General features: G+C 47.8%; 2 protein-coding genes across 3 annotated transcripts; one reads left to right on the forward strand and one right to left on the reverse strand.

The window, feature by feature from the left end:
- The first annotated feature begins 6,095 nt into the window (after positions 1-6,095).
- On the forward strand, positions 6,096-14,099 carry LOC119348489 (UTP--glucose-1-phosphate uridylyltransferase 3, chloroplastic-like). 2 transcript variants are annotated; one of them, XM_037616569.1, is made up of 17 exons: positions 6,096-6,805; positions 7,089-7,248; positions 7,374-7,523; positions 7,652-7,813; positions 7,970-8,142; positions 8,230-8,296; positions 8,444-8,610; positions 9,337-9,495; positions 9,958-10,049; positions 10,132-10,244; positions 10,800-10,877; positions 11,726-11,821; positions 12,786-12,860; positions 12,937-13,028; positions 13,115-13,277; positions 13,352-13,412; positions 13,687-14,099. In XM_037616569.1, the coding sequence occupies exons 1-17, from the start codon at positions 6,126-6,128 to the stop codon at positions 13,797-13,799; spliced, it is 2,601 nt and encodes an 866-aa protein (XP_037472466.1). In that variant the 5' UTR covers positions 6,096-6,125; the 3' UTR covers positions 13,800-14,099. The 2 variants fall into 2 exon arrangements, with proteins under 2 accessions (XP_037472466.1, XP_037472472.1); XM_037616575.1 differs by having other exon boundaries at positions 6,097-6,805; positions 10,150-10,244.
- A 3,537-nt stretch (positions 14,100-17,636) lies between these two features.
- Positions 17,637-18,465, reverse strand: LOC119308105. The gene has a single exon (XM_037584217.1). It carries the CDS (start codon positions 18,371-18,373, stop codon positions 17,864-17,866), a length of 510 nt encoding a protein of 169 aa, XP_037440114.1. The 5' UTR covers positions 18,374-18,465; the 3' UTR covers positions 17,637-17,863.
- Positions 18,466-72,089: the final 53,624 nt, after the last annotated feature.

Consider the following 72,089-nt stretch of genomic DNA (forward strand, 5'->3'; position numbering starts at 1 on the left):
GGACTGTTTGAAAACCCAGCAATCTTGGTGGGTGTGATTTGCAGGCCTTCCGGGGGTACTGTGGATTTGACATATCCGATCCAAAATTTTGTTTAAGTTGGATAGCTCATCACTGTTATCCTTAAGAGGCAGTGTTTTGTTGTTTGGCCGCGAGCTTTTGAATCCAGCGTTGACCGCCGTATTCTTTGGGCTTTTTTCTTTATTCCAGCACTGATCCTTTCTGCGCCGTGATTTTCCGTTTCCATCTCTAGTCTCGGATGTACTCGGGTCGCTGGTGCTGCATCTTGCTAGCCAGCTATCTTCCCCCGCGCAAAAGCGGGTCATGAGGCTTGTTAGCGCGGACATTGTTCTCGGCTTCTCTTGGCCGAGGTGTCTGGCGAGCCATTCGTCTCGGACGTTGTGTTTAAAAGCTGCTAAGGCTTCGGCGTCCGGACAGTCGACTATTTGGTTCTTTTTAGTGAGGAACCTGTTCCAGAATTTGCGCGCTGACTCTCCGGGCTGTTGAGTTATATGACTTAGATCGTCTGCATCCGGAGGGCGGACATAAGTCCCTTGAAAATTTGTTCTGAACGCGTCCTCGAGCTCTTCCCAACTTCCAACAGTGTTTTCTGGGAGGCCGCCAGTGCCGAGCTGGCCCTTTGAGCTTGAGGGGTAAATATTTTATGGCGTGGAGATCATCTCCTCTAGCCATATGTATATGTAGTATGTAATCCTCTATCCAGACTCCAGGGTCTGTTGTTCCGTGGTAAGCCTCTATGTTTATGGGTTTAAACCCTGCTGGGAATTCATGATCCAGCACCTCATTGGTGAAACATACTGGGTGTGCGGCGCCCCTGTATTTGGGTGTGCCGCTGTCTTCGAACACTTGACGTGTTGTGATCCTTCCTGGGGCCCTCTCTTTTGGCCCGTAAATGGACCTGGCTGGGCCATCGTTTTTCCCAGGAGCATGGGTCAGGTTGTGTGCGGCGCTGCTTGTAAATTTTGGCCTATCATCTGGCCGTCTATCCGGCCAGGCGGCCTCTTTGTTTTTTGACTGTGGGGGCTCTATGGCTTCCTCGTCAAATTCTGGCAGCAGCTTGCGCTTCGGGTAGCTCTTTGATTGATGGTTATTGCCATATTTGTCTGCGGTCTTGAGTACTTTGCTCCATCTCGTTCTGAGTATGTCTTCCGCTATTTTGAGCTTCCGTTTTTCCTTCTTTAGGCTTCTTGCGGTGGCGACGAGTCTTCCGTGAAGGTTATTATGCTCCGGTGGTATGTTCGGCGTGAGGTCGTCCGGACTGTTGGTTTCGCCGGGATTGGATTGATTATCCGATTCGTCCTGTTCGGGTGGTTGCTTGGTTGCATGTTCGTCGTCCACCGATTTGCCCTGCTCTAACGCTGGGTTATTGGGAATGCTGTCTTTGCCGAGGCGGTGCTTGAGGTGGCGCTTGCGTCGCTGTTTTGGTTGTTTATCGACGGGATTATCCTTTGCCGCGCCCCGATGTTCCTCGTCGTCGCTTCCTTTTGGGGTATCCACCATATATACTTCATGTGCTGGGGTGGTCTTCCAGTGCCCTGTAGGCGCTGGTTCCTGTTCGTCTCCGGCATCGTCGTCCATACCGTCAATGTCTTCGGAGTCGTAGTCTAGCATGTCGGTTAGATCGTCGATAGTGGCTACAAAGTGGGTGGTGGGTGGGCTCTGAATTTCTTCGTCGTCCGCATCCCAACCATCCTGGCCATAGTCCGGCCAGGTCTCTTCGGATAGCGAGAGATGCTTTAGCGAATTTAGGATGTCGCCAAAGGGCGAGTGCTGAAAGATGTCCGCCGCGGTGAACTCCGTGATCGGTGCCCAATCGGATTCGATCAGCAGGGGCGCAAGAGGTTCGGAGTCCGGCACCTCGAAGTCACGAGCTTTATGGGGGACAAGGTCAGAGTTCGGCTCCATCGCCGTGGAAGTTGCAGCCCCCGAGGCGGTGTCCAGCCACCGGTCCTCGATCTGGGCGATCGGCTCCGGACTGAGGGCCGGAGCGGATTCGTATGCGGCCACCAAGGCACTGTCCGGCGGCAGAGCTAAATCATGCCCATCGTGACAGCGCGGCACGCTCGACTGTGGCTCGGGTCCGTCGAAGATCAAGTCCCCGCGGATGTCGGCCGTGAAGTTTAGGCTTCCGAACCTGACCTGATGGCCAGGGGCGTAGCTTTCGATCTGCTCCAGATGGCCAAGTGAGTTGGCCCGCAGTGCGAAGCCGCCGAATACGAAGATCTGTCCGGGGAGAAAAGTCTCACCCTGAACGACGTTGTTGATTGGAGAAGCCATCGAGCCTATCGGTGACGACACAGAGGAACTCTCAATGAAAGCACCAATGTCGGTGTCAAAACCGGCGGATCTCGGGTAGGGGGTCCCGAACTGTGCGTCTAGGCGGATGGTAACAGGAGACAAGGGACACGATGTTTTACCCAGGTTCGGGCCCTCTTGATGGAGGTAAAACCCTACGCCCTGCTTGATTAATATTGATGATGTGTATTACAAGAGTGGATCTACCACGAGATCAAGGAGGCTAAACCCTAGAAGCTAGCCTATGGTATGATTGTTGTAATGGAGGTTATGTCCTACGGACTAAAGCCCTCCGGTTTATAGACACCGGAGAGGGCTAGGGTTACACAGAGTCGGTTACAATGGTAGGAGATCTACATATCCGTATTGCCAAGCTTGCCTTCCACGCCAAGGAAAGTCCAATCCGGACACGGGACGGAGTCTTCAATCTTGTATCTTCGTAGTCTTGGAGTCCGGCGGACGATGATAGTCCGGCTGTCCGGACACCCCCTAGTCCAGGACTCCCTCAAGAGGTTTGAGGCAGCGTCTCTCGTTCTTTGCGGATGACGTGGTGGTGTTTATCAAGCCTGCTCTGGTGGAGCATGAGGTTAGCAAGAGTATTCTCTCCATGTGTGGGGAGGCGTCAGGATTGCGGATTAACATGAGGAAATCAGCTGCCCTCCCGATAAGATGCAACGATCAGGAAATCACCATGGCAAGTCAGGAGTTGGGCTGCCCACGAGGGTCGTTTCCAATCAAATACCTGGGTCTACCTCTGACCTTGAGAAAGCAAACACCGGCTCAGTTGCAGTTCTTGGTCGATCAAATGGCTAACTGCCTGCCTAAGTGGAAGGCAGCCCTTATGCCGAAAAGTGGACGGCTTACTTTGGTCCAGTCTGTGCTACGCGCCATGCCCATTCACGCAATGATGGCGCTGGATCTCCCATTGAAGACCATCGCTGCGATGAACAAGGTGTGTCAAGGTTTCCTTTGGTGTAGGAGGGCCACTGCCAACGGTGGAAACTGTGTTGTCGCATGGGACTCGGTTTGTACACCGAAATGGACTGGTGGATTGGGACTCCCTAACCTAAGATGGCTCAACGTGGCCATGCAAGCTAGATGGCTTTGGCTGCAAAGGGTGGACACAAGCAGACCGTGGAGCAGTTCAAGATTAGGGCTCCACCGGAAGCGAGACATTTGTTCCAGGCTGTGGTAACGAGCGACGTGCACTGCAGTCTTACCACGCTCTTTTGGGAGGACCGTTGGTTGGATGGCATGATGGTGCAAGACCTTGCGCCTACGATCTATGCCATGGTTCCACCACGCGCAAAAACGTCGAGGCTTGTTGCCCCGGCAGTTGAGGAAGGTTCATGGGCGCTGGACGTTGGACCGGAAATGGGCGAAGAGGCGTTGATGGAGTTTCTCTCTCTATGGCTTAGAGTGAGCATGTGGGTGCCGGACAGGGGCGTGCCGGATAAGATATCTTGGGCTTGGGAGAAGAATGGCAACTATTCGGTGCGGTCGGCTTACGCGGAAAAGTTTTGGGGCCGTACGGTGGAGCCAATGGCGGAGATGACTTGGACCTCCAGGGCGCCCGCCACTTGCAAATTCTTCACCTGGCTGGCCCTTCGAGACTGGTGTTGGACCTCAGATAGACTTGCGAGGAGAGGGCTGCCGCATCAGGATGCCCGCCCCCTGTGCGACCAGGAGGACGAAACAATCAACCACGTGCTTCTTACGTGCGTGTTTACTAGATCAACATGGGCAGTGGTTTGTGAGGCGTTGGGAAAGCCGGAGTGGACGCCGACGGTTCAGGACTCCCTGCACACTTGGCTTCGGGATAGGCAGGGGCCATCTAACCTACGACGCAAGGATCTTCATACCATCTTCATACTTACGCTCTGGGAACTGTGGAAGCATGGTAATGCTATTGTTTTTGACAGAGCATCACCGTCGAGGGAGGTGCTTCTAGGTAGAGTTCGTACTGAAGGTTTGTCCTGGTCGGTAGCCGGGAAGTTTAAGGGGAATGTCGACCCTTTCTTCCATAGGTTGCATAGGTGGATGAGTAGTGAGGAGTAAATGTAAGAATCTTGTATGATCTTGGTGGAGGCATTCTTTTGCCTTTCTTCTTTAATAAGTACTAGTATATAATATGCACACTCGTACATATTCGAGAAAAAAAAAGAAAAAAAATCTGTTCTAAATTCAAGGCTCAGCCCACGGGTTCATCCGAACATCGCATTCCAGTTTCCAAATGTGTAAACACGGCCGACGCGCGGAGCGAATATACCCACCACCCCGTCCGCCTCGTGTCTCGTCTCCGCGAGCAGGTCGGCCGCGCGAGGGATATGCAGATGGTAAACGTTTGGGGCCGGGGCACCGGCCGAAGCTTCGGCCGGTCCAGTCCACGCACGCGCGACGCGACCCACTCACGAGCAACCACGTGGCGCGATGGACCCGAGACGACTAGTCCTCCTCCCTTTTCTCTTCTTCCTCTCGCGCATCTCTCTCTTTCTCTCTCCCCGCTGCCATGGTCAACGCATCGCCCCGTGCCGCAGGCCTCCCAGGTGCGCCGCCATTCAGCAGATCTGGCCGCCCTCGACCAGATCCGCGGGGATCCGCGTGCATCGGAGCTCTCCCTGCCTCACCGGACCCGGCCACGCCGGAGCTGCAACCAGCCATGGCAGGACTACACCCCGCGGCCCAAATTTGCTGGAACAGGCCGGCGAGTGCTGCAACCGTTGACAGGAAAGCTTCAACCCAAGATTAAAAATGCTTCAACCGTATATACAGAAAGCTGTAAGTGTTCAGTGCTATCGAGGGAAGCTACAACCATCTATATAAAATGCTACAAACTTTGATGAAAACAGCTTCAACCGAACGATAGAGAAAAGTTTTCACCCAGACATTGCTCAAAAAAAAAGTTTCAATCATTTACAGAAAAGCTTCCACCATAGAGGGGAAAAGCTTCAACCATTGAGATAAAAGCTACAACCGTATCAATTTTTTGCTACTACCGTCTGTGTTTTTGCTACATCCATTCATGCGGCCATGGTGCTTTTTTACGACTGAGCTGTGACCGGCGACGACGAGGACGGCATTTTTGTTGCAACATCCTCGTTTTTGCTACCATTGGTGCTGTGTTTTGCTACATCCGTTTAACATTTTTGCTACAATGGCGACACCGATGGATTTTTTTGCTGCAACCGTTGTCTTCATTTGCTACGACTGACACGGGAAAATGCTACCACGGGGCATCTCTCTTTTTTGCTGGAACAAATCATCGGTGAGGCGGAGCTGCATCCATGGCACTCCGACGAGCAGCGGGGGCAGCGAGCGGTCGGGGCGGCCCCGACGGGCGGCCGGGGCGGCCCCGACGGGCGGCCGGGGCGGCGAGCGGACTTGGATGAGTTGAATCGCGGAGCTGCATCCATGGCGCTCCAACGGACGGCCGAGGCGGCGAGCGGTCAGCTCCAACCGGCGGGCGGGGCGGCGAGCGGGCGGGGCGAGCTAAGTGTCGGAGCGTGGGCCGGCCGGCGAAGACGGGCGGCGAGACGGGGTTCCTTTCCCCATCCGCGCTCGCGAGAGGAAGACGACGCCCTGATTGGATAAGGATCCAACGGATCGGAACAGGCCGATCTGACGGCTAGGATTGGACCGGCCGAAGCGTTCGGCCGGTGCGCCGGCGCCTAGCATCGGTCTATGCGGATGGCACCGTAACCGTATCGCCCGGGAGCATATCCCCCTCCCGTTTCGCTCTCACCGACCTCCTCTTATCCCCCCTCTCGCTCTCTCCCGCCTCTCCGCGCCACCACCACATTCCACTGCATCCATGGCCTCCCCCTCCCGCCCGGCGCTCCCTCCCCACCTCCGCCTCCTCTCCCCGCGCCAGCTCCCTCCCCTCCGCTCGCCTAGACGTCGCGGCGCGGGCAGCCGCGTCCTCTCCTCGCTCCCCTCCCCGTCCCCGTCCCCGCCCTCGCAGCAGCGCGTCTCCACCGCCTCGCTCGAGCACGGCCCCGGCCCCGGCCCCTCCGCCGAGCAGCAGCCGCGGCCGCACGACCAGGCGCTCGCCGCGGAGGTCGCGCGGCTCTCCGCAGCCCGCGCGCGCCTCCGCGCGGCGCGCTCCCTCGGCGACAAGCTCCGCGCGCTCGACGCCGAGCCCCGCGTCGCGGCCTTCTTCGGCGACGCGTCCAGCCGCGGGGTCCTGGGCGGCCTCCGGCCCCGGGAGGCGTACCTGCTCAAATGCCTCGTCGCGGCCGGCCAGGACCACGTGCTCGGCGCGGAGCTCGGCTGGGCCGGCGGCGGCCACGAGCGCCACCGCAATGGGGGCGGGGGCGGGAGCGCGCTGAGGGAGGCGCTGTACAGCCTGGCCGATCTGGTCGGGAGGTGGAGCGAGGAGGGGGCGGCGAAGGACGAGGCCGGGAGCGGGGAGACGGAGCTGCTGCTCGGACGGCTGCTCAAGTTTCTCGGAGACATCGAGGAGTTCTACGACTGCGTTGGAGGCATCATCGGGTGAGTGAGCATCGCCTCTTTGTCTGCACCGCTAGAGCCTAGAGAGTTGGAGACTCGGTACACGGCCGGCCAAGCTCCATGCAAGTGCTGCCAAATATGGCCCTCGCTTAAACTTGAAGCTACTATTAACTGCCGACTGGCAAGTGAGCTGATCGCCTATTTGCCATAACTTGTCTGTCCTACTCTGGTCTTCGTAGTTAAAACTTCCATTATTTGAACCATTTCATCTACTAGCTTTGATCTTCAAATTTCAAATAGTATTTCTGATATTGCTCTGCTCCAGCTACCAAATTATGGCGTTGGAGCTGCTTTCGGTCTCCAAGTCCAAGGACAGCAAGCACCGGCATAGCAAAGACAAGTTTGTCGACTTCCATGTTCCCACTGGACTTAATCTATTGGAGGATACAGAATATGCATCTCAAGCTGCCATGTGGGGAATCGAGGTTATTACGGATGCCACATTAACTAAGATTTGTGACAGAGGACATTGACATTGTTTTTTAATAATGTCATTCCCCCTTACATTGACATTGCTCAAGGGTACGTACTGAAATATGATCATTTCTAGGGTTTGCCAGAACTTGGTGAAATTTATCCAATTGGTGGTGCCGGTGACCGTCTTGGTTTAATGGACTCAGATACCGGTGAATCCCTTCCTGCCGCATTGCTTCCTTACTGTGGAAGATCTCTACTGGAAGGACTGATGCGAGATCTGCAGGTACTTGTGTTTTGTATAGAAAACTCTAATTTGGGTACATTTTTTTTACCAAAGAATTGCTTAAAATAATGTACTTAGGTGCCATGGACACTTGGATAATATCTTGTATGTACTGAATTTTATGACAGGCTAGAGAGTTTCTCCATTTCAAGATCTTTGGGAAACAATGTATAACCCCTGTGGCGGTCATGACAAGCTCTGTGAAGAATAACCATGAACATATAGTTGCCATCTGTGAAAGACTTGAATGGTTTGGTAGAGGCCGTGAGAACTTCCGCTTGTTTGAACAGGTATATAATTGGAGACTTCTGGCATTATCTTTTCATTTGTGTGCATTTCTATTTAGTACAATCGTCAGTTACACATTCTGCCCAGAACTTCTGTGGAGTTCTAACTAAATCTTTAGATCATCGAGTTCTAACTAAATTGCATCATGGCTTTTCTAGCCCTTGGTGCCTGTAGTAAATGCTGAAGATGGCAAATGGTTAATCAGCGAGTCACTTCTCCCTGTGGGTAAACCCGGTGGTCATGGCGCTATTTGGAAGCTTGCTTGCGATCGAGGTGTATTTGAATGGCTTTATTGTCATGGCAGAAAAGGTGCAACTGTTCGTCAAGTCAGGTTATCTGAACAGCATCTGTTTTTCTCTGTTGTGTAAAGAATTGTTTGGAAGGGGGAATAACTGTCAACCTCTTTTGCTATTTTCAGCAATGTTGTTGCTGCAACTGATTTGACGCTGATGGCATTGGCTGGAATAGGCCTGCGTCACAATAAGGTAAGAAAAATGCGGATTTCTCTTCTGAGTAGCTCACATTAGTTACTAATATTAACCTCGACTATGCTATCTATTTTGCACCTCCGGATTGTATTATGGATTTTTTTAATCTCTACATATGCTGACATATAGCATATCGTACCTCAGAAATTAGGTTTTGCATCTTGTGAGCGAAGACCAGGTGCTACGGAAGGGGTGAATGTTCTTATTGAAAAACAAAACCTTGATGGGCTCTGGGAATATGGTATCACTTGCATCGAGTACACTGAATTTGAAAAATACGGCATATCAGAACCTACAGCAACGAATGGCAGGTAACGCACATATTATCCCAAAGTGCGCACCCCGTTTAAATACGACGAGGGCCCCAATTGCATACCTTTATTCTGCTCCTGATGCTTTACCCATTCCCTCCAGTTTTTGTGTGTCATATGCTCTTCATGGTGAATTTAATATTGTAGAAGCGTAAGCTATACTCTTTTGTTCTTAGCTACAAAAGTCAGTTTTTATATGTATCCTATGAAGCTGTCACCGAGATTGACACTAATTAAAAAAGATCCAGAAAAATGTGAGTAGCCAGGTTATGTTACCTTGAATTCTGAGAAGTATAAATGCACGTCTTTGCATTCTTGTATATAGATTTACGTCAAGTTACTGTTGCAAGATGGCAATCATTTGTTAGTACCATAGTGATGTTGATCCGGCTGCATATGATGTAGCTTCAAACACCCTCTTTCTCAGCTTCATTTTTTTTGCAAAGGATGTGTTTCAAACACCATGAGGTCACGGGTTCAAGTCCTGGAAACAGCCTCTTACAGAAATGTAGGGAAAGGCTGCGTACAATAGACCCAAAGTGGTCGGACCCTTCCCCAGACCCTGCGCAAGCGGGAGCTACATGCACTGGGGCTGCCCCCCTTTATGTGTTTCTCAGTTTTTCCGGTTTGGTTGGATGCAGTGATGTTTCCTACCACTAAGATTCAGTCCTTTTGTGTGCATCAGTATCTATCTTCCTCAAATCATCTCGGCTTTTGTTAATTTAGTTTGCAGGCTAGCTATCCAGCAAATACAAACATTCTATATGTTGACCTGCAAGCAGCGCAGGAAGTTGGATCACGGAAAAATGCTAGCTGCTTACCAGGAATCGTGCTAAATTTGAAGAAGGCAGTATCATATGTGGATCATCTGGGCTTTGAGTGTAGGTACTTGCTTTCCAGTAAATTCCCTACGCACTTCTGGCCTTTCTGTATTCCTAGTGTTGAGTTCTCTACACTTGTAATCTTATCACTTGGGCTTATAATGTGAAACATATTATTAATCGCACAAAGATTTCAGTGGGTGGGCGGCTACTTAATATGCTTGCTATATCATTTATGTACTGAAGGCTTGCTTGGTTATGTCGGCATAAATGCGTTGCATATTGCTTGGTAGCTGGTGTGGGAAGGGCGACAATATGACTGCAGCTAAGGCAGCGACAGTTAATTCATGGAAAATTGCAAAAGGCCCCTACACACGCAAAAAAAATAATTTTGGCCCTTTGAGTTCATGCTAATACAAAACTGCAATGGGACTGGGGGGAAATCGAACTATATACCTGTTACAATTAACTGATTTATTATGATTCACCAACTTATTTCTGCTACATCATTTTTCCTATGTGACAGCGCTGCGGGTGGCAGGCTAGAGTGCACAATGCAAAACATAGCAGATAATTTTATGAACACATATAGCTACAGGTGCAGTGAAGGAATAGAAAGTATGTAAGTAGTTTCATATTTGCTTCCCATGTAATCATGTCTGTATCCAACTACCTGTCTTTTTGTGTCTCGGGTTTTTAGTAACCTCGTATTTAACAGGCGAGCTCGACACGTTCATTGTGTACAATGAAAGGAAAAAAGTCACTTCATCAGCTAAAAGGAAGCTGAAACCAGAAGACAGATCATTGCACCAGGTCAATATCACACTATGCAATCCAAATGGATACTCATGTTGCTGCACGCAAATTATGGGATTCTAAACTTCTACCTAACTTGGTGTACCTTCTAAAACCTAAAGGGTTTCATTAAAGCTTATACTTTCTACCTCATGAATTCATATATATGATATATTATCATTTTTACATTTCTGAGTTAGTATATATATTCTATATCTGTCTGGTGTCTGAAACTATCTCTCTGACAGACTGAAGACCCACACTTAATTTTATACTGATTGCGGAAGTAAAAATTTGACTGTTGTCACGTTAGTGTTACTGTATTTTATGTTTAGTAGGCCAGCGCTTAGCAAGGTTTTCAGCATCAGGATACTAGGCAGTATCATTTTTTAGTTTATAGGATTAGGTCGTAGTATCACTATGCTATGAGATTTTTATTCTCAAGTATAATTAATAGCATGTGAGAGGCTTCTGGTACTGCTACGTTTTTATGACATACTAGGTTGTAAAGCTTGACCATAACAGCTGGAAAAAAATAATCTTGACTTGTGTTTACGATTTGTTTGTGTACAGACTCCAGAGGGTTCACTCCTCGACATTATGCGCAATGCTCATGATCTTCTTTCTAGCTGCAGCATAGAGGTTCCAAAGGTAATTGTACTTCTGTGCTCTGTTTTGTGATCTTATTTTCACATGTAACGTGGAAGGCATCCCATGTGGTATTTTCTCACTTTAGTAAGCAGAACCGATTGGTATTAGCTTCGGTTGGAGTTTTAAAAAAAGAGAGCTGCAGCTTGTCAGTGCTGGACTTGTCATTATGGTTCCGTCCGGCAGTAGTATTTTTGCTAGTATTTTGAAACTTCAGTGCCCTCTTCATCTTTGAAAAATTATATTACCCAGTAAACCAGTAATATTTTGAATATTATGTACTGACTTAAACTGCGTTCAGTCATATCCGTAGCATATGCTAAGCTATTACCTTCAGAAGAATAGTCCTAAATGCATTTACATATGTTCATCTGATTTACTACTGCGAGATAGACCAATGAAATCGGAAAAAATTAGCCATGCAGTAAAAAAAAGTGAATTCCTGGAGCATTCCCTCATCTGAAAAATGTTATTTATATGATTAGTTAATATGAAACAATGCAAGTCAGTGACTTATACCACTACTCTTTGGAAATGAAAAGGACACAGTGATTTTCCAGTGCATACATTTTCCTATACTATATTCAAACTTCATACATGTTATTCTTAGTTTATCTGTTTCCAAGGAAAATAATAGAATATTCTAGATCTCATGAGGTGTCTTTCTGAAACTTAAATGAATGAACGTATTACATACTATTTGCTATCTAATTTACTGTATACTATCTAATGTCATAATCTTTTGAATTGTTCTTCAGTTTTCTGGTTAAAGATAATAGTGAGTGCATGAGTGCACCATTCGGTACCAGCTTTTATCATGCCTTGACATATCTTTTTACTTATCAATTCAGGTCAAAGACAATAATGAGTACTTGCATTCTGGGCTACCATTTCTCATATTTCTTCATCCTGCTTTAGGTCCATTTTGGGATATCATAAAGCAAAAGGTATGTTACTTCAAAATTAAATGGGTAAAACATGATAGCCCTAGCCTTTTCATCTCTTCACTAATGCATTAGTTTCTCGACATGATATATATTGAGCTTCCACTGGTGGAGCATAGTTGAGAGTGGCAAATTATTTTCCCAGGTCTCCTTAGTGCCCCGCATTCAAGGTTTATGAGTGGACGAGTTGTTTTTTTGGTTGAGACTCATATACTAATCATGACTAATCAACACTAGTCGACACTGAAGTTGCAACTCATAGACTAGTTGACGCTGAAGCGTAGTCGGCCCTGGAGTTGAGACTCATAGACTAGTCCTTGGACTTATAATCCACCACATTACATGTGTGCAAAGATATAGGCCAGCAGCGTATACATTTGATTCCCAGAAAACAAAAACAGCTTATAATCTTTTGAATGAAAACAAAAACAGCTTATAATCATGATATAGTGATATGCCTCGTTTATCTGCATTTAGCTCTAGATTTGTACTTTAGAAAGTCAGTTGTTTCAGCCTGAAAACACATACTCCCTCCGTTCCTAAATAATTGTCTTTCTAGATATTTCAACAAGTGACTACATACGGAGCAAAATGAGTGAATCTACACTCTAAAACATGTCTACATACATCCGTATGTTGTAGTCCATTTGAGATGGCTAGAAAGACAATTATTTCGGAACGGAGGGAGTAGATAACACAATATCGAAGTGTAATGCACATGAAGTGTAAAACACTATGCTGCTGTCTGGTGCCATGACATGTTCCTTCTATATGAACGGTGTGTGCAATGGACAAGCCGTCCCTTGTGAAATATCTTTTTACATGACTTTCATGTTTAGTTGCCAGTGCTTACAATCTTACAGTCTAAAACTCTGTTCTATATGCGTCATTTTATTTTTTCTAGCTATGTGCTTAGTTGCTTTTGATGGCCATGATTACTTCAATATCTAGTTTTCCACACATGCAGTTCATAGGTGGCTCCATCTCTAAAGGTTCAGAGTTGCAAATAGAGGTGGCAGAATTTCTATGGGAAGATGTTGAGGTAACCATTAAAACAGATGATTAGCATGTATTTGCCCCATCATATGTCTGACTGAATTTATTGATTTTAATTTTAGCTGGATGGGAGCCTTATTATTCTAGCTGATAACATTATGGGCTCAACAAAGAGGAACACTCATGGTGAGCAAATACTACACTATGGAGCCAGGTATCGTCTACTCTAAAGCACATATTCTCTGAAGCACGCATCTATCATGTATGGATGAAAACTCTGAATTCCATGTCTGGTGAAAGGTGTGGGAGATGCAAGCTGCAGAATGTTAAAATTGTGAACGAAGGGATCAGCTGGGATTCTCCCAGTAATGTCTATTGGCAGCATCATGTTAAAAGATCAGAATCTTTAAAGATTATTCTTCATGGAAATGCAGAATTCGAGGCGAAAGATGTTCTCTTGAAGGTGCAATTATTAAGAAGTGTGAATTTCCTTTCCCTCCTTTTCCTTCTTATAATCTGATTTCCTTGTTCTACCAGGGTAACCATATGTTTGAAGTACCCGATGGTCATAGAATGTGCATCCTTCAGAACGAAGCAGGTTTGTTGGTTCATGTACCCTACTTTCTGGTTCAGAAAAGATTGTGTGCAAGCACATCCTCCCGTTTCCCCCTTAGGTTCATAACACAACAAAATAATATACTTAAAACCTAAATTTATCGCTTATATCATTATCTTTTATTACCACTGCGTTGTACTCCCTCCGTCCCATAATGTGAGACGTTTTTTGACACTAACCTCTTATATTTAGTCACAGAGGTAGTAGCTTATATCATGCATCTGATATTTCTCAATGAATTATCTTTGTCCATCAGGGTTTGTTGTCAAGTTAGACCCTATAAAGAAGGAGATGATGGACAGCGGAACGTGGTACTGGGAGTACACGGTAGATGGCGCCCATGTGAAGTTGAATATGGTAGATCCGTGAGGAGATAGTACCAAGTGTAGATTCTTGACTCATTGATTCCGGCTAGGTAAATTATGCCAAGAGCACGTTTGACGAATAGTTTGGGTAGATGAAATCCAGCTTCTAGTTGCTGTTGTATAAGGTAAAAGAAGGGCCGTATAGACTGTTGTACAGTGGACTCTGGACTGCATATCAAAGCCTGCTCTTCAGCCCATTGTTCTCACATTTTAGGATTGATGATGTACATACAAATATACTCAGTATTTCTGAATGTCAAGGAGAATACTCGTTCTCCCCAAGTCAAATGACCCTGTTTATATCTACTTGCACTCTGTAATCTCCTCGCTTTAAGTGAGTGATGCACATACAAAAGACGTTTCTCAATGTTGAGAAGAGTACTCATTCTCCCCAAGTTCTCAAAGGCTTATTCCTACAATGGAGAAGAAATCTTCTTTTTTTCGTGTCAAAACTGACACCATTATTGCATAGCCAAAGAGCCCAAGCCCAACGTATGGTCGCCGTCTGTATGGTCGCCGTCTGCACCCGGATATGTGAAGTACTCCCTCTGTAAACTCATATAAGAGTGTTTAGACCACTATTTTAATGATCTAAACGCTCTTATATTAGTTTACGGAGGGAGTAGGTTTTTTTACTGATATCATACAACCAGTTGACAGAAAATCAACACAGACGTTATGGGGTGGATATATATTTGAAGCCATGAAAATGGACCAGATAGCTCAAGGATTCGACACAAAACAAGTGATGTTTGATTGGCTCATCTAGACCAACAGAAGAGGAGCCCTGCGCATTTTATTTAAGAGGCACAGCATTGCTCCAACCACTGGGCTAGAAGCTAGATGCCCATCCACATACACAAGTCTTACTATCTTGCCGGTTGCGACGTGCAAGGTTGTTCCTTGTAAAGATGACCCCTCGGTATAAAAACCAGAGAAAGTCACAATATTTAAAGTGATCTTGAGCTTCCATAATTTTATTCCTACTTATAGGAACATCACAGTGACAAGAGGTAAAGAGCCGAACATAACAGAGTTAACGGAGAACTTGTACTTCTGGTGTAAGTTCCACCTAAATTCATCCGGTTCTTGTGAAAGTTGTATGCAATCCAGCCGACGAAACAAAGCGTGCCAGCAGCTCGACAAGGAGCCCATTAAATCTACGGGAAGCGATGGTTAGAGGGAGAAGAGAAGGACATTTTAACCAAGGTGTTGAGTAATGTGATTGTATTAGGAAAGACGAGATAGATTAGGATTTATTCTGGCTTGTCTTGTACTCCAAGTTGGTCATTGTACTCCTATATATATGCCCACGAGGCTCAAACAATACATAAAAACTATTCCACAAAATCCCTCTCTCCCTTCTAACATGGTATCTATCGCAAGTCGATCCTAAACCCTAGCCGCCGCCGCTTCCGCACCTACGCGCCGCCCTCGGGACGGTCGGCCTTCATGACCGCTGGCTGCCCTAGAGAGTCTTTTTTCCCGATCCTTTGATCCGGGTTTTCTCTCTCGCCAGTCGCTTTGATCGGCGTCTACTTTTTGGTTTTCCGGTCTACGTGATCCGGTTTGCGTCGCCCACCGCCGCCGTCGACCCCGAGCGCCTCTACTCCGACCCCGGCACGACCCGCCGGCCTCTCCTCCGACCCGGCAGCCACGCGCGCCGAGGCGGCCCGTCAGGGCCAGCCGTCGTCCGCGCGTCGGTCCGCCCATCGCCCTGCGCCGGCCGTCACCGCCCTGCTCCGACCGGGACTCCTGCATCACCCGACCCGGCGGCCTCGCGCCATGCGGCGGCCAATCATAGCCGCCCTGCCGCCCGCCGCGGCCGGCTTCATCTCGGACTCCGCCGCCACCACGCCTGCATCGAGCGGCGTCCCCGACCTCGCGCGCGATCGGCTTGATCACCCGCTCGCCGCCACGATCCGCCTCATCTACGCCGCGCGACCGACCTGGCCCGCCGGTTACGCGTGGCTCCGCAGGTCCCGTGAAGATCGTCCCCGAGTTCAGTGCGCCTCTTCATCGATTGAGCATCGGGCTGCTGCTGCGCCGCCCCGTCGGGCCGCAGCGCCGCCGCCCCGTGGTTCTTCTCCCGGCTGCACCGACCCGCGTCACCGCTGCGTCGCCCCTTCGGGCCGTAGTGCCGCGGCCCGCGGTCCCCCGCTGCCCCGAGGGCGTCCGCTCTAGGCCGTCCCGTGGCTGCATCGACCCTCGCGCCGCCGCTGCGTGGCCCCGTCGGGCCGTAGCAAGTGTGGCACGCGGTCCACGCCGCCATCCCGAGGCCGTCCCCGCGGTTGCACCGACTCGCGAATCGCCGTTGTGTCGCCCCTTTGGGCCGCAGTGTCGCAGTCCGCGGTCCCCGCCGCCGCCCCGAGGTCTTCCCGCCGTCGCCCCGACCCGCCTACCGCCGCTGCGTCGCCCCTTCGGGCCGTAGCGCTGTGGCCCGCGGTCCACTCCGCCGTCACCGCGCGTTGACCTCCCGTGGTATGCGCCGCGCCGTCTCCCTTGGCGCGGGAACGCCACCGTCCGCGCCGGTCTTCGTCACGCTGTCAGGGTTCTTCGCCTACTTCGAGCATCGCCGCCACACTCATAACCTAGCCACCGCCGCCGCCATCAGGCCGCCGCCGCCGCTCTTCTTCGGCCGCTGCCGTTGCTACCCCCGTAGCCGCCGCCGCCTGTCCACCCCGTTCGTCTTCATCCAGCACCAGCCCGTCGCCAGCGTCGCCGTCATCTACCCCGACCGCTTCATCTACTCCGACAACCGCATGCGACATTGGCCCCGCGTCGATTGGCGCCGCAACCATCGTCGAGTCCTTCTTTGCTGGCCTCTCCGACTTCTTCGACATGGCGTACAGCTTGTGCAGGTCCCAGTCTACGCATGCTCGGTGCTGGCAACACCGCCGCGTGCCTTCGTCCACGACGTGTCCCCGGGCCTGGCAAGCCTGGCGCGGCGCTTCGTCAACTTCGTCTCCGTTCGTCTACGCATGCCCGGTGCTGGCAACACCGACGCGTGCCTTCGTCTATGATGTGTCCCCAGGGTTGGCAACCCCGGCGGGACGCGTCGTCAACATCATCTTCGTCCTGGCGCACCACTACTTCGACACCACTGCGCCCACGACTAACTCGGCGCCCCCTTGCGCCCGCGGCTCCACGGCGACTTCCTCGACACCGGCCACCCCGACTCGACATCGACCACGGCATTCTTCGCAGGGCTACCTCGACCACGGCTCCACCGCACACGCTCTCGGCTACATCGACAAACGGCACAAAGGGCTACCGCCTGCTTGAGCAACCTCGTTGGTTTCCACTCCAACCACGACTCCGCGATGCGTCGACCGTTACGACTGTGGGGGGGGGGGTGGTCCGTCGGCTTGCCTTCGGATTCTTCTCCAGTCTCACCGTCTGCGTTGCTACCGTTGTGACTGCGGGGGGATGTTGAGTAACGTGATTGTATTAGGAAAGACGAGATAGACTAGGATTTATTCCTGCTTGTCTTGTACTTCAAGTTGGTCATTGTACTCCTATATATATGCCCACGAGGCTCAAGCAATACATAAAAACTATTCCACAAAATCCCTCTCTCCCTTCTAACACAAGGGATGAAAAAGTGCACATGTGAAGTTTGCACTGTGAGTATAGAGTAGTCCCATATGAAATTGAATATGCCGGACATATAAGGAAATACTTGATTCATTGGTTCCGGCTGCCCATGTGACATCGAATATTGTAGACCTACAAGGAGATAGTACCAACCGTGGATTCTTGATTAATTGATTCTGGCTAGGCTAGCCTGCTATTCAGCCTATTCTCCTCACTTTCAATGGGTGATGCACATACAAAGATATTTCTCAATGTTGAGGAGAATACTCAGTCTCCCCCAAGTTCTCAAAGAACTCTGTTTATTTGTACTACTCGCACTCTGTAATCTCGATCTTACAGAGCAAATTAATCCTAGAGGACGACGCGCAGAAATGATGGAACGAAAAAACACCCATCTAAATCCACATACACACACCTGTTCTCACACGAAATTAAACAAGAATCGCAACGCATATCCGGGGACCAAATCGGTCAAGAAACCCTGCGGGGAGGCGACCTCTCCTGCAGGCTGTCGACCCTGCAGTAGCGCAGCTGCAGCGACACCTGCCGCTCCATCTGGATGTGCTTGTAGAAGTTGGCGATGAACAGCTCCGCGCGCCGGTCGATGTCGTCGTCCCCCGCCGGCGACGACCCCCCGCTCGACGAGGACGTCGCGCCCGACGAAGCGGACCTCGAGTACTCCGACGCCGCCACCGCGCTGCTCGTCCGCGACACGCCGCCCGACCCGAGGCTCGCCGTCCTGGCCGGCCCGGCGGTGGACGCGGGGGAGCCGTCGTCGTCCTCCGCGTCGAGCAGGCCCGGCCGCCTCGAGCCGAAGCTGAGGCGGAGCGGCGCCGTCGCGCCGGGCGCGCTCCGGCGGCCGGCGATGGAGTTGATGATCCAGCGCGTGGCGCTGAAGGAGAGCAGGAACCGCACCTTCTTCACCGCCGTCCGCAGCGTCCCGAGGAGCGACGCCGGCCGCGATGCCTTCTCGGACTCCATCGGATCGGTCGAGGACGGCGACGGCGACTTCTCTTTTCCTTGGTGCCGAGGTTTTGGAGTCGTCGCAAGTGGCTAGCAAACAGCGCGAGACAGATAATGAGACGGGATTAAAAGTGAGAGGGCGAGAGGTTTCTGTGGGCCGTATATATAGCAGGCAGACGTGGAAATGTCGCCCACGTACGGTTAGTCAGTGCGGCAAGCTACTCGGCTTTAAGAAATTTCGAGGAATGTACGCACACACAGAGCATTTTTTTTCTTTTGCGAAATACGTAGCACATACAGAGCATACCATCTCTACATGCATACACGTAGGAGTAGATCGGTAGATGCATGCACTCCGGCCGTTAATTGACGCGTATTCAAGGTCGTATGACCGAGCAACATGTACATAGTAGTATATTTTTTGCATGGAGAGCAACATGTACTCCTACATGGCAATCATTGCTGACAGCAAGAAGGAACGGCGGCAGTATTTTACGTGCACTACTGGTATTCTGAGTCTCTGGCGACGGGGTCCTGGTCCGAACGAGCTAGTGGGGCCCGTGAGCCAGTTGGCGCCTTGCTGTCGTGTCGGCCTCCCGGCCATGCCGCCATGTCATGTACTCATGTTACTCTCGCGTGAGCGCAAGGTTGTTGGAATGGACCTCGCCTGCGACAGACGAGGCGTGCGCTGGAGGAGGCGGGGATCGGGTCAGGTCAAATTCAAAGATTGCCGCTCCGCTTCCGCGCCACCTTGTCTTGTCCGGCCCGTTGTCTCGACAGAAGATGCTTCGGCGGCAAGGCTGCGGACGACGCGGTGGCTCGTGCGAGCCCGGAGTGACGATGACGGGTCACTAGTCCACGCCTGTACAAAGTACAAACGCGTTTGATTGATCGATTTGTGGCATATCTCGTCTCGTGTAAACCGGCTCCGACCTGTTTGCACAAAGAAGACGCCGTTAGTTTTTTTTTTTCGGGAGAAAGACGCCGTTAGCTGCAGCCACTTTTTCTTTCATGTAACAAGAACTTCCAATCTATTCATCTTCAATCATGGTAGTACAACGAACACTAGAAATAATATAAATTACATCCAGATCCATAAACCACGGAGCGACGACTACAAGCACTCAAGCAAGCCGAAGACACGCCGCTGTCATCGCCCCTCCATCGCCGGAGTCGGACAAACCTTATTGTAGGAGATAGTCGGGAAGTCGCCGTGCTAAGACTCCATAGAACCAACGCCCCAGAACAGTAACCGCCGCCGACGAAGAGTGTAGATCAGAAGGATCCAACCCGAAGACACAGGAACACAGACAAACGACGAATAGATCCGAGCAAATCCATCAAAGACAGATCCGCCGGAGACGCACCTCCACAAGCCCACCGACGATGCTAGACGCATCACCGGAACGGGGGCTAGACGGGAAGACCTTTATTCCATCTTCAGGGAGTCGCCGTCGTCTCTCCTTTCTGAGTAGTACACAAACCCTAACAAAACTCAAAAAAATATCTAAAAATGGAGCCCTCCCACCAGCAATGCCCGAGATCTACTCCGCCTCCATGGCCCTAAGAGCATCTCCAGCTGTTTGGCCCCCAGCGCACCCGGCGAATGCCTTTTGGCGTTTGCGCTGGAATTTTTTTCGCCCTAGGGGGCTATCGAGTTTCCAGCCGCGCCCCCAGGTTTCGGCCCCAAACGCCAAAAAAAAGTTGAACTTGTCTTTCCCGCTGCCAAAACATGCCATAGATTCGGCGATCATCATGCCACAAGTCGGCAATCATCATGCCACATGTAGCGATCAAACATACCAAAAAGTCCGGTGATCAAAAGGAAGGAATTGTAGACATGGAACGCATCAAACGGTAGGCTCCTCTGCCGTGGGATTGGCTGTGGTCGGCGTCGGAGTCGACGTGGGCATGCTCGGGCTCGGCGTTGGCGTGGCTTCAGTGCTTGGGCTGGTCGCTGGCATCGGCACAACTTCATTGCTCGGGTCGGGCATCGGCGTTGGAGTCGGCGTGGGCGTAGGGGCGGTGGTCGCCGCCGGTCCGTGCATCTGGTTCAAGATGAGGCCGCAGTCCGCCAGATACTATGCCTTCACCTGCTCGTCCATTATCGACATGCCTGCCGCCGTCAAGAATGCCAGGTCGATGTTCCTCTTCTTCGCGACGACGTTGGTCCTGAGAAGGTCGAGCTTGACGTCCTGCTTCGTCATCAACGCCGACCACCTCGCGTCGGATTTCTCCTCCCTCTTGGCGGAGTTGTTCTTGGCGTCGACGATGCACTGCTCGATCGATGATTGCAGTCGTTCGGCAGCAGGTGTCGCATCCCTCGCTGCCTTGGCTCTTTTGTTGCCATCAGGGTGCCCTTCTGCCGCCGACAGGGTAGGCGCGTCCGGCTTGTAGGTCTCCTTGGCCTTGACGAGAGAGAGCCGGCACTCCCTCCACTTCTCGCACGACACGATCCTGGTGAACACGTGAAGGAACTTGAACTCTTGGTCGATGTTGTCCTAGCGAAACATGTTGAACATCCGAACCATCTGCACAGGTGAAGACAAAAGTGTCGGTAAAGTACATGAGGAATAACTGGGCCGGCGACTGATGGCCATACATGATGATACGTCTCCAACGTATCTATTATTTTTATTATTCCATGCTATTATATTATCAGTTTTGGATGTTTAATAGGCATTTATATGCTATTTTATGTTATTTTTGGGACTAACCTATTAACCAAGGGCCCAGTGCCACTTTCTGTTTTTTTTGCCTATTTTAGAGTTTCGCAAAAAAGGAATACCAAACGGAGTCCAAACAGAATGAAACCTTCGCGATGATCTTTCTTGGACCGAAAGCAAACCAGAAGACTTGGAGATGAAGTTAGAGACGCAACGAGGAAGCCACGAGGCAGGAGGGCGCACCCAGGGGGTAGGGCACACCCCCCATGAAGGAAATATGCCCTAGAGGCAATAATAAAGTTATTATTTATTTCCTTATTTCATGATAAATGTTTATTATTCACGCTAGAATTATATTAACCGGAAAACTTAGTACATGTGTGAATACATATACAAACATAATGTCACTAGTATGCCTCTACTTGACTAGCTCATTGAATCAAAGATGGTTGTGTTTTCTAACCATAGACATGAGTTGTCATTTGATTAAAGGGATCACATCATTAGAGAGTAATGTGATTGACTTGACCCATCCCGTTAGCTTAGCACTTGATCGTTTAGTATGTTGCTATTGCTTTGTTCATGACTTATACATGTTCCTATGATTATGAGATTATGAAACTCCCGTTTATTGGAAGAACACTTTGTGTGCTACCAAACGTCACAACGTAACTGGGTGATTATAAAGGTTCTCTACAGGTGTCTCCGAAGGTACTTGTTGAGTTGGCGTATTTCGAGATTAGGATTTGTCACTCCGATTGTCAGAGAGGTATCTCTGGGCCCTCTCGGTAATGCACATCACTATAAGCCTTGCAAGCGATGTGATTAATGAGTTAGTTGTGGGATGATGCATTACGAAACGAGTAAAGAGACTTGCCGGTAACGAGATTGAACTAGGTATTGAGATACCGACGATTGAATCTCGGGCAAGTGACATACCGATGACAAAGGGAATAACGTATGTTGTTATGCGGTTTGACCGACAAAGATCTTCGTAGAATATGTGGGAGCCAATATGAGCATCCAGGTTCCACTATTGGTTATTGACCGGAGATGTGTCTCGGTCATGTCTACATAGTTCTCGAACCCGTAGGGTCCGCACGCTTAACATTCGGTGACGATTTATATTATGAGTTATGTGTTTTGATGTACCGAAGGTAGTTTGGAGTCCCGGATGAGATCGGGGACATAACGAGGAGTCTCGAAATGGTCTAGACGTAAAGATCGATATATTGGACGACTATATTCGGACATCGGAAAGGTTCCGAGTGATTCGAGTATTTACCGGAGTACCGGAGAGTTACGGGAATTCTCCGGGGAGTATATGGGCCTTATTGGGCTTTAGGGGAAAGAGAGAGGGGAGGCTGCGCGCCCCCCAAGGCCTAGTCCGAATTGGACTAGGGGGAGGGGCTGCGCCCCCTCCTTCCTTCTCTTCTCTTTTCTCTTTCCTTGACTCCTACTCCTACTACTTAGAAGGGGGGGGGGATCCTACTCCCGGTGGGAGTAGGACTCCTCCAGGGCGCGCCATAGGAGGGCCGGCCCTCCCCCCTCCTCCACTCCTTTATATACGGGGGAAGGGGGCACCCCATAGACACACAAGTTGATCTGTTGATCTCTCCCAGCCGCGTGCGGTGCCCCCCTCCACCATATTCCACCTTGGTAATATCATAGCGGTGCTTAGGCAAAGCCCTGCATCGATAGCATCATCAACACCATCATCACGCCGTCGTGCTGACGGAACTCTCCCGCAAAGCTCTGCTGGATCGGAGTTCGTGGGATGTCATCGAGCTGAACATGTGCTGAACTCGGAGGTGGCATACGTTCGGTACTTGGATCGGTCGGATCGTGAAGACGTACGACTACATCAACCGCGTTGTGCTAACGCTTCCGCTTTCGGTCTACGAGGGTATGTGGACACCACTCTCCCCTCTCGTTGCTATGCATCACCATGATCTTGCGTGTGCGTAGGATTTTTTTTTGAAATTACTACGTTCCCCAACAGTGGCATCCGAGCCAGGTTTATGCGTAGATGTTATATGCATGAGTAGAACACAAGTGAGTTGTGGGCGATACAAGTCATACGGCTTACCAGCATGTCATACTTTGGTTCGGTGGTATTGTTGGATGAAGCGGCCCGTACCGACATTACGCGTACGCTTACGCAAGACTGGTTCTACGGACGTGCTTTGCACACAGGTGGCTGGCGGGTGTCAGTTTCTCCAACTTTAGTTGAACCAAGTGTGGCTACGCCCGGTCCTTGAGAAGGTTAAAACAACACTAACTTGACGAAATATCGTTGTGGTTTTTATGCGTAGGTAAGAACGGTTCTTGCTAAGCCCGTGGCAGCCACGTAAAACTTGCAACAACAAAGTAGAGGACGTCTAACTTGTTTTTGCAGGGCATGTTGTGATGTGATATGGTCAAGACGTGATGAGATATAAGTTGTTGTATGAGATGATCATGTTTTGTTGAAGTTATCGGCAACTGGAAGAAGCCTTATGGTTGTCTCTTTATTGCATAAGATGCAAGCGCCAAATAATTGCTTTACTTTATCGCTATGCGATAGCAATAGTTGGAAGAGCAATAGTTGGTGAGACGACCATGTGATGACACATTGATATAGATCAAGATGATGGAGATCATGGTGTCATGCCGATGACGATGGAGATCATGACAATGCTTTGGAGATGGAGATCAAAGGCACAAGATGATGATGGCCATATCATGTCACATATTTTGATTGCATGTGATGTTTATCTTTTATACATCTTATTCTGCTTTGATTGACGGTAGCATTATAAGATGATCTCTCACTAATTTTCAAGATATAAGTGTTCTCCATGAGTATGCACCGTTGCGAAAGTTCTTCGTGCTGAGACACCACGTGATGATGGGGTGTGATAAGCTCTACGTTCAAATACAACATGTTTAAGACAGTTTTGCACACGCAGAATACTCAGGTTAAACTTGACAAGCCTAGCATATGCAGATATGGCCTCGGAACACTGAGACCGAAAGGTCGAGCGTGAATCATATAGTAGATATGATCAACATAGTGATGTTCACCATTGAAAACTACTCCATCTCACGTGATGATCGGACATGGTATAGTTGATTTGGATCACGTGATCACTTAGATGATTAGAGGGATGTCTATCTAAGTGGGAGTTCTTAAGTAATATGATTAATTGAACTTTAATTTATCATGAACTTAGTCCTGATAGTATTTTGCAAATTATGTTGTAGATCAATAGCTCGCGTTATAGCTTCCCTATGTTTTTTTATATGTTCCTAGAGAAAACTAAGTTGAAAGATTTTAGTAGCAAAGATGTGGACTAGGTCCGTGAGGTGTATCCTCATTGCTGCACAGAAGAATTATTGCCTTGATGCACCGCTAGGTGACAGACCTATTGCAGGAGCAGATGCAGACGTCATGAACGTTTGGCTAGCTCAATATGATGACTACTTGATAGTTTAGTGCACCATGCTTAACGACTTAGAATCGGGACTTCAAAGACGTTTTAAACATCATGGAGCATATGAGATGTTCTAGGAGTTGAAGTTAATATTTCAAGAAAATACCTGAGTTGAGAGATATGAAGTCTCCAACAAGTTCTATAGCTAAAAGATGGAGGAGAATAGCTCAAGCAGTGAGCATGTGCTCAGATTGTCTGGGTACTACAATCGCTTGAATCAAGTGGGAGTTAATCTTCCAGATAAGATAGTGATTGACAGAGTTTCTCTAGTCACCATCACCAAGTTACTGGAATTTGTGATGAACTATAGTATGCAAGGGATGACGAAAACGATTCCCGAGCTCTTCGTGATGCTAAAATCAACGAAGGTAGAAATCAAGAAAGACATCAAAGTGTTGATGATTGACAAGACCACTAGTTTCAAGAAATGGGCAAAGGGAAAGAAAGGGAACTTCATGTAGAATGGCAAGCAAGTTGTCACTCCCGCGAAGAAGCCCAAAGCTGGACCAAAGCCTGAAACTGAGTGCTTCTACTGCAAAGGAAATGGTCACTGGAAGCGGAAATACCCTGAATATTTGGTGGATAAGAAGGATGGCAAAGTAAACATGGGTATATTTGATATATAGGTTATTGATGTGTACCTTACTAGTGTTTATAGTACCCCCTGGGTATTTGATACTTGTTCGGTTGCTAAATATTAGTAACTCGAAACAGGAGTTACAGAATAAACAGAAACTAGTTGAGGGTGAAGTGATGATGTGTGTTGGAAGTGGTTCCAAGATTGATATGATCATCATCGCACACTCCCTATACTTTCAGGATTAGTGTTAAACCTAAATAAATGTTATTTGGTGTTTGCGTTGAGCATGAATATGATTTGATCATGTTTATTGCAATACTGTTATTCATTTTGAGTCAGAGAATAATTGTTATTCTGTTTACATGAATAAAACCTCCGATGGTCATACAACCAATGAAAATAGTTTGTTGGATCTCGATCGTAGTGATACACATATTCATAATATTGATGCTAAAAGATGCAAAGTTGATAATGATAGTGTAACTTAGTTGTGGCACTGCCATTTGGGTCACATCGGTGTAAAGCGCATGAAGAAGCTCCATAAAGATGGATTTTGGAATCACTTGGTTATGAATCATTTGATGCTTGCGAACCGTGCCTTTTGGGCAAGATGACTAAAACTCCATTCTCCGGAACAGTGGAACAAGCTACTAACTCGTTGGAAATAATACATACCGATGTATGTGGTCCAATGAGTGTTGATGCTCGTGGCGGGTATCGTTATTTTCTGACCTTCACAGATGATTTGAGCAGATATGAGTATATCTACTTAATGAAGCACAAGTCTAAAACATTTGAAAAGTTCAAAGAATTTCGGAGTGAAGTGGGGAATCATCGTAACAAGAAAATAAAGTTTCTACAATCTGATCGTAGAGGAGAATACTTGAGTTACGAATTTGGCCTTCATTTAAAAACAATGTGGAATAGTTTCACAGCTCATGCCACATGGAACACCACATCGTAATGGTGTGTTCGAATGTCGTAACCGCACTTTATTGGATATGGTGCGATCTATGATGTATCTTACCAATTTACCAGTATCATTTTGGGATTATGCATTAGAGACAGCTGCATTCACTTTAAATAGGGCACCATCAAAATCCGTTGAGACGACGCCTTATGAACTGTGGTTTGGCAAGAAACCAAAAGTTGTCGTTTCTTAAAGTTTGGGGCTGCGGCTTATGTGAAAAAGTTTCAACCTGATAAGCTCGAACCCAAATCGGAGAAGTGTGTCTTCATAGAATACCCAAAGGAAACTGTTGAGTACACCTTCTATCATAGATCCGAAAGCAAGATATTCTTTGCTAAGATGGATCCTCTCCAGAGAAGGAGTTTCTCTCGAAAGAAGTGAGTGGGAGGAAAGTAGAGCTTGATAAGGTAATTGTACCTTCTCTCGAAAGATGGATCCTTTCTAGAGAAAAAGTTTCTCTAAAAGGAAGTGAGTGGGAGGAAAATAGAACTTGATGAGGTAATTGTACCTTCTCCCTTATTGGAAAGTAGTTCATCACAGATATTAGTTCCAGTGATACCTACACCGATTAGTGAGGAAGTTAATGATGATGATCATGACACTTCAGATCAAGTTACTACCAAACCTCGTAGGTCAACCAGAGTAAGATTCACACCAGAGTGGTAAGATAATCCTGTTCTGGAGGTCATGTTACTTGACCATGACAAACCTACGAGCTATGAGGAAGCGATGATGAGCCCAGATTCCCTGAAATGGCTTGAGGCCATGAAATCTGAGATGGGATCCATATATGAGAACAAAGTGTGGACTTTGATTGACTTGCCCGATGATCGGCGAGCCATTGAGATTAAATGGATTTTCAAGAGGAAGACGGACACTGATAGTAGTGTTACTATCTACAAAGTTAGACTTGTCGAAAAATGTTTTTTGACAAAGTTCAAGGTGTTGACTAAGATGAGATTTTCTCACTCATAGCGATGCTTAAGTCTGTCTGAATCATGTTAGCAATTGCCACATTTTATGAAATCTGGCAAATGGATGTCAAAACTGCATTCCTTAATGGATCTATTAAAGAAGAGTTGTATATGATGCAACCAGAAGGTTTTGTCAATCCTAAAGGTGGTAACAAAGTGTGCAAGCTCCAGTGATCCATCTATGGACTGGTGCAAGCATCTCGTAGTTGGAATATATGCTTTGATGAGTTGATCAAAGCATATAGTATTATACAGACTTGCGTTGAAGCCTGTATTTGCAGGAAAGTGAGTGGGAGCACTACAGCCTTTCTGATAAGTATATGTGAATGACGTATTGCTGATCAAAAATAATGTAGAATTTTCTGGAAAGCATAAAAGGATACTTGAATGAGAGTTTTTCAAAGAAAGACCTCGGTGAAGCTGCTTACACATTGAGCATCAAGATCTATAGAGATAGATCAAGACGCTTGATAAGATTTTTCAATGAGTACATACCTTGATAAGATTTTGAAGTAGTTCAAAATGGAACAGTCAAAGAAGGAGTTCTTGCCTGTGTTGCAATGTGTGAAGTTGAGTAAGACTCAAAACCCGACCATGGAAGAAAATAGAAAGAGAATGAAAAGTCATTCCCTATGCCTCAGTCATAGGTTCTATAAAGTATGCTATGCTGTGTATCAGACCTATTGTATACCTTGCTCTGAGTATGGCAAGGGAGTACAATTTTTGATCTATAAGTAGATCACTGGACAGTGGTCAAGAATATCCTTAGTAAGGACTAAGGAAATATTTCTCGGTTATAGAGGTGGTAAAGAGTTTGTCGTAAAGAGTTACGTCGATGCAAGCTTTTACACCGATCCAGATGACTCTAAGTTTCAATCTGGATACATATTGAAAGATGGAGCAATTAGCTAGAGTAGCTCCGTGCAGAGCATTGTAGACACAGAATATTTGCAAAATACATACGGCTCTGAATGTGACAGACCTGTTGACTAAACTTCTCTCACGAGCAAAACATGATCATACCTTAGTACTCTTTGGGTGTTAATCACATAGCGATGTGAACTAGATTATTGACTCTAGTAAACCCTTTGGGTGTTGGTCACATGACGATGTGAACTATGGGTGTTAATCATATACAGATATGAATATTGGTGTTAAACCACATGATGATGTGAACTAGATTATTGACTCTAGTGCAAGTGGGAGACTGAAGGAAATATGCCCTAGAGGTAATAATAAAGTTATTATTTATTTCTTTATTTCATGGTAAATGTTTATTATTCATGATAGAATTGTATTAACCGGAAACTTAGTACATGTGTGAATACATAGACAAACATAATGTCAATAGTATGCCTCTACTTGACTAGCTCATTGAATCAAAGATGGTTGTGTTTCCTAACCATAGATATGAGTTGTCATTTGATTAAAGGGATCACATCATTAGAGAATAATGTGATTGACTTGGTCCATTCCATTAGCTTAGCACTTGATCGTTTAGTATGTTGCTATTGCTTTGTTCATGACTTATACATGTTCCTATGACTATGAGATTATGCAACTCCCCTTTACCGGAAGAACACTTTGTGTGCTACCAAACGTCACAACGTAACTGAGTGATTATAAAGGTGCTCTACAGGTGTCTCTGAAGGTACTTATTGAGTTGGCGTATTTCGAGATTATGATTTGTCACTCCGATTGTCGGAGAGGTATCTCTGGGCCCTCTCGGTAATGCACATCACTATAAGCCTTGCAAGCAATGTGACTAATGAGTTAGTTGCGGGATGATGCATTATGGAACGAGTAAAGATACTTGCCGGTAATGAGATTGAACTAGGTATTGAGATAGCGACGATCGAATCTCGGGCAAGTAACATACCGATGACAAAGGGAATAACGTATGTTATTATGCGGTTTGACCGATAAAGATCTTCGTAGAATATGTGGGAGCCAATATGAGTATCCAGGTTCCACTATTGGTTATTGACCGGAGATGTGTCTCGGTCATGTCTACATAGTTCTCGAACCCGTAGGGTCCGCACGCTTAATGTTCGGTGACGATTTATATTATGAGTTATGTGTTTTGATGTACCGAAGGTAGTTCGGAGTCCCTGATGAGATCGGGGACATGATGAGGAGTCTCGGAAATGGTCGAGACGTGAAGATCGATATATTGGATGACTATATTCGGACATCAGAAAGGTTCCGAGTGATTCAGGTATTTATCGGAGTACCGGAGAGTTATGGGAATTCGCCGGGGAGTATATGGGCCTTATTGGGCTTTAGGGGAAAGAGAGAGGGGAGGCTGCACCTCCCAAGGACTAGCCCTAATTGGACTAGGGGGAGGGTGAGGGAGTCCTGGATTAGGGGGTGTCCGGATAGCCGAACTATCACCGTTGGCCGAACTCCTGGACTATGAAGATACAAGATTGAAGACTTCGTCCCGTGTCCGGATGGGACTTTCCTTGGCGTGGAGGGCAAGCTTGGTGATACAGATATGTAGATCTCCTACCATTGTAACCGACTCTGTGTAACCCTAACCCTCTCCGGTGTCTATATAAAACGGAGGGTTTTAGTCCGTAGGACGAACAACAATCATACCATAGGCTAGCTTCTAGGGTTTAGCCTCTTTGATCTCGTGGTAGATCTACTATTGTACTACCCATATCATCAATATTAATCAAGCAGGAGTAGGGTTTTACCTCCATCGAGAGGGCCCGAACCTGGGTAAAAACATCATGTCCCTTGTCTCCTGTTACCATCCGCCTAGACGCACAGTTCGGGAACCCCTACCCGAGATCCGCCGGTTTTGACACCAACATTGGTGCTTTCATTGAGAGTTCCTCTGTGTCGTCACCATTAGGCCCGATGGCTCCTTCGATCATCAACAACGACGCGGTCTAGGGTGAGACTTTTCTCCCCGGACAGATCTTCGTATTCGGCGGCTTTGCACCGCGGGGCCAGTTCGCTTGGCCATCTGGAGCAGATCGAAAGCTACGCCCCTGGCCATCAGTTCAGATTTGGGAGTTTGAACTACACGGGTGACATCCGCGGAGACTTGATCTTCGATGGATTCGAGCCACAGCCAAGCGCGCCGCACTGTCTCGATGGGTATGATCTAGCTCTGCCGCCGAACAGTGCCCTGGAGGCCGCACCAGCGTCCGCTCCAACCCTTAGCTCGGAGCCGACTTTGCTGATCGAGGACGAGTGGCTGGACACCGCCTCAGGGGCTACAATCTCTACGGCGATTGAGCCGAACACCATCCCTGTCCTTTGCAAAGTCCGTGACTCCGAGGTGCCAGACTCCTCTCCGGACTCCGAACCTCCTGCGCCCTTGCCAATCAAATCCGATTGGGCGCCGGTTATGGAGTTCACCGCCGCAGACATCTTTTAGTACTCGCCCTTTAGCGACATCCTGAATTCACTAAAGTCTCTCTCTTTATCAGGAGAGCCCTGGCCGGACTATGGTCAGGAAGGTTGGGATGCGGACGACGAAGAAATTCAACGCCCACCCACCACCCACTTTGTCGCCACTGTCGATGATTTAACCGACATGCTCGACTTCGACTCCGAAGACATCGACGGTATGGACGATGATGCAGGAGACAACCAAGAACCAGCGCCCACAGGGCACTAGAAGGCCACCTCGTCATACGACATATACATGGTGGACACCCCAAAAGATGGGAATGGCAATGGAACAGCGGAGGATGACCCCTCCAAGAAACAGCCCAAGCGCCGGCGTCAGCGGCACCGCTCTAAATCCCGCCACAACAAAAACGGTGATTCCGGCACGGGAGATAATAACACCCCGGACAGTGCCGAAGACAACCCCCTCCAGTAGGATTCAACACAGGAGGAGGAAGAAGCCAGCCCTCATGATAGAGCGGCAGACAGAGAGGTAGAGAACGATAATTATATGCCTCCCTCCGAAGATGAAGCAAGCCTCGAAGACGACGAATTTGTCGTGCCCGAGGATCCCGTCGAACAAGAGCGTTTCAAGCGCAGGCTCATGGCCACGGCAAGCAGCCTCAAGAAAAAGCAGCAGCAGCTTAGAGCTGACCAAGACTTGCTAGCGGACAGATGGACCAAAGTCCTTGCAGCCGAAGAGCACACACTCGATCGCCCCTCCAAGAGCTACCCAAAACGCAAGCTACTACCCCAATTAGAGGAGGAAGCACCCAAACCTACATCACCAGCGCATGACGCGACCAACTGGCCACCTCATGGCCGCGACAGAGAGGCCTCTAGGCCCTCCACTAAAGCCGCACCCCGGCGTCACTCAAAAAGTACAAAGCCACAGGGAAATGCACCAGACTTGCGAGACATATTGGAGGACAAGGCAAGGCAAATAAGATCGATCTACGGATCGCGTGGGCGCCCCACGACACGTGATGACAACCGTCATGCCGGATACAGCAATTCCGGCCGGGCCGAACATAGTAGACAAAGCTCATTTGAGATGCGTCGTGATATAGCCCAATACAGAGGCGCCGCACACCCACTATGCCTCACAGACAAAGTAATGGATCATCAAATCCCCGAGGATTTCAAACCCATAAACATTGAATCATACGATGGCACAACAGATTCTGCGGTTTGGATCGAGGACTATCTCCTTAACATCCACATGGCCCGCGGTGATGATCTACACGCCATCAAATACCTCCCACTCAAGCTTAAAGGACCAGCTCGGCATTGGCTCAACAGCTTGCCAGTAGAATCAGTTGGTTGTTGGGAAGACCTGGAAGCCGCATTCCTTGATAATTTCCAGGGCACATATGTGCGACCACCAGATGCTGATGACCTAAGCCACATAATTCAGCAGCCAGATGAATCGTCCAGACAATTCTGGACACGGTTCTTAACCAAGAAAAATCAAATCGTCGACTGTCCGGATGCAGAGGCCCTTGCAGCCTTCAAACATAACATCCGCGACGAGTGGCTTGCCAGGCACCTAGGACAGGAAAAGCCGAAATCCATGGCAGCCCTCACATCACTCATGACCCGCTTCTGCACGGGAGAGGACAGCTGGCTAGCTCGCAGTAACAACCTGACCAAAAACCCTGGTAGTTCGGATACCAAGGACAGCAATGGCAGGTCGCGTCGCAACAAGCACAAGTGCTGCATTAACGGCGATAATACTGAAGATACGACAGTCAATGCCGGATTCAGAGGCTCTAAACCCGGTCAGCGGAAAAAGCCGTTGAAAAGAAATACTCAGGGCCCGTCCAATTTGGACCGGGTACTTGATCGCTTGTGCCAGATACATGGCACCCCCGAAAAACCAGCCAACCACACCTACAGGGATTGTTGGGTATTCAAGCAGGTAGGCAAGTTAAATGCCGAAAACAATGACAAGGGGCTGCATAGCGATGACGAGGAGGAGCCCCGGCCGCCGAACAATAGAGGACAGAAGGGCTTTCCCCCACAAGTGCGGACAGTGAACATGATATACGCAACCCAGATACCCAAAAGGGAGCGGAAGCGTGCACTAAGGGACGTATATGCGATGGAGCCAGTCGCCCCAAAGTTCAACCCGTGGTCCTCCTGCCCGATCACTTTTGATCGAAGGGATCACCCCACTATCATCCGCCACGGCGGATTCGCCGCATTGGTTCTTGACCCAATCATTGACGGATTTCACCTCACTAGAGTCCTGATGGACGGCGGCAGCAGCCTGAACCTACTTTACCAGGATATAGTGCGCAAAATGGGCATAGACCCCTCAAGGATTAAACCCACAAAAACGACCTTTAAAGGTGTCATACCAGGTGTAGAGGCCAACTGTACAGGCTCAATTACACTTGAAGTGGTCTTAGGATCCCCGGATAACTTCCGAAGCGAGGAATTAATCTTCGACATAGTCCCGTTCCGCAGCGGCTATCACGCACTGCTCGGACGAACCGCATTTGCAAAGTTCAATGCGGTGCCGCACTACGCATACCTCAAGCTCAAGATGCTAGGCCCTCGAGGAGTAATGACGGTCAATGGAAACACCGAACGCTCTCTCCGAACGAGGGAGCATACGGCGGCCCTCGCGACGGAAGTACAAAGCAGCCTCTTAAGGCAATTCTCGAGTCCGACTACTAAATGTCCGAACATCGTCAAGCGCGCCCAAAGTAACCTACAACAAGACTGCCTGGCACGTTCCGAGCACGCGTAGCAATGCGGCCCCAACCCCAGCCCTCGCGAAATTGCGAGACCAGTACCACGCGTACATAACTACGCCCTGGAGATACCATGGGCATAATTAAGGGGGAGGGGCACGACCACGACATGCCCAGAGCGCGGCTGAACCGCATAAGGGGCTCCCGATTGTGTCATTCTTTTTTTTCTTATTCTCAGGACTCCGTTTTCTAGAAGCCCTGTCCGGCAGTAGAATCGCCGAACTCACGATGCAACAGCCAGGGAAGCAGAAAAGCTACATCGAGTGTCCAGGTGGTCTCTATTATGAGCAGTATACCTGTTTTACATACCATCCCATAGCCTACCCCTGGAGGCGGACATGTTATATAGTCCCATCCCTTGCTTATCGCACTATTTGTATCGTTCTGCTTTCATTGCAGTATCTTTTGAATAAACAATACATAGCTTCTGCTTATTATTGCATTCCTTTTTTTCTATACATGTTCATCTATGACATGTTGCACCCGTACAACTTGGTACGGTCAATACACCAGGGGCTTAAGTATCCCAAAACTTGGTGTGATAAGTCCGAGCACTTTCAGAAGTGCGGCACCCCAAACTTATAGCATTATATGCATCGGCTCCGAATCATGTCTTGGGTCAATAGTTGGGTTTGCCTGGCTCCCATGTTTTGGTACCTTACGTTCCATTATATCGGCTAAGGTAGCGTTGGGAGAACCACTGCGATTGTGCCCCGGTTGAGCTGGGTTGAGCACCTTAGTGGAGAAAGCTAAAACTGACCGTCATGATAGGGCGAGAGCCGGTCGCTGTTCGAGAGGTTTTTCGGGTCCCTAAAGACTCATGCCGTTTAGAGTGAGGAGTCGGCATTGTCCGGCCAAGGCGTGGATAGCGCCCCGAACTCGGTCTTCCGAATATCAGGGGCTTCGCCGAAATTTAAAATTATAGAATTCTATGGCTAAGTGAGATTGTTCAAGCATTATAGTCCGGTTGCCTCGTTCGTCGTGTTGAACGCCTCCCTCGAAGGACCCAAGAATGGGAACAAGAGTGCTCAAGTTTATCTCGAACACCCCAGCACTCGTGGCATGGGGGCTGAAGCCAACGACTCGCCATCTCTCAAATTTGATAAACGGCCGCACAGAAGGTAATATTTTAAATTAACAAGCGTTGCTTAGCGCATATGAACAAAGTTTTGAGCAGGATAACAAATGCGAGTCTACTCAAAAATTACATCTTTGGAGCATTCACCCGCTATAAGGCGGGCACCCTTCAGGACGCCCTCATAGTACATCTCAGGCTTGCGATACTCCTTGCCCGGCGGTGGCACGTCCGTCACAAGCTTCTCGGCGTCCATCCTGCCCCAGTGCACTTTAGCACGGGCAAGGGCCCGACGGGCACCTTCAATGCAGACGGAACGCTTGATGACTTCAATCCATGGACAGGCGTCCACCAGCCGCCGCACCATATCGAAGTAGCTCCCAGGCATGGCTTCTTTAGGCCACAGCCGAACTACGAGGCCCTTCATGGCCTGTTCGGCCACCTTGTGGAGCTCAACCGGCTGCTTCAGCTGGTCGCTTAGGGGCACCGGATGTCCGGCCTCAGCATATTGAGACCAGAACACCTTTTCCGTCGAGCTCCCCTCCTCGGCTCGGTAGAACGCGGTAGCATTGGACACACTACGGGGCAGATCTGCGAACGCTCCTGGAGAGCTCCGAATTCGGGTAAGTAATAGATAATTCACTTTTACATGCTTGCTTTGCATGAAGAATGCCTTACCCGCCTCTATCTTTTTTATCGCCTCAATCTCCTGGAGGGCCTTCTAGGCTTCGGCCTTAGCGGCTTTGACACTCTCAAGAGCCAAGGCGAGCTCAGACTCTCTAGTCTTCGAGTCACGCTCCAAACTCTCGTGTTTTTCCACGAGAGCCTGGAGCTCTTGCCGCACCTCCGCCACCCGCGCCTCCTGGTTCTCTCGCTCGGTGCGCTCCGTGGCCGCACTGATTTTGGCCTTGGACACCGCTTCCTTCAGGGTCGCCACCTTGTTCGTGGCCCCTGCAACACCGATGTTATTCCTGTCATTTTTTGCAACCAAATCCTTTCTATAAGGTATTACTTTAATAAGGTATTACTTACCTTCCTTGTCCTCGAGCTGCTTCTTGGCAAGGCCGAGCTTGTTCTCGGACCGCTCGAGGTTCTCCTTCAATGCATTGACCTCTGCAGTCAGTGCGGCAGAGGTTAGCAGCGCAGCCTGCATTCCCATATTGACATATTTATGTTAGACTCCTGCGTATATCTTTTTAGATCCTCAGCTCGGCTTTTCTTTCCGAACACCGAACTAAGCATAAGGGGCTACTGTCTATGCGGTAATATTCTTACATATCTTAAAACTTACCTCAAAGCCTGTTAGAAGGCTGGTACAGGCTTTAGGCGGTCCCGCTAATTGGGCGTCCGCTGGGTCTTCTGGCAAGGGAGCCGGACAGTTAACCTGCCCGGACGTCTTTTGCCAGGCCTGTCAAAGGTAAAGGGAGTTTAGATCCCGCATAGAGTCAAACTATGGAAAATAAACGTCCTGTAAAGGGTAAAATAGCTTACCTCGCCGGCTTGACGCTGCGAGCTGAATCCGCGATCTTCGGTAGCGGATGCGGGAGCCTCGGCGCCCTTGAATAGCACCTTCCAGGCATCTTCCTACGTAGTGTCGAAGAGCCCACTCAAGGTTTGGTGCTGTGCCGGATCAAACTCCCACAAATGAAAAGCCCATTTTTGGCACGGGAGGATCCGGCGGATGAGCATGACTTGGACTATGTTGATGAGCTTGAGCTTCTTGTTCACCAAGGTTTGGACGCAGGATTGGAATCCGGTCAGCTGTAAGGGCACTTTTGTCCCTAGGTAGTTTTGGTGATTGATGACAATGCCTTTGCAGGCTAATCGTGTGTATTGAGCTTTTCAGATCCATCACGACTAAAACAAGACGATTTGATGCCCCTCGAAGAGTATTGGCGACGACGTCTGTCTACGGTTTGGTTCGGTGGAGTTGAGTCGTAGGAGAGCCGTACTATTAAGAGGGGGTCCGCTTTGGAAAGGTTAGGGTGGAATCCCACGTACACATTCCCTTTTTACCGCCTTTCTTTGAGCACCTTGGAGTGTTCCTCCGTCTCGCGTGTCTCTGCGAAATGAAGGCCTCGTTCTTGCTATTCTCAGGCTGGCGGTAGTACTGCTCTTTTGAGCGGTACTACCGCAGGCGCCAGCGGTAGTACCGTGCTCTGGTACGGTAGTACCGTAGGCTCCCACGGTAGTACCACTCTTCCGAGCGGTAGTACCGTGAGCACTGGTCTGGCACCGCTCTCAAGCGGTGGTAGACGCGGATGTAATTTTTTACATCCGTGCTCCCCACGGTAGTACCGTGCTGCGGCGCGGTAGTACCGTGGCACCAGTCCAGGTTCTGTAGCAGGAGCGGAGGTAGGGGCGGATGTAATTTTTACATCCGCACCCTTCACGGTAGTACCGCACCCTCGGTCGCGGTAGTTTCGTGTTGGATTTTTGCACGACTGTTCCTCAGCGGAGGTAGTCACAGATGTAATTTTTTACCTCCGTGCCTACCAGGCCTGGCCCGTGTCTGCCTTGCGGATGTACCGCATGGGGCCGCGGTAGTACCGCGTATGCGGATCTACCGTGCCCCGTCCGTGCTCCTTTTGCCTGGCCTGGCCACTGCCGTGCTCATGGTAGTACCGCAGTCCACCGCGGTAGTACTGCACGCCAGTGCGGTAGTACCGTACCTGTGGAGCGGTAGTTCCGTGGGCCGCGGGCTGAGTGGTGGGTAACAGTTGGGATTGTCCCCCCACTATAAAAGGGGTCTTCTTCTCCAAGAAGACTCACCTCCTCCAACCCTAAACTCCATTGTTGTTCCAAGCTCCATTTTCGCCCGATCTCTCTCCCTAGCCAATCAAACTTGTTGATTTGCTCGGGATTGGGTGACAAGGGCTCGATCTACACTTCCACCAAGAGATATTCGATTCCCCCACTTATCCCTAGCGGATCTTGTTACTCTTGGGTGTTTGAGCACCCTAGACGGTTGAGGTCACCTCGAAGCCATACTCCATTGTGGTGAAGCTTCGTGGTGTTGTTGGGAGCCTCCAATTGTTGTGGAGATTGCCCCAACCTTGCTTGTAAAGGTTCGGTCGCCGCCTTCAAGGGCACCAATAGTGGAATCACGGCATCTCGCATTGTGTGAGGGCGTGAGGAGAATATGGTGGCCCTAGTGGCTTCTTGGGGAGCATTGTGCCTCCACACCACTCTAACGGAGACGTACTTCCCCTTAAAAGGAAGGAACTTCGGTAACACATCCTCGTCTTCACCGGCTCCACTCTTGGTTATTTCGTGCCTTTACTTTTGCAAGCTTACTTGTGTTGTATCTATTGCTTGCTTGTGTGCTAGTTGTCATTGCATCATATAAGTTGTCCACGTAGTTGCATATCTAGATAACCTGTTTTTTTGCAAGGTTTAAATTGTTAAAGAATAGCTTAAAAATTGTTAGTTGCCTATTCACCCCCCCTCTAGTCAACCATATCGATCCTTTCAATTGGTATCAGAGCCTCTTCTCTTTATTAAGGACTTTGTCATCCGAAGAGTATGGTTGACACCAACGACGGTGCGGAGGAGCACTCCGGTGTGAATCCCATCTCGTCTTCGGCCGAAGGGGGAACCTCGGTCTCACATGAGGAATTCAATGTGGCTTTAGACACATTGAAAACCTCCATGACGGCTGAGGTTAAAAGCATGTTTACTAAATTCCTAGAAGGACTTAAACTATCTACCTGCCGATGAAAGTGGGTGATCCCACTAACAAGGTGACGGATGCTACCTCCGACAAGGGGGAAGCTAACAATGAAAAGAGTCATTCTACTAGTGGTAGAAATGGCACCGACATCTTTGCCCATGTGGAACCCCCAATCTATGGAGGGCCGATCCCCTCCACTCATTTGAATCATGCCAGTCCTCCTCCTAAATATGAGAAGCATGAAGATTTTGATTCTTGGGTTTATCGCTTCAAGCGTCATTTAAAACATGTGAACACTAACCTTTGGAGAGTCATTGAAGAAGGTTATCCTCATGACCCAAGCAACTTCACCCCTCGAGAAGCCGTGGACAATCAATTCAATGAGAGTGCTCTCTTCATCATCCAAGATGCTATCCTTACCGAAGATCTCCCTCATCTTTGACCTCATGTCATGGCTAAAGAAGCATGGAAATGTGTCGAGTGTCTCTATCGAGGAAGTGCTAGCATTCAACGCTCCAACTATGAAGTGGTGCAAGATGAAGCCGATGAGTTTGCAATGGAAGAAGATGAAGAACCTCGTGAGCTCTTTCGAAGAGTGACCAAACTCGTCGTCGCACTCCGAGATCATGGAAGCAAGGACACGATGACAATTGGATCAAGCGCAAGTTCCTCAAGGCCATGATGCCCTACAACAAGGCTATGTCCTCCGTCATTCGTCAAAGACCGGACTTCCACTCCATGACCTCAAGTGAAGTGTTGGATGAGTTCGTTGCAATGAGCATCTTGGACAAGACCGCCAACAATGCGGTGCTCCGTTCTCAAAGGGCAAAGAAGCCCAACCTTGCTTTAAAGGCCAAGGTTATTATGGAAGAAGAGGAAGAAGTGGAAGATGAGGAGAGCAACCCCGAAGACACCAAATTTGATTACCATGACCACATGGCCCTTGCTTCAAGACAATTTTGGAGCAAGAAGAATTCAAGACCCAACTTCAACAAGAATAACTCAAGTGGCGTCAAGGGCAAGCAACGAGTTAGAAGTTGCTTCAACTCTGGCAATGTGAGCCATTTCGTTGCGGTTTGTCCTTAGGAGAAGTGGGAAGACAATGGTGGCAAGTTCATCCGAAAAGACAAAGCCAAGTCCTTCCCCAACAAGAACAACTTCGCCAAGAAGACTCCCACTCGTGGGTTGGTGGTTCAAGAAGAATACCAAGAGGATGACGATGATGATGAAAATGAAGAAGCAATGGCCATGGCATCCATTGCCATTGCTACTACTCCCCGGGTGTCTCTCTTTGATTCACCCAACGAGAACATCACCGCCAAGTGCCTCATGGCTAAAGCTTCAAACAAGGTAACCCCCAACATTAAAACCACCATCATTACTAATCCCTCCGTGGAGGATTGCATTGATGAACATGATGGGTCTAATGAAGAAGTGAATGAGTTTGAGTCTTTTATGAGTAAGCTCAAGGGCAAGTACAAGAAGCATTGTGTTGCTCTCTTGGAACAACTTGGTGAGGCCAATGACATGATCGAGGCTCACGAAGAAACCATCTCTAAGATGGAAGGTCATAGTCGTGACTATGCGGATGAGATATAGGATCTCTCTAATGCTCTTGAGGAAGAGCGTGTGCATCGTTTGACTTTTGAGGAGCCACACAACGATGACCATGCTAAGTTAAAGAAAGATCTTGATCATGCTCTTGTCGTGTCTCGTGTGCTAACTTCCGAGAAGGCTAAACTTGGGGTTGATCATGCTAGACTCAAAGAGGAGTTTGAGATACTTGACAAGGCCCACAAGGTCCTGAAGGGTGGTCACGCTAACCTCAAGGAGTCTCATGCTCAACTCCAAGTTAAGCTAACCAAGGAAAAGGCCACCTTTCCTCATATGGTATTAATTGATAATGCATGTGCTACTAACCCGTGTTGTGAGCATGTGCATCTTGTGGAGGAGAATGCCAAGTTGAAGGACCAACTTGAGAAAGGCCTTGTAACATGCATTGAAGGTGAGAAGAACCTCAATGACCTCTTGAGCAATCAAAAGGAAGTTGTGGCCAAGGAAGGAATTGGATTTGCACCCAAGTCCAAGAGCAAGAAGAAGAAGAACGACAAGACCAAACGTCCTCCTCCTCTCAAGCAAACTTTTGTGAAAGAGGGAGAGGGTGCTCCTAAGGAGAAGAAGGAAAAAGTAAAGGGAGTTGACATCCAAAAGGGCAAAAGCATTTCCTCCAACAAAGCTGGCGACTTTAACCCGTCATATGTGTTGTGCCGTGCTAGTGATGGACATGTTTATGCTAAATTTGTTGGTTCTCCTTATGAGTACATTGAATGGTCTATTTGGGTTCCCAAGACCCTTGTTACTAACATCAAAGGACCCATTACTAAATGGGTACCTAAAACCAAGCATTGATCTCTTGTAGGTGTTTGCTTCCGGTGGGGGATCATGGTTTCTCGATAGTGGAGCAACAAATCATATGACCGGGAGCAAGGACATGGTGGTGGACGTGCAAAAGATTCCATCTATGCCCACGAATGTCGAGTGGGGTGATGCATCACATTCTAAGGTATTGGGTCTCGGCAAGGTTGTCATTTATCATGATCTAACGATCGAGAAAGTCATGCTTGTCGAGTCCCTTGCATACAATTTGCTTTCCGTTCGTCAACTTGCACTCATGGGTTTTGCTACTTTCTTTGACATTGATACCGTGGCCCTCTTGTGGAGCAAGACTCTTAAAGTAGCCTTTGTTGGGCATGTCGAGAATGGTCTCTATGTGATTAACTTTTCGGAGCGACCCACTAAGACCGCGACATGCCTAATGGCTAAAGTTGACGTGGGATGGCTTTGGCATCGCTGTTTAGCCCATGTCAATATGAGATCTTTGCAAAGTCTTCTCAAGGGGGACCATGTTCGTGGACTAACAAATGTTAGTTTTGCCAAAGATCGTGCTTGCAGTGCTTGTATTAAAGGAAAGCTTCATGAGAAGGCTCACCCTCCCTCGACCATCATCTACTCGAAGAGACCCTTGGAGCTCCTTCACATGGATCTCTTTGGGCCTCCATCTTTTGATAGTCTTGGAGGAAGAAAGTATTGCTTGGTGATTGTGGATGATTATTCAAGATACACTTGGGTATACTTCTTCAAGAGGAAGAGTGAGACTCAACAAACCGCCATCACCTTTGCAAATGAAGCTCAACGTCAACATAATGCAAAGATCTGGACAATTAGAAGTGACAACGGCACCGAGTTCAAGAACTACACCTTGGATGAGTTTCTTAGTGATGAGGGGATCAAGCACCAATATGCTGCTCCATATACCCCTCAACAAAATGGTGTGACAGAGAGGAAGAACCGGACGTTGATGGATGCGGCTAGGACCATGATGGCGCATTTCAAGTCTCCATACAACTTTTGGGCCGAAGCCATCAACACCGCATGTCATGCAGCCAATCGGCTCTATCTCCATAAAGGCTTGAACAAGACTCCTTATGAGATACTCACCGGCAACAAGCCCAACCTCAAGTACTTCCGAGTGTTCGGTTGTAAGTGTTTCATTCTCAAGAAAGGTGTTCATTTGTCTAAATTTGAGGCTAGAGCTCATGAGGGCATATTTGTTGGTTATGCTACAAAATCTCATGCTTACCGTGTTCTCAACAAGTCCACCGGACTCATTGAGGAGACGTGTAACATGGAGTTTGACGAAAATAACGGCTCCCAAGTGGAGCAAAGTGGTACTTGTGATGTAGGTGATGAAATTCCTCCCCAAGCCATAAGAAGAATGGGTATTGGTCATATTCTACCCATTAAGGAACCCCTTGTGGCTGAAGGAGAAGGACAATGCTCCACTCAAGTGGAGCCATCACCTCCCCAAGACCCACACGCTTCCGAAGAACAAAGTGAAGGCCCTCAACCTCGTGAACAAGACCAAAGGCAAGATCAACCTCAAGATGGTGGTGAACCTCTAAATGATGCCCAAGGTCATGTTCTCCCCCTCGAGCAAGTTCAAGATCATGAGCAAGCTCAAGATCAAGAACAAGCTCAAGACGACGCTCAAGAGAATCAAGTTAACCCTCCTCCTTCCACATCCGAGGAGGAATTAGAGCGTCGTGCCGTGAAGATTGCTTCCAAGCTCACCACCCAAGGCCATCTCATGGAAAATGTGGTTGGAAGCCTAAGAAAGGGGGTAAGCACTCGTAGACAATTAGCAAACTATTGTGAACATCACACGTTTGTCTCTTGTGTTGAACCCCAAAAGGTCTATGAGGCGCTCGAAGACTCGGATTGGCTCAATGCCATGCATGAAGAACTCAACAACTTCGAGTACAACAAGGTGTGGAGATTGGTGCCAAGGCCATCGGGGAACCACAACGTCATTGCAACCAAGTGGATTTTCAAGAACAAGCAAGATGCTCATGGGAACATCGTTCGCAACATGGCAAGATTGGTAGCACAAGGCTACTCCCAAGTCGAGGGTATCGACTACGGTGAAACCTTTGCTCCTGTTGCTCGTCTTGAATCCATACGTTTGTTGATTGCTTATGCTTCCCATCACAACTTTAAGTTGCAACAAATGGATGTGAAAAGTGCTTTCCTTAATGGTCCTATTAATGAGTTGGTCTATGTCAAGCAACCCCCCGGGTTCGAGGATCCCTACTTCCCGGATCATGTGTATCAACTCGATAAGGCACTCTATGGCCTTAAACAAGCCCCACGTGCGTGGTATGACCACCTTACCGAGTTGTTACAAGATCGTGGATTTGAAGTGGGGCTAATCGATCCCACTCTTTTTACTAAGAAGGTCAAAGGGGAGTTGTTTGTATGCCAACTATATGTTGATGACATTATCTTTGGTTCCCCTAACAAAGCTTTCAATGAGGAATTTGCCGCTCTCATGACCTCCAAGTTCCAGATGTCTTCAATGGGAGAGTTGAAGTTCTTTCTTGGTTTTGACATCAAACAAAGAAGAGAAGGAACCTTCATCAACCAAGCCAAATACACTCAAGACATGCTTAAAAGATTCAAGCTAAGTGATGTCAAGCCGGCTACTACACCAATGCCTAGCAAGTGCCAACTTGACATTGATCCCAATGGTAAAGCGGTGGATCAAAAGGTATATCGCTCCATGATTGGCTCCTTGCTTTATCTTTGTGCATCTAGACCGGATATCATGTTGAGTGTGGGGATGTGTGCATGGTTTCAAGCCGCACCAAAGGAAAGTCACTATGTGGCGGTCAAGCGAATCTTTCGATATTTGGCTCATACCCCAAACTTTGGCTTATGGTACCCAAGAGGAGCAAACTTCAAGCTTGAAGGATTTACGGATTCTGATTGGGCGGGAGACAAAGTGGATAGGAAGTCCACTTCCGGAGGGTGCCAATTTCTTGGTTGCTCTTTGGTAAGTTGGTCTTCTAAGAAGCAGAGTTGTGTGTCTGTCTTGTCCACCGAAGCGGAATATGTGGCGGCCGGTAGTTGTTGTGCTCAACTCCTATGGATGAGGCAAACTGTAAAGGAGTACGGTGTCATTTGTGACAAAGTGCCTCTTTGGTGGGATAATGAAAGTGCCATCAAGATTTCTCTCAACCCGGTGCAACACTTCAAGACGAAGCACATTGAGATTCGGTATCACTTCATCCGGGATCACATTAGGCGAGGGGAGATCAAGCTCAAGTATGTCAACACTCATGATAACCTTGCAGATATTTTCACGAAGCCCTTGAATGAAGCAAGATTTCGCGAGTTAAGGCATGAGCTAAATATCATCGATTTGAGCAATGTGACTTGAACCCGTGCACCCCCCACCACACTCAACTTGTTTCTAGTTTAGGTGTAGGCATGGACATAGGGGGAGTGTTGTTCTCTCAATGAACTCTCCCTCCCCCCATCATGCATAAATAGATCAACTCTTTCACATTAGCCATTTTTGATGGTACTTGTGCTTCAAAGACGAGTTTTGGTCATGGGACCAAGGATAATTCTTCGCGGTGCCCTACCAATTGACTCAAACATAGGTGGCTCCGGCCACCGCTCTCCTCACGGAGAAGTTGTGTCTTGTGCTTGATCTCGTTCGTCGTTTGTGTGTTCTTTTCTTGGTTGGTTGGTGTCTCTTCCAGAGTTGTGTATTTTCTCTCTTCTCTCTTGTGGTTTCTTCACTTTCTTGGTTTTACGGTACTACCATGGTGAGCCACGGTACTACCGCAAGAGTTGGTGGCTTTGCATTTTGAGCGTGGCCCTCCAGAGGCACGGTACTACCGCTACCTCCGCGGCAGTAATTTTTTACTGCCGCTGAACGAGCGGTACTACCGCCCAGAGTGCGGTACTTCCGCCGAGGCGGTACTACCGCGATGACCCACGGTACTTCTGCGCCCCCGCGAGCGGGTGGGGGTTAAGAGCGGGACAGGGGGAGTTCTAACTCCCCCATACCCATTCATCTCTTTTCCCCACCCCGTTTCTCTCTCTCCTGACCAAGAACGGCGCCGGAGGCCTTCGCCGGATCTCTGTCTCCGGCCGCTCTCTACGGATTCTGACTAGTGGGATCGTTCCCCACCTCGCCCTCTTGCCATGGACCCAGGTTTTCCCCAAGTGCCCTTTCTTTTTGTTCTTCCTTGTGCTTCTAGGTATTGGGGAGATGCATGTGGTGTTCGTGAGATTTTTGGCTAAATCTGTGCAAATGGGATTCGTTGTACAGTGGTAGTGTTGTTCCCGTGCTTGTTTGTGTGCCCTTTTGTCTAGGTGGTGGCTCCGGTTTTGCTCGTCGCTCGAATCCCAGCCGAGACACAGGGTCAAAGCGTCTGCGCAACCTAGATGATGTTCCTGAGGGGTCCTCTGCTGCTCCCCAACGCCGGACCAAGACCACCGCCAACAAACAGAAGGAGCCCGTCATGAGCATGGATGTGATGCCCCAGGCCGAGTTTGTAATTCGGAGGAAGCTCGATCCCTATATGCATCCCAGGGCTAGCACGTGCAACTATGAACTTTTCTGGAACAAGCAGCAGAATCTGATTTACATGGATGTGATCAAGGCCAAGCAGAATCACTATGTTGAAGTTCACTACATTGACATGCATCACATGAGGCAGGACAAGCACCATGAGTACTTTGGAGAGGCCTTGGACCTTGTTGAGCAGTTCGGCATTGAGCACTTGCTCACCTTCCACAAGGATTTTGATCCCGAGATCATTGCTCAGTTCTTTGCTTCCGTTCATTTCGGCACTGATGTTGCAAGGACCATGACTTGAATGACTAATGGTCGCCGTCTATCTGCTACTTGGAAGGAGTTCATGGAGTTGCTTAACGTTCCAGATGAAGGGCTCGACACGCTAGTTGGAGTCCGCCCTCATGCCAACTCTGACTCTGCCAACAAGAACAAGCTCATGCCTTTCCTTGTTCCGAAGTCTCTGTCCAACAAGAAGACGATGTGGGTTCTTAATTCCTTCCTTGACATCATGCATCGGCTCTTCCGGAACACCCTCTTCCCACGCATTGGGGACATGGGCCAGGTACATGCTTATCTCGTTGACATGATGCTTATCTGCGAGGATGCCCGGAAGGCTCAGACTCAGCCACTTGATGTCTCACATATCATGTGGTGTGAGCTTCAGTTCACCATGTTCAACTGTAAGGTCCCCATCTATGGGCCCTACCTGTTCCACTTGATCTCCATGACTTGGGAAAGGCTGTTTCCCCAGGATGAGTTTGAAGCTCCATGGTGGATTTGTCATGAGTCCGTCAGGCTCCACATCAAGCCTCAATGGGCTAACACCACCACTTCTGCTGAGGCTGCCAGGCAGGCTGTGGATGAGGAGGAACCTGAGAGGGATGAAGCTGCTGCTGGCCGTTCTGCTTTCTCGCCTCCCTCTGATGAGCCCTCTTGGGCAAAGAAGCTGAAGAACAAGATGAAGAGGCTGTTCTGCATGCAGGTTCAGGGTCAGTACAAGGCCCATGTTGCTCAGAAGGAGAGTTGCCGTCGTGACATCAGGATCTTGAGGGCTTGCGGGGAGGATGTGGCCAGCGGTTCTGAGAAGCACATCACCCTAGAGACTGCCTGGATGGAGAAGCAGGGCTACAAGTGGACCGATTCAGAGGAGGAGTCCATTCCTGCTGCAGAGTCTGATGACAAGGAGTCCTTTTCTGCTTGAGCCACCACCATTGTTGTAGGTGACCTCTCTGCCTTTTTGGTGTTTCGATGTCAAAGGGGGAGAGAGTGTAGGATTTGCGTGAGTGTCGTGTGTGTGTTTCGTCGTTTGCCTTGCTTTGCTTTCCGTCGTTGAACTTGCTTGGTTTGTTTTGGTTGTGCTTGTGAGACTATGTTTATCATATGGTGTAAGACATATGCACTCTATCTTGCAAGATATGCCTTGGTTTCTAAAATATAGGGGGAGTGGTGATCCTAGTATTCGTGTCGTGCAGTCCAAAGCACCTTACTCTCTATCACGAATCTAGGGGGAGCTCATCTATATTTTAGAGTTGTGGGGTTTGCTTGTGCTATATTAATATCCTTTGTGCAAATCCCGTATTGTCATCAATCCACCAAAAAGGGGGAGATTGTAAGGGCACTTTTGTCCCTAGGTAGTTTTGGTGATTGATGACAATGCCTTTGCGGACTAATCGTGTGTATTGAGCTTTTCAGATCCATCACAACTAAACACAAGACGATTTGATGCCCCTCGAAGAGTGTTGACGACGGCGTCTGTCTACGGTTCGGTTCGGCGGAGTTGAGTCATAGGAGAGCCGTACTATTAAGAGGGGGTCCGCTTTGGAAAGGTTAGGGTGGAATATCACGTACACATTCCCTTTTTACCGCCTTTCTTTGAGCACCTTGGAGTGTTCTTCCATCCCGCGTGTCTCTGCAAAATGAAGGCCTCGTTCTTGCTATTCTCAGGCTGGCGGTAGTACTGCTCTTTTGAGCGGTACTACCGCAGGCGCCAGTGGTAGTACCATGCTCCGGCACGGTAGTACCGTAGGCTCCCACGGTAGTACCGCTCTTCCGAGTGGTAGTACCGCGAGCACTGGTCTGGCACCGCTCTCAAGCGGTGGTAGGCGTGGATGTAATTTTTTACATCCGCGCTCCCCACAGTAGTACCGTGCTGCGGCGTGGTAGTACCGTGGCACCAGTCCAGGTTCCGTAGCAGGAGCGGAGGTAGGGGCGGATGTAATTTTTTACATCCGCACCCTTCACGGTAGTACCGCTCCCTCGGTCGCGGTAGTTCCGTGTCGGATTTTTGCATGACTGTACCTCAGCGGAGGTAGTCACGGATGTAATTTTTTACCTCCGTGCCTACGAGGCCTGGCCCGTGTCTGCCTTGCGGATGTACCGCACGGGGCCGCGGTAGTACCGCGTATGCGGATCTACCGCGCCTCGTCCGTGCTCCTTTTGCCTAGCCTGGCCACTGCCGTGCTCATGGTAGTACCGCAGTCCATCGCGGTAGTACCGCACGCCAGTGCGGTAGTACCATACCTGTGGGGCGGTAGTTCCGTGGGCCGCGGGCTGAGTGGTGGGTAATGGTTGGGATTGTCCCCCCACTATAAAAGGGGGTCTTCTTCTCCAAGAAGACTCACCTCCTCCAACCCTGAACTCCATTGTTGCTCCAAGCTCCATTTTCGCCCGATCTCTCTCCCTAGCCAATCAAACTTGTTGATTTGCTCGGGATTGGGTGACAAGGGCCCGATCTACACTTCCACCAAGAGATATTCGATTCCCCCCACTTATCCCTAGCGGATCTTGTTACTCTTGGGTGTTTGAGCACCCTAGACGGTTGAGGTCACCTCGAAGCCATACTCCATTGTGGTGAAGCTTCGTGGTGTTGTTGGGAGCCTCCAATTGTTGTGGAGATTGCCCCAACCTTGCTTGTAAAGGTTCGACCGCCGCCTTCAAGGGCACCAATAGTGGAATCACGACATCTCGCATTGTGTGAGGGCGTGAGGAGAATACGGTGGCCCTAGTGGCTTCTTGGGGAGCATTGTGCCTCCACACTGCTCTAACGGAGACGTACTTCCCCTTAAAAGGAAGGAACTTCGGTAACACATCCTCGTCTTCACCGGCTCCACTCTTGGTTATTTCGTGCCTTTACTTTTGCAAGCTTACTTGTGTTGTATCTATTGCTTGCTTGTGTGCTAGTTGTCATTGCATCATATAGGTTGTCCACGTAGTTGCATATCTAGACAACCTATTTTGTTGCAAGGTTTAAATTTTTAATGAATAGCTTAAAAATTGTTAGTTGCCTATTCACCCCCCTCTAGTCAACCATATCGATCCTTTCATCAGCTCCTCCGAATCACCCCATGATAGGCCCTTCTCTTTCCAAGAGGTGAGCCGTGTAGGGAAGCCAGATCGGAATTCGGGGGCCGCTACCCATTTAGGGTCATGCGGCTCGGTGATGTAGAACCACCCCGATTGCCACCCCTTTATGGTCTCCACAAAGGAGCCCTCGAGCCATAGGACGTTGGGCATCTTGCCCACCATGGCACCTCTGCACTCTTCTTGGCGGCCGCCCACCACCTTCAGCTTGACATTGAAGGTCTTCAGCCACAAGCCGAAGTGGGGCTGGATGCAGAGGAAGGCCTCGCACACGACGATGAACGCCGAGATGTTGAGGATGAAATTCGGGGCCAGATCGTGGAAATCCAGGCCGTAGTAGAACATGAAGTGGAAAACCTAGTCCGCGGAGGAAGTGGGTGAGGAATACCACCCTCTCATGGGGCCCGGGGGTGGGGATGAGCTGCCCCTTGTCGGGGAGTCGATGCGCGATGTCGCTGGACAAGTATCCGGCCTTTCGCAGCCTTTTAATGTGCCCCTCCATGACGGAGGAGGCCATCCACTTGCCTCCCGCTCCAGACATGGCTGGGGAAGGTTGAGGCGAGATGTGCGGACTTGGGCGCTGGAGGTCGAGTGCATGGAAATAGATAAGCAAGGAGGAAGAAGGCGTAGGTAAAAAGGTGGATCCTTATCCCCTTATATGGATGGATGAAACTATGCGTCCCCACGAGCCTGGTAAAACTCGCTTATCTCCCAAGCGCCGTAATCAATGGCGCGGTTGGGTTACCCACACCCGTATTGATGAGAATCTTGGAATAAGGGGACACGATCTCTGCTTTGACAAGACGTGCCAAGGAAACCGCTTCGCTAAACGCGCTGAGGTGGAACAGTAAAAAAAGGCTTGGTCGTGGTGTGGTGTCATGCCACGAAATACGTCAGCAGATTAAATTTGTGTAAATATTATTCTCTCTACGGTGGTATGTGGAACTTATTTTGTAGAGCCGGACACTATCCTTGTGTTCAAAATCTTCTATGAAGTATTCGGAGGAGGAATCCGCCTTGCAATGCCGAAGACAATATGCACGCCGGACTCGTCGTCATTGAAGCCTGGTTCAGGGGCTACTGAGGGAGTCCTAGATTTGGGGGTGTCCGGATAGCCGAACTATCACCGTTGGCCGGACTCCTGGACTATGAAGATACAAGATTGAAGACTTCGTCCCGTGTCCGGATGGGACTTTCCTTGGCGTGGAGGGCAAGCTTGGCGATACGGATATGTAGATCTCCTACCATTGTAACCGACTCTGTGTAACCCTAACCCTCTCCGGTGTCTATATAAACCGGAGGGTTTTAGTCCATAGGACGAACAACAATCATACCATAGGCTAGCTTCTAGGGTTTAGCCTCTTTGATCTCGTGGTAGATCTACTCTTGTACTACCCATATCATCAATATTAATCAAGCAGGAGTATGGTTTTACCTCCATCGAGAGGGCCCGAACCTGGGTAAAAACATCATGTCCCTTGTCTCATGTTACCATCCGCCTAGACGCATAGTTCGGGAACCCCTACCCGAGATCCGCCGGTTTTGACACCGACAGAGGGGCTGCGCCCCCTCCTTCCTTCTCTTCTCTTTTCCCTTTCCTTGACTCCTACTCCTACTACTTGGAAGGGGGGGGGAATCCTACTCCTGGTGGGAGTAGGACTCCTCCAGGGTGCGCCACAGGAGGGCCGACCCTCCCCCCTCCTCCACTCCTTTATATACGGGGGAAGGGGGCACTTTCGGTGTCAAAACCGGCGGATCTCGGGTAGGGGGTCCCGATCTGTGCGTGTGAGGCTAATGGTAACAGGAGGCAGGGGGCACGATGTTTTACCCAGGTTTGGGCCCTCTCGATGGAGGTAAAACCCTACTTCCTGCTTGATTGATCTTGATGATATGAGTATTACAAGAGTTGATCTACCACGAGATTGTATAGGCTAAACCCTAGAAGCTAGCCTATGATGATTATGATTATTCCTCCCCTATGGACTAAACCCTCCAGTTTATATAGACACTGGAGGAGGCTAGGGTTACACAAAGTCGGTTACAAAGAAGGAGATCTAATATCCGGATCGCCAAGCTTGTCTTCCATGCAAAGGAGAGTCCCACCCGAACACGGGACGAAGTCTTGAGTCTTGTATCTTCACGGTCCAACAGTCCGGCCAAAGTATACAGTTCGGCTGTCCGGATACCCCCTAATCCAGGACTCCCTCAGTAGCCCCTGAACCAGGCTTCAATGACAATGAGTCTGGCGCGCAGATTGTCTTCGGCATTGCAAGGCGGGTTCCATCTCCGAATACTCCAAAGTAGATTGAGGATCATGTCCGGCCCTGCGAGATAATTTCCGCACACCTCCGTAGAGAGCATAACACTTTACAAATCTAATCTGCTGACAAGTTTTTTACGATGTGCCCTAATGCCGCGAACTGGCCCAATACGAACCGGTTTTTCTCGGCCTGCCCCGACACGCGTTGCGAGGCGGTTTTATTGGCACGCCTTGTCGAAGCAGAGGTCGTGTTCTCCTTATTGCAGGATCCTTCATTAATACGGGCGCGGGCAACCCCACGACGCCTGTTGGTATGACTCTGTGTTTGTAGGCAAGTCCCAAGCGATTACGCTGAGGACGCTTGATATTCACCCCCTTTATAGAGGGGCCGATGCCTATCCCTCTTTCCTACCACGCTTGCGCCTTTCCGCATCTCGAGTTCCAACACCCGAAGCCCAAGCTTAGGCACTTCGGATCTTCAATCATGTCCGGATCCAACCTTTGAGGCCGGTGGATGGCCTCCTCTGTCATGGAGGAGGACATTGTGAAGCTTAGGGAGGTCAGATATCTGACCGCCGACATCAAGCACAGGCTTCCTGCTCTAGGGCAGGTCATCCCTACTCCCGAGCCCAATGAGAGCGTCGTATTTGTTTCTCACTTTCTCCGTGGCTTAGGCTTCACCTTTGATCCCTTCGTGAGAGGGCTCATGTTTTATTACGGGCTAGATTTTCATGATCTAGCTCCGGACTCCATCCTTCACATCTCATCGTTCATCGTCGTGTGCGAAGCCTTCCTCCACATCACCCCGCACTTCGGCTTATGGCTCAAGACCTTCAATGTGAAGCCGAAGATGATTGAGGGGCGACACGCGGAGTGCGGAGGCACTGCAATAAGCAGGAACGCCGATGCCCCATGGCCAGAGGGCTTCTTCTCGGAGGTGTACGATCTATGGCAGCGGAGGTGGTTTTACGTCACGGATCCCAGAGGCACAAAGTGGGTGGCTGCCCCCGACTTCCGTTCGGGCCCTCCGCCCCAACTGGCGTCATGGGCCAATGTGGGACTGGATTGGGGGCCTGCTAATGATGTACCAACATTGCAGAGCCGCATTCAGGAGCTTCTTGAGAGGGACATTAGTCTTGCTAGCGTAATTCAGGTAATGCTCTTCCGACGGATCTTGCCGTGCAAACGTCGGCCTCTCCGGATGTGGGAGTTCAACCCAGAAGGTCCGCGGACTATTCTGCACTTCTTTGGCATGACGCTCGAAGGGATGTGTAAGTTATTCTTCGGACCACAAGTAAAGTGTCCGGACACCATCGAGGATGTGGGCCTGAGCTGCAACCACCCAGATACCCAAGTAAGTAACCCAGAAACCGAACACTTCATTTATATTTATCATAACATTGTTCTGAAAACCATCCGCGGCCAGGAATGGCTCAGCAAGGCGGAGAGAATCTGGTGTCCGGCACCGCTTCCCGAAGGCTCGCCTAGTCCTGCCATAGCCAGGATGCTTAGTCGTGTGCTAAGTGAAGTGCCCTCGGGGAAAGACAAAGGGAAGAACAGAGAAGCAGAGCTTCACACATTGCACATCCAAACCGGGGGAATTACTACCTCCGCCAAGGAGGATAGTCGGGGAGGAGAATCTACGGTCTCCTCCCCCCACAGGAAGAAGAGGGCCGCCTCCGAAGACTTGGAGGCGGAGGTGCCTAAACAAGGGAAGAAAACTTCACCAGGGGCCCTGCCCCGAAGGGCGTCCTTACCGTGCCATGCCCGTAAACGGGCCAGCCCTCTGCCGAGCTGTAAGTTAATCGTAAATACAAATCTACCGCTTCCTCCTTCTCCGAGAACAATAACCAGGATCCATTCTTTGCAGTCTGGCTAGCAGCTCTTCTCGACAGAGTTCGTCTTCGGGGGATCTTCTTTCGGAGATGATGGAGAGTGAAACCCCACTTGCCTCTCCGCCTCAATGGTGCGGGCGACCCCGAGGTGTCGTCACGGAGGAGTCCAGATTTGCCGAGGCCAGAAGCTAATACTTCGGCCGCCCTGAGCCCGGAGCGTTCGGCTCCCGTGGTGGGGCGATAAGAAGGGTCCGGCACAGTTTGGTGACCGACCGGACACGCTGACGGGCCTTCTGGAGCAAGCTCCTCTCTCGGAGGATCACCGTTCATTAATGAGCTCGGCGCTTGAGAAGATTTCATCCGCCACAAGCGGGTTGAATGAAGCTTTTACGAGCCTGCTCAAAGGCTTTGAGGTATGTAATGAAATACGTAATTTTTGGTTGTGGCGCACGCGCTAGGTGTGCTCCGTATAGATAATAGCCCCTGAGACTCTGGTTGCCAGCCCTAGGCGGCAAACGAAGGATCACATTGTTAAGTAATGATCGCACTGAATTCATGCGCAGGTGGCTAAGGGTCCGGTGGCCGACCGGACCGTTGAAGTCGCCGAACTAAGGTGACAGATTGAAGTTGTAGATGCCGACATCACGCTTGTGAACGAGCGGCTTAACGAGTCATAGAGTATGTGCTCTGTTTTCCTTGTTTTTATAGGAAATATTAAGAGGAGCATAATGTTAATATGATATGCTTTGACTGCAGGCGGAGCTGCTGCCGTGGAGGCCCTGAGGGCGGAGCTTGCCCTAGACAAGGAACAAGCCCGGGCTAGAAATGCAGCTGCCCTAAAGGCGGCCGAAGAGTTGAGAGCCGAACAGGCTGCTCATCCCCGAAGCGAAGATAAAATAGCCGAGATGGCTGTGGAGCTGAAAAATGCCGCCAGCCCATATGCGCTCCTTGAAAAAAAGAATCAGGCGAAGTCGGCGGACCTGAAGAAGGCCCTTGATGCGGCCAAGGAGACGCGTTCCGAAATTAGGGATGCGCGGGAGGAGCTTCGACAGGCCGGAGAAATTGCGGCTGGAATGAAGTTCTTATATCCAAAGTACGCTCCTCTGGATTGGCGCTGGAGCCCTGCAGACGCGTATGCGGATCTAGCGAAGAGTACGACTGATGCTGCCAAGTTTTTCGAGGATAAAAAAGATAATGAAGTGGAAAGGCTGTTCTGGTTGCAATTCAGTGCTCCAACACGCCCGCTGCCGTTGAGTGAAAGGATGGCCGCTATGGCCGAGCTCCATAGGTTGTCCGATCTTGCAATGAGGTATGTAATAGACCATCTATGGCCGAAGGGCCCGAAGCTGGACAATTATTTTGGTTTAGTGCAACAATTCCTTGGTGCCGTATCACGAATCGATGCCATGAAGAGGTTGGCGTGCATAGAGGGTGCACGGATGTCTCTTGCCCATGTTAAAGCATATTGGACAGATATGGAGGCCACCATTATTGCAACCCAGGATCCAGCCGAGCACTACTTGGAGCAGGTAACAGAAGGTGCTTGTTTAATAGAGGCTCAGTGCTCGAAGAGTGTCATGTTCGACTAACAAATTGTTCCGTTGTAAAAACAATTGTATTTTAATTATAGAGGCTATGTTTATACTTTCGCCCGAAAGTGTTATTGTGCCCCATGTGCGGCCGTATGATGTATATATATCCTGAAAGTTAGCAGTCGTTGGCTTCAGCCCCCACGTACAATGCGGGGGTGTTCGCAAAAAGATGCGTAATCACACTTGATCCAACGTCTTGGTCCGTTAAGGAGGTGATCGCCATGGCGAACTAGGCAACCAGACTATATAGCTTTAACACTTTCACTTAGCCATAGGAGTTTGCCGGTGGGGATACTATGTAGCCCCTGGTACCTTCGCGTGCATCCGGATACGGGCGCGTGTGTACATGATCGGGGAACGACCCTTCGTTAATGCGGAGGAATCCAAAAGATTCCGATGAGTCCTCGAGTGGTTGACTAGTCTCTCGCTATATCATGACAGTCAGTTTTTGGCTTTCTCTAATGAGTTGCTCATCCGGAATAACCAGGGCACAATCGCAGTAGTTCTCCTTTGGCCGCCTTAGCCGATAGAAGCGGAACATAAGGCAGCAAACCCAGGAGCCGGGCAAACCCAACATTTGACCAAAGACATGATTCGGAGCTGATGCATATAAGGCCAAACTCGCGACGGCGAACACTCCCGAGGGTATTCGGACTTTATAACATATACTGGGCTGAGTGGTGCCCTTGATTATGAACCCTATATTTCCAGGTACATGCGGTAGTCTGTCGTGGCGAAATGCCAATCACGCCAGTATCCCTTGTGGGTGTATAGAATACCCATGGGATGTCAAGCAACAAGAGACAATAAAGAAGGTTTACACAAGGGCTTAATTTAAAGAGAAACCTTTAAGCGGGGCCCTGCTGCACGTCTGCGCCTTTATCTCTGTTGTGCCGTGTCCTGGAAGGGTATCACACGAATGGTGTCTGTAAAAAGGAAAACTCATGTAAAAGAGTATGACGTAAGCATGCGAAGAGTTGGTTATTATCAATGGATAGTAGAAGTGTAAGACATTGGCCTGTTAATAAGGTCAAGCCAAAAGGTGGGCTTTATTGCATGTTTGCAGCCCCTGGTGCCCTCTATGGGATTACATGTATAGCACCCATCTCAGGTTTATCTAGGCTTGTTGCCGACAGTGGTGTGCCGGACTCGTCTAATCATGTCCGTGGTCTTAACGACCGGTCATGCGTTCTGATAGGAGAGGCCGCTTAGTGTCCGGCTGCTAGAGCTGCCGCATACTCTTCCGCACGTAAGGAACGCTCTGTATTTCCGCTAACGGTGATCACGCCACGTGGACCGAGCATCTTGAGTTTAAGGTAGGCGTAGTGCGGTACGGTGCTGAAGCGAGCGAAGGCCATTCTTCCGAGCAGTGCATGATAACCACTTCGGAGGGGAGCGATGGTGAAGAGTAATTCTTCACTTATGAAGTTGTCTGGAGAACCGAATGTCACCTCTAGGACGAGGGAGCCCCTGCAGCGGGCCTCAACGCTAGGTATCACCCCTTCAAAGGTGGTGTTACTTTGGCTGATTCTGGATGGGTCTATCCCCATCCTGCGGATAGTGTCCTGGTATATTAGATTGAGACTACTGCCGCCGTCCATGAGGACACGAATGAGATGGTATCCGTCGATTATTGGGTCGAGCACCAAGGCAGCCGATCCTCCGTGCCGCATACTAGTTGGGTAGTCCCTGTGATCAAAGGTGATCGGGCAGGCCGACCAGGGGTTGAGTTTGAGGGCGACAGGCTCTACAGGTATGCGTCTCTGAGCACGTGTTTGCACCTTCTCTTGGGTATGTTAGCCGCGTATATCATGTTAACTGTTTTTACCTCTGGTGGGAATATCTTCTGTCCCCCGGTGTTCGGCTGGCGAGGCTCATCCTCGTCTTCACTTGGTGTTTCCCTTCCCTTGTGTTCGGCATTTAACTTGCCGGCCTGCTTAAAGACCCAGCATTCTCTGTGAGTATGGTTCACGGGTTTTTCAAGGGTGCCATGAATTTGGCATAGTCTATCCAAGACTTTGTTCAAGCCAGACGATCCCTCTTTGCTGCCTTTAAATGGCTTCTTTTGTTGACCGGGTCGAGAGCCCCTGAATCCGGCGTTGACCGCTGTGTTGTCCGGACTTTCTACCTTGTTTTGACGCTTGTTTTTATTGCGTCGTGGCTTCCCGTTGCCATCCCTGATTTCGGACATGCCTGGGTCGCTGAGGCCTCTACGGGCCAACCAGATGTCTTCACCCGCGCAAAAGCGGGTCATAAGGCTTGTTAAGGCTGCCATTGTCCTAGGCTTTTCTTGGCCGAGGTGTCTGGCGAGCCACTCATCCCGGATACTGTGCTTGAAGGCCTCTAGGGCTTCGGCATCCGGACAATCAACAATTTGATTCTTCTTAGTGAGGAATCTATTCCAAAGCTTGCGGGCGGGCTCTCCGGGATGTTCGATTATGTGACTTAAATCGTCAGCATCCGGAGGTCGGACATAGGTCCCTTGAAAATTGGCCCTGAAAGCGTCCTCAAGTTCCTCCCAACTTCCGATTGAATTTTCGGGGAAGCTTTTCAACCAGTATCGAGCTGGTCCCTTCAACTTGAGGGGAAGGTATTTGATGGCGTGGAGGTCGTCCCCACGAGCCATGTGGATATGAAGGGTAAAATCCTCAATCCAGACCCCGGGGTCTGTCGTTCCGTCATATGCCTCTATGTTCACGGGTTTAAAACCCTGTGGAAATTCGTGGTCTAGTACCTCTTCGGTGAAGCACAGAGGGTGAGCAGACCCTCTGTATCTAGACATGTTGTGGCATGCTGTCGACTGTTGCTGTGTCCGGTGCTGATTCCGAACTGGTATTCGATCAGTCTGTGACCATAATCCTGCGTCGGAGCGTGTCCTCTAGATCCATAGATGGACCTCGTCGCGCCGGCCTTTTTGTCCAGGAGCTCGTGTAAATCGTGTGCAGCATCAGTAGTTGCTCTGTTGCGGTCATGAAGTGGTTGGTCCGGCCTAATGGCCATATTGTTCTTCAGTGGAATGGCCTCATCGTCGAATTCTGGCAGCAGCTTGCACTTTGGGTAGCTCTTTGTGTGGCGATCGTCGCCGTATTTTTCTTCAGTGTCTAGCACTTTATTCCATCTGCGGTTGAGCGTTTCCTGTGCGGCCTTAAGTCTTTGCTTCTGCTTCGTTAGACTTCTTGCAGTGGCCATAAGCCTTCTGTGGAGGTTATCTTGTTCCAAATGTTTTTCCAGGATGATGAATGCATCATCGTCCGGACTGTGCTCCTCTCCCGAGGCAGGTTGATGAGTTCGGCCCTCGGGATCACTGTGGTCGGGCGTCTGCTCCGGGCTGTGTTCGGTGTGACCTGTCTCATCCTGCTCTATCGCTGGGTCCATATGGTTGTTGTTGCCTTTGGAGTTGACTGGGGTGTCTATCTTTCTAGCGCTGTTATCGCTATTTTTACTGTGGCTGGACTTAGAGCGGTGTCTGCGCTGTCGTTTTGGCTTTTGTCCGGCGGTTTTATCCTCCGTTGTGTCTTTTTTGTCACCATCCTCCTCCTTAGGCGTGTCCACTATGTATATATCATATGATGAGGTGGCAGTCCAGCGCCTTGTGGGCGGTAGTTCCAAATCATCCCCTGTGCCGACGTCCATACCGTCAGTGTCATCGGAGTCGAACTCAAGCATGTCTGTTACGTCATCGACAGTGGCTATGAAGTGGGTGGTGGATGGGCAATGAATTTCTTCGTCGCCTTCTTCCCCCTCGAGCCGGACATAGTTTGGCCAAGAGTCTCCTGACAAAGAGAGAAACCTTAATGAATTCAGCGTGTCGCCGAAGGGTGAGTGCTGGAAGATATCTGCAGCAGTGAACTCCATTACCGGAGCCCAACCAGATTCGGCGGGCTCGGGGGCGCGCGGTCTGGAACCTACAGCCAGACACAAGTTCGGGGGTCCGGTGACACAAACTTCCCTGGGGGTGGAGTCTGTGTTCAGCTCTACCACCGATGAGTGTGTGGCCTCCAAGGCGGGGTACATCCACCCGTCCTCGGACAACGCGATCTGCCCCAGATTTAGGTCTAGAGCTCCTGCAGGTGCGATATCCCGAGTATTGTCCGACAGCAGGTCTAAGCCGTGCTCATCGTGACTGTTCGGCGCTCTTGGCGTAGGCCCAAAGCCGTCGAAGATCATGTCTCCGCGGATATCGGCCGTGTAGTTCAAGTTCTCGAACCTGACCTGATCGCCAGGGGCGTAGCTGTCGATCTGCTCCAGATGGCCAAGTGAATTGGCCCGCAGTACGAAGCCGCCGAACACGAAGATCCATCTGGGGAGAAAAGTCTCACCTGGACCGCGTTGTTGTTGATGATTGAAGGAGCCATCGAGCCTTGCAACAACGACACAGAGGAACTCTCAATGAAAGCACCAATGTCGGTGTCAAAACCGGCGGATCTCGGGTAGGGGGTCCCGATCTGTGCATCTGAGGCTAATGGTAACATGAGGCAGGGGACACGATATTTTACCCAGGTTTGGGCCCTCTCGATGGAGGTAAAACCCTACTTCCTGCTTGATTGATCTTGATGATATGAGTATTACAAGAGTTGATCTGCCATGAGATGGTAGAGGCTAAACCCTAGAAGCTAGCCTATGATGATTATGATTATTCCTCCCCTATGGACTAAACCCTCCGGTTTATATAGACACCGGAGGAGGCTAGGGTTACACAGAGTCGGTTACAAAGAAGGAGATCTAATATCCGGATCGCCAAGCTTGTCTTCCATGCAAAGGAGAGTCCCACCCGAACACGGGACGAAGTCTTGAGTCTTGTATCTTCACGGTCCAACAGTCCGGCCAAAGTATATAGTCCGGCTGTCCGGATACCCCCTAATCCAGGACCTCCTCAGGCACCCCATAGATACACAAGTTGATCTGTTGATCTCTCCCAGTCGTGTGCGGTGCCCCCTCCACCATATCCCACCTCGGTAATATCATAGCGGTGCTTAGGCGAAGCCCTGCATCGATAGCATCATCAACACCGTCATCACGCCGTCGTGCTGACGAACTCTCCCGCAAAGCTTTGCTATATCGGAGTTCGTGGGATGTCGTCGAGCTGAACGTGTGCTGAACTCGGAGGTGCCGTACGTTCGGTACTTGGATCGGTCGGATCATGAAGATGTACGACTACATCAACCGTGTTGTGCTAATGCTTCCGCTTTCGGTCTACAAGGGTACATGGACAACACTCTCCCCTCTCGTTGCTATGCATCACCATGATCTTGCGTGTGCGTAGGAATTTTTTTGAAATTACTATGTTCCCCAACACCCCACCATCGTGGGCCCCTCGTAGCTCCCCTGACCTAGTTCCTTTGCCTATATATACTCTTATACCCTGAAAACATCTAGGAGGGCCACGAAACCACTTTTCCACCGCCGCAACCTTCTGTACCCATGAGATCCGATCTAGTGACCTTTTTCCGGCGTCCTGCCGGAGGGGGATTCGACCATGGAGGGCTTCTACATCAACACCATTACCTCTCCGATGAAGCGTGAGTAGTTTACCACAGACCTTCGAGCCCATAGTTATTAGCTTCATGGCTTCTTCTCTCTCTTTGATTCTCAATACCAAGTTCTCCTCGATGTTCTTGGAGATCTATTCGATGTAATATTCTTTTGCGGTGTGTTTGCCGAGATCCGATGAATTGTGGATTTATGGTCAAGATTATCTATGAATATTATTTGGTTCTTCTCTGAGTTCTTATATGCATGATTTGATATCTTTGCAAGTCTCTTTGAATTTTCGGTTTAGTTTGGCCTACTAGATTGATCTTTCTTGCAATGGGAGAAGTGCTTAGCTTTGGGTTCAATCTTGCGGTGTCCTTTCCCAGTGACAGTAGGGGCAGCAAGGCACGTATTGTATAGTTGCCATCGAGGATAAAAAGATGGGGTTTTCATCATATTGCTTGAGTTAATTCCTCTACATCATGTCATCTTGCTTATGCGTTATTCCGTTCTTTATGAACTTAATACTCTACATGCATGCTGGATAGCGGTCGATGTGTGGACTAATAGTAGTAGATGTAGGCAGGAGTCGTTCTACTTGACACGGACGTGATGCCTATGTTCATGATCATTGCCTTAGATATCACCATAACTATTCGCTTTTTTATCAATTGCTCGACAGTAATTTGTTCACCCACCGTAATATTTTCTATCTTGAGAGAAGCCACTAGTGAAACCTATGGCCCTCGAGTCTCTTTTCCATTATATTGAATCTCGTTTACATCTTGCTAGTTTCCGATCTACTATTTTGCAATCTTTTACTTTCCAATCTATAAACCAAAAATACCAAAAATATTTACTTTACTGTTTATCTATCTCTATCATATCTCACTTTTGCAAGTGACCGTCAAGGGATTGACAACCCCTTTATCATGTTGGGTGCAAGTTGTTGATTGTTTGTGCAGGTATTCGGTGACTTGTGTGTTGTCTCCTACTGGATTGATACCTTGGTTCTCAAAACTGAGGGAAATACTTACGCTACTTTGCTGCATCACCCTTTCCTCTTCAAGGGAAAACCAATACAAGCTCAAGAGGTAGCAAGAAGGATTTCTGGCGCCATTGTCGGGGAGATCTACGTCAAGTCAAGCCATACCAAGTACCCATCATAAACTCTTTTCCCTTGCATTACATTATTCGTCTTTCGCCTCTCGTTTTCCTCTCACCCACTTCTAAAACGACTTTCGAAAAACTTTGCCTTTTCTTCGCCCCTCTTCCGTTCATCTCTTTTTGCTTGCTTCTTGTGTGCTTGTGTGTTGGATTGATTGCTCTGTGACGATGGCTCAGGATAATACTAAATTGTGTGACTTTTCCAACACCAACAACAATGATTTTATTAGCACTCCAATTGCTCCTACTATTAATGTTGTATCTTGTGAAATTAATGCCGCTTTGTTGAATCTTGTTATGAAAGATGAATTTTCTGTCCTTCCTAATGAAGATGCCGCATCCCATCTAAACAATTTCGTTGATTTGTGCAATATGCAAAAGAAGAAAGATGTGGATAATGATATTGTTAAATTGAAGCTATTTCCGTTTTCGCTTAGAGATCGTGCTAGAACTTGGTTCTCATCATTGCCTAAAAATAGTATTGATTCATGGAATAAGTTTATAGATGCTTTCATCTCTAAGTACTTTCCTCCCGCTAAGATCATCTCGCTTAGGAACGATGTTATGAATTTTAATCAACTTGATCATGAGCATGTTGCACAATCTTGGGAGAGGATGAAATTGATGATACATAATTGCCCTACACATGGTTTGAATTTGTGGATGACTATACAAATTTTTTATGCCAGATTGAATTTTGCTTCTAGAAATCTTTTAAATTCAGCCGCGGGAGGCACTTTTATGGAAATCACTTTAGGAGAGGCTACTAAGCTCCTAGATAATATTATGGTTAATTATTCTCAATGGCACACCGAATGATCCAGTAGTAAAAAGGTTCATGCGATTGAAGAGATTAATGTTTTGAGTGGAAAGATGGAGGAACTTATGAAATTATTTGCTATCCTATAATCCTAATGATATGCCTTTGTCCACTTTGATTGAGAATAATAATTAACCTATGGATGTGAATTTTGTTGGTAGGATTAATTTTGGCAACAACACGTATAGAGGCAATTTTAATCCTAGGATGTTCCCTAGTAATACCTCTAAATAATTATGGTAATTACTACAACAACTCTTATGGAAATTTTAATAAGATGCCCTTTGATTTTGAGAATAGTGTTAAGGAACTTATGAGTTTGCAAAAAAAAATCAATGCTTTGATTGAAGAAAAATTGCTTAAGATTGATGAGTTGGCTAGGAACGTGGATAGAATTTCTCTTGATGTTGATTATTTGAAACTTAGATCTATCCCACCTAAGAATGATATCAATGAGTCTCTCAAGGCCATGAGAATTTCCATTGATGAGTGCAAAGAAAGAACCGCTAAGATGCGTGCTAAAAAAGATTGGTTTGTAAAAGCGTGTTCTTCTAGTTTTCATGATAATAATGATGAAGATCTAAAAGTGATTGATGTGACTCCTATTAAACCTTTGTTTTCCAATATGAATCTTGATAAATATGGGACTGGAGATGAGTCAACTTTAGTTAAAAGGCGTCCCAATGATTCGGAGTTTTTAGATCTAGATGCAAAAATTGATTAAAGTGGTATTGGAGAGGTCAAAACTTGAAGTAGCAATGAACCCACTATTTTGGATTTCAAGGAATTTAATTATGATAATTGTTCTTTAATAGATTTTATTTCCTTGTTGCAATCCGTGTTAAATTCTCCTCATGCTTATAATCAAAACAAAGCTTTTACTAAACATATCGTTGATGTTATGATGCAATCTTTTGAAGAAAAGCTTGAACTAGAAGTTTCTATCCCTAGAAAACTTTATGATGATTGGGAACCTACTATTAAGATTAAGATTAAAGATTATGAATGCTATGCTTTGTGTGATTTGTGTTCTAGTGTTTCCATGATTCCAAAAACTTTGTGTGATGTGCTAGGTTTTCGTGAATTTGATGATTGTTCTTTAAATTTGCATCTTGCGGATTCCACCATTAAGAAACCCATGGGAAGTATTAATGATGTTTTTGTTGTTGAAAATAGGAATTATATGCCCGTAGATTTCATTGTTCTTGCTTTATATTGCAATCCTACATGTCCTATTATTCTTGGTAGACCTTTCCTTAGAATGATTGGTGCAATTATTGATATGAAGAAGGAAACATTAGATTCCAATTTTTGTTAAGGAAAGGCATGGAACACTTTCCTCGGAAGAAAATTAAATTGCCTGATGAATCTATTATGAGAGCTACTTATGGATTGCATACCAAAGATGACAATACCTAGATCTATTCGTGTTTTTATGCCTAGCTAGGGGCGTTAAACGATAGCGCTTGTTGGGAGGAAACCCAATTTTATTTTTTTCTTTTCTTTTTGCTCCTGTTTAGTAATAAATAATTAATCTAGCCTCTGGTTAGATGTAGTTTTAAGTTTTAATTAGTGTTTGTGCCAAGTAGAACCTTTGGGAAGACTTGGGTGAAAGTTGATTTGATCTTGCTGAAAAACAGAAACTTTTGCGCTCACGAGATTGTTTATCATTTTTAACAGAGGAGTGATTTTGAGTTGATTCTTTTTTCAGAAGATTAGTAGACAAATTCGTCACGTCCACAAATTTATTTCAGAATTTTTGGAGTTACAGAAGTACTCTAGAGTTACAGATTACTACAGACTGTTCTGTTTTTGACAGTTTCTGTTTTCCGCGTGTTGTTTGCTTGTTTTGATGAATCTATGAGTAGTATCGGGGGGTATGAACCATGGAGAAGTTGGAATAAATTAGATATTACACCAATATAAATAAATAATGCGTTCACAACAGTACCTTAAATTGGTGATTTATTTTCTTATACTCACGGAGCTCGTGAGATTTTCTGTCGAATTTTGTGTTCTGAAGTTTTCAAGTTTTGGGTAAGGATTTGATGGACCTTGGAATAAGGAGTGGCAAGAGCCTAAGCTTGGGGATGACCAAGGAACCCCCAGGTAAAATTCAAGGACAATCAAAAGCTTAAGCTTGGGGATGCCCCGGAAGGCATCCCCTCTTTCGTCTTCGTCTATCGGTAACTTTACTTGAGGCTATATTTTTATTCACCACATGATATGTGTTTTGCTTGGAGCGTCTTGTATGATTTGATTCTTTGATTTTTAGTTTACCACAATCATCCTTACTGTACACACCCTTTGGGAGAGACACGGATGAATTGTGATTTATTAGAATACCCTATGTGCTTCACTTATATCTTTTGAGCTAGACAATATTGCTCTAGTGCTTCACTTATATCTTTTTAGAGCACGATAGTGGTTTTATTTGATAGAAATTGTTGAACTCTCATGCTTCACTTATATTATTTTGAGAGTATTTTAGAATAGCATGGTAATTTTCTTGGGTTACAAAACTAGTCCTAATATGATGGGCACCCAAGATCGATATAATAAAAACTTTCATATAAAGTAAATTGAATACTATGAGAAGTTTGATTCTTTATGATTGTTTTGAGATATGAAGATGGTGATATTAGATTCATGCTAGTGGAGTAATTGTGAATTTTAGAGATACTTGTGTTAAAGTTTGTGATTCCCGTAGCATGCATGTATGGTGAGCCGTTATGTGATGAAGTTGGAGCATGATTTATTTATTGATTGTCTTCCATATCAGTGGAGGTCGGGATCGCGCGATGGTTAACTCCTACCAACCCTTCCCCTAGGAGCATGCATGTAGTACTTTGTTTTGATGACTTGTAGATTTTTGCAATAAGTATGTGAGTTCTTTATGACTAATGTTGAGTCCGTGGATTATACGCACTCTCAACCTCCCACCATTGCTAGCTTCTCTTGTGTCGTGCAACTTTCCCCGATACCATACACCCACCATTACCTTCCTCAAAACAGCCACCATACCTACCTATTATGGCATTTCCATAGCCATTCCGAGATATATTTCCATGCAACTTTCCACCGTTCCATTTATTATGGCACGCTCCATCATTGTCATATTGCTTTGCATGATCATGTAGTTGACATCGTATTTGTGGCAAAGCCACCGTTCATAATTTTTTCATACATGTCACTCTTGAATCATTGCACGTCCCGGTACACCGCCGGAGGCATTCACATAGAGTCATATTTTGTTCTAAGCATTGAGTTGTAAGTAAATAAAAGTGTGATGATCTTCATTATTAGAGCATTGTCCCATGTGAGGAAAGGATGATGGAGACTATGATTCCCCCACAAGTCGGGATGAGACTCCGGACGAAAAATAATTTTTTTTAGAAAAAACAGGCCATAAAAAAGAGAGAGAAGGCCCAAAAATGAGAGAAAAAGAGAGAAGGGACAATGTTACTATCCTTTTACCACACTTGTGCTTCAAAGTAGCACCATGATCTTCATGATAGAGAGTCTCCTATGTTGTCACTTTCATATACTAGTGGGAATTTTCATTATAAGAACTTGTCTTGTATATTCCAATGATGGGCTTCCTCAAAGTGCCCTAGGTATTCATGAGCAAGCGAGTTAGGTGCACACCCACTTAGTTTCTTTTTGAGCTTTCATACACTTATAACTCTAGTGCATCCGTTGCATGGCAATCCCTACTCACTCACATTGATATCTATTGATGGGCATCTCCATAGCCCGTTGATATGCCTAGTTGATGTGAGACTATCTTCTCCTTTTTGTCTTCTCCATAACCACCATTCTATCCACCTATAGTGCTATGTCCATGGCTCACGCTCATGTATTGCGTGAAAATTGAAAAAGTTTGAAAATACTAAAGTATGAAACAATTGCTTGGCTGAAACCGGGGTTGTGCATGATTTAAATATTTTGTGTGATGAACATAGAGCATTGCCAGACTATATGATTTTGTCGGGATAACTTTCTTTGGCCATGTTATTTTGAGAAGACATGATTGCTTTGTTAGTATGCTTGAAGTATTATTATTTTTATGTCAATATTAAAGTTTTGTCTTGAATCTTTCAGATCTGAACATTCATGCCACAACAAAGAAAATTACATGAACAAATATGTTAGGTAGCATTCCACATCAAAAATTATGTTTTTATCATTTACCTACTCGAGGACAAGCAGAAATTAAGCTTGGGGATGCTTGATACTTCTCCAACGTATCTATAATTTTTGATTGTTCCATGCTATTATATTATCTGTTTTGGATGTTTAATAGGCATTTATATGCTATTTTATATTATTTTTGGGACTAACCTATTAACCGAGGGCCTAGTGCCAGTTTCTGTTTTTTGCCTATTTTAGAGTTTCGCGGAAAAGGAATACCAAACGGAGTCCAAACGGAATGAAACCTTCGTGACGATCTTTCTTGGACCGAAAGCAAGCCAGAAAACTTAGAGATGAAGTCGGAGAGGCAACGAGGAAGCCACGAGGCAGGAGGGTGCGCCCAGGGGGTAGGGCGTGCACCCACCCTCGTGGGCCCCTCGTAGCTCCCCTGACCTAGTTCCTTCACCTATATATACTCTTATACCCTAGAAACATCCAGGAGGGCCACGAAACCACTTTTCCATTGCCGCAACCTTCTGTACCCATGAGATCCCATCTAGGGACCTTTTCCGGCGTCCTGCCGGAGGGTGATTCGATCACGGAGGGCTTCTACATAAACACCATTACCTCTTCGATGAAGAGTGAGTAGTTTACCACAGACCTTCAGTCCATAGTTATTAGCTACATGGCTTATTCTCTCTCTTTGATTCTCAATACCAAGTTCTCCTCGATGTTCTTGGAGATCTATTCGATGTAATATTCTTTTGCGGTGTGTTTGCCGAGATCCGATGAATTGTGGATTTGTGATGAAGATTATCTATGAATATTATTTGGTTCTTCTCTGAATTCTTATATGCATGATTTTATATCTTTGCAAGTCTCTTCGAATTTTTGGTTTAGTTTGGCCTACTAGATTGATCTTTCTTGCAATGGGAGAAGTGCTTAGCTTTGGGTTCAATCTCACTTTTGCAAGTGACTGTGATGAAGGAAATATTCCCTAGAGGCAATAATAAAGTTATTATTTATTTCCTTATTTCATGATAAATGTTTATTATTCATGCTAGAATTGTATTAACCCATAACATAATACATGTGTGAATACATAGACAAACATAGTGTCACCAGTATGCCTCTACTGGACTAGCTCATTGATCAAAGATGGTTAAGGTTTCTTAAACATAGACATGAGTTGTCATTTGATAAACGGGATCACATCATTGGGAGAATGATGTGATTGACTTGACCCATTCCGTTAGCTTAGCACTTGATCGTTTTAGTTTACTGCTATTGCTTTCTTCATGACTTATACATGTTCCTATGACTATGAGATTATGCAACTCCCGATTACCGGAGGAACACTTTGTGTTCTACCAAACGTCACAACATAACTGGGTGATTATAAAGGTGCTCTACAGGTGTCTCCGATGGAACCTGTTGAGTTGGCATAGATCGAGATTAGGAATTTTCACTCCGATTGTTGGAGAGGTATCTCTGGGCCCTCTCGGTAATGCACATCACTATAAGCCTTGCAAGCAATGTGACTAATGAGTTAGTTGTTGGATGATGCATTACGGAACGAGTAAAGAGACTTGCCAGTAATGAGATTGAGCTAGGTATTGAGATACCGACGATCGAATCTCGGGCAAGTAACATACCGATGACAAAGGGAACAACACACGTTGTTATGCGGTTTGACCGATAAAGATCTTCGTAGAATATGTAGGATCCAATATGAGCATCCAGGTTCTGCTATTGGTTATTGACTGGAGACGTGTCACTGTCATGTCTACTTAGTTCTCGAACCCGTAGGGTCCGCACGCTTAACGTTCTGTGACGATCGGTATTATGAGTTTATGTGTTTTGATGTACCGAAGGTAGTTCGGAGTCCCGGATATGATCGCGAACATGATGAGGAGTCTCGAAATGGTTGATACATAAAGATTGATATATTGGATGACTATGTTTGGACTTAGGAAGTGTTCCGGCCAAGTTCAGACATATACCGGAGTACCTGGGGGTTACCGGAACCCCTCGGGGAGTGTTATGGGCCTATTGGGCCTTAGTGGAGAAGAGGAGGGGCGGCCAAGGCAGGCTGCACGCCCCCTCCCCTCTAGTATGAATTGGACAAGGAGGGGGGCGGCGCCCCCTTTCCTTCCCCCCTCTGTCTTCCTTCCCCTTCTCCTACTCCTACTAGGAAAGGAGGAGTCCTACTCCCGGTGGAAGTAGGACTCCCCCCCTTGGCGCGTCCTCCTCCTGGCCGGCCGCCTCCCCCTAGCTCCTTTATATACGGGGGCGGGGAGCACCCCAAGGTACACAAGTTGATCATTCATCTTTAGCCGTGTGCGGTGCCCCCCTCCACCATAATCCACCTCGGTCATATTGTAGCGGTGCTTAGGCGAAGCCCTGCGTCGGTAGCTTCATCAATACCGTCATCACGCCGTTGTGCTGACAAAACTCTCCCTCGAAGCTCTACTGGATCGTGAGCTCGTGGGACGTCACTGAGCTGAACGTGTGCAGATCGCGGAGGTGCCGTACGTTCGGTACTAGGATCGGTCGATCGTGAAGACGTACAACTACATCAACCGCATTGTGATAATGCTTCCACTTACGATATACGAGGGTACATGGACGACACTCTCCCTCTTGTTGTTATGTATCACCATGATCTTGCGTGTGCGTAGGAATTTTTTGAAATTACTATGGTCCCTAACAATGGCATCCGAGCTAGGTTTCTGCGTAGATGTTATATGCACGTGTAGGACACAAGTGAGTTGTGGGTGATACAAGTCATACTGCTTACCAGCATGTCATACTTTGATTCGGCGGTATTGTTGGATGAAGCGGCCCAGACCGACATTACGCGTACGCTTACGCGAGACTGGTTCTACCGACGTGCTTTGCACATAGGTGGCTGACGGGTGTCAGTTTCTCCAACTTTAGTTGAATCGAGTGTGGCTACACCCGGTCCTTGTTGAAGGTTAAAACAACACTAACTTGACGAAATATCATTGTGGTTTTGATGCATTGGTAAGAACAGTTCATGCTCAGCCCGTAGCAGCCACGTAAAAAATGCAACAACAAAGTAGAGGACGTCTAACTTGTTTTTGCAAGGCATGTTGTGATGTGATATGGTCAAGACATGATGCTAAATTTTTTTGTATGAGATGATCATGTTTTGTAACAGAGTTATCGGCAACTGACAGGAGCCATATGGTTGTCGCTTTATTGTATGCAATGCAATCGCCCTGTAATTGCTTTACTTTATCACTAAGCGGTAGTGATAGTCGTAGAAGCAATAGTTGGAGAGATGCCAACGATGTTACGATGGAGATCAAGGTGTCCCGCCGGTGAAGAGTGGTGATCATGACGGTGCTTTGGAGATGGAGATCAAAGGCACAAGATGATGATGGCCATATCATATCACTTATATTTGATTGCATGTGATGTTTATCTTTTATGCATCTTATTTTGAATTGATTGACGGTAGCATTATAAGATGATCTCTCACTAAATTTCAAGGTATAAGTGTTCTCCCTGAGTATGCACCATTGCCAAAGTTCGTTGTGCTGAGACACCACATGATGATTGGGTGTGATAAGCTCTACATTCACATACAACGGGTGCAAGCCAATTATGCACATGCAGAAATACTTGGGTTAAACTTGACGAGCCTAGCATATGCAGATATGGCCTCGGAACACTAAGACCGAAAGGTAGAGCGTGAATCATATAGTAGATATGATCAACATAGTGATGTTCACCATTGAAAACTACTCCATTTCACGTGATGATCGGAACTGGTTTAGTTGATTTGGATCACGTGATCACTTAGATGATTAGAGGGATGTTTGTATAAGTGGGAGTTCTTAAGTAATTTGATTAATTGATTTTTAATTTATCATGAACTTAGTACCTGATAGTATTTTGCTTGTCTATGTTGTTGTAGATAGATGGCCCGTGTTGTTGTTCTGTTGAATTTTAATGCGTTCCTTGAGAAAGCTAAGTTGAAAGATGATGGTAGCAATTACACGGACTGGGTCCATAACTTGAGGATTATCCTCATTGCTGCACAGAAAAATTTCGTCCTGGAAGCACCGCTAGGTGCAAGACCCGCTGCAGGAGCAACACCGGACGTTGTGAACGTCTGGCAGAGCAAAGCTGATGACTACTCGATAGTTCAGTGTGCCATGCTTTACGGCTTAGAACCGGGACTTCAACAACTTTTTGAACGTCATGGAGCATATGTGATGTTTCAGGAGTTGAAGTTAATATTTCAAGCAAATGCCCGGATTGAGAGATATGAAGTCTCCAATAAGTTCTATAGCTGCAAGATGGAGGAGAATAGTTCTGTCAGTGAACATATACTCAAAAATGTCTGGGTATAATAATCACTTGATTCAACTGGGAGTTAATCTTCCTGATGATAGTGTCATTGACAGAATTCTTCAATCACTGGCAGCAAGCTACAAGAGCTTCGTGATGAACTATAATATGCAAGGGATGGAAAAGACAATTCCTGAGCTCTTCGCGATGGTAAAGGCTGCGGAGGTAGAAATCAAGAAAGAGCATCAAGTGTTGATGGTCAACAAGACCACCAGTTTCAAGAAAAAGGGTAAAGGGAAGAATAAGGGGAAATTCAATAAGAACGGCAAACAAGTTGCTACTCAGGAGAAGAAACCCAAGTCTGGACCTAAGCCTGAGACTGAGTGCTTCTACTGCAAAGAGACTGGTCACTAGAAGCGGAACTGCCCCAAGTATTTGGCGGATAAGAAGGATGGCAAGTTGAACAAAGGTATATGTGATATACATGTTATTGATGTGTACCTTACTAAAGCTCACAGTAGTTGTCGGTGTCAAAACCGGCGAATCTCGGGTAGGGGGTCTCGATCTGTGCGTCTAAGGCTAATGGTAACAGGAGGCAAGGGACATGATGTTTTACCCAGGTTCGGGCCCTCTCGATGGAGGTAAAACCCTACTTCCTGCTTGATTGATCTTGATGATATGAGTATTACAAGAGTTGATCTACCACGAGATCGTAAAGGCTAAACCTGAGAAGCTAGCCTATGATGATTATGATTGTCATTCTATGGACTAAACCCTCCGGTTTATATAGACACCGGAGGGGGCTAGGGTTTACACAGAGTCGGTTACAAAGAAGGAGATCTAATATCCGGATCGCCAAGCTTGTCTTCCACGCAAAGGAGAGTCCCATCCGGACATGGGACGAAGTCTTGAGTCTTGTATCTTCATGGTCCATCACTCCGGCCAAAGTATATAGTCCGGCTGTCCGGATACCCCCTAATCCAGGACTCCCTCAATAGCACCTAGGTATTTGATACTGGTTCTGTTGCTAACATTTGCAAATCGAAACAGGGACTACGGATTAAGCGAAGATTGGCTAAGGACGAGGTGACGATGCACGTGGGAAATGGTTCCAAAGTCGATGTGATCGCGATTGGCACACTACCTCTACATCTACCTTCGGGATTAGTTTTAGACCAAAATAATTGTTATTTGGTGCCAGCGTTAAGCATGAACATTATATCTGGATCTTGTTTGATGTGAGACGGTTATTCATTTAAATTTGAGAATAATGGTTGTTCTATTTATATGAGTAATATATTTTATGGTCATGCACCCTTGAAGAGTGGTCTATTTTTGTTGAATCTCGATTGTAGTGATACACATATTCATAATGTTGAAGCAAAAGATGCAGAGTTGATAATGATAGTGCAACTTATTTGTGGCACTACCGTTTAGGTCATATTGGTGTAAAGCGCATGAAGAAACTCCATACTGATGGACTTTTGGAATCACTTGATTATGAATCACTTGGTATTTGTGAACCATGCCTCATGGGCAAGATGACTAAAACACCGTTCTCCAGAACATTGGAGCGAGCAACAGATTTGTTGGAAATCATACATACTGATGTATGTGGTCCAATGAATATTGAGGCTCGCGGCGGGTATCATTATTTTCTCACCTTCACAGATGATTTGAGAAGATATGGGTATATCTACTTAATGAAACATAATTCTGAAACATTTGAAAAGTTCAAAGAATTTCAGAGTGAAGTGGAAAATCATCGTAACAAGAAAATAAAGTTTCTACGATCTGATCGTGCAGGAGAATATTTGAATTACGAGTTTGGTCTTCATTTCATACAACGCGGAATAGTTTCGCAACTCACGCCACCCGGAACACCACAATGTAATGGTGTGTCCGAACGTCGTAACCGCACTTTATTAGATATGGTGCGATCTATGATGTCTCTTACTGATTTACCGCTATCATTTTGGGGTTATGCTTTAGAGACGGCTGCACTCACGTTAAATAGGGCACCATCTAAATCCGTTGAGACGATGCCTTATGAATTGTGGTTTGGCAAGAAACCAAAGTTGTTGTTTCTTAAAGTTTGGGGTTGTGATGCTTATGTGAAAAAGCTTCAACCTGATAAGCTCGAAGCCAAATCGGAGAAATGTGTCTTCATAGGATACCCAAAGGAGACTGTTGGGTACACCTTCTATGACAGATCCGAAGGCAAGACATTCGTTCCTAAAAATGGATCCTTTCTAG

The sequence above is a fragment of the Triticum dicoccoides genome, chromosome 1B, assembly GCF_002162155.2.
Source record: "Triticum dicoccoides isolate Atlit2015 ecotype Zavitan chromosome 1B, WEW_v2.0, whole genome shotgun sequence".
NCBI lineage: Eukaryota > Viridiplantae > Streptophyta > Magnoliopsida > Poales > Poaceae > Triticum > Triticum dicoccoides.

Coding starts and splice junctions, on each gene's coding strand:
- LOC119348489 (XM_037616569.1), top strand. CDS start 6,126: ATGGCCTCCCCCTCCCGCCCGGCGCTCCCTCCCCACCTCCGCCTCCTC. Junction 10,245..10,799: donor AAGACAGATCATTGCACCAG/GTCAATATCACA, acceptor GTTTGTGTACAG/ACTCCAGAGGGTTCACTCCT. Junction 10,878..11,725: donor GCAGCATAGAGGTTCCAAAG/GTAATTGTACTT, acceptor TTATCAATTCAG/GTCAAAGACAATAATGAGTA.
- LOC119308105 (XM_037584217.1), bottom strand. CDS start 18,373: ATGGAGTCCGAGAAGGCATCGCGGCCGGCGTCGCTCCTCGGGACGCTG.